Consider the following 72,089-nt stretch of genomic DNA (forward strand, 5'->3'; position numbering starts at 1 on the left):
AGTAATTATTTCTTTTATTTATTTATTTATATACATTTTTATTAATCTTTTGAAGGTGAGAGGAGTATATCATGAACTTAAAATTTTAAGCCCAGATGAATTTGGTTAATCTCACTTTAAATGTGGATGTACCTAAATTTATCTATGTAAAGATGTGATGACACAATCAAACAAAGCACGTCTTAGTTTAAGCCAAAATGTATTCAGATTCATTCTAGCTATTTTTATTAAATTCCTTTTCTTACTTTAAGGAATGATGCCTCCAGCTATTTTACGGATATTTTTTTTTCTAATCTTATTTTTAGCCAAGCTGTTTTTTAGATAATTATTTTATCTTAATTAATGTCAGAATGCATCCATATTCATCCTAACTATTTCGTTTTTTTCTTCTTCTTAGTTTAAGTCTGGATGCATCTTATTTGATCCTAGCTATTTTTCAAATATTTATTTGGTCATCTTAGTTTACGGCATGATGTAACCAGTTTTATTCTTTATATTTTTCGAATAATTTTTTCTATCATAGTTTAAGCTAGGATGCAAACAGTTTCATCCTAGCAAAAATAAAATTGGAAAAAAACTTTGGAATTTATTATTAACAATGGATCTTGTTTTGTAGATAATTGAAAATCCTTTCCAAAAATATAAATTTTATTAAAGTCCGACTTATATTTTACAAGTTATCATAAAATGAAATAATAATAATATAAAAATGAGGGAGGATCCGTGGACACTCTTAGATGGACAAGGTCAGACAAAATTTGCGCCATTTTCTCCGCAAAACCCAAACGACAATGAATTTAAGTCTAACATTTCGATAATAGGTTTCTCTTATAAAACATTACATTCCTACAAAAAAAAATGAACGCAATTCGAGATAGCAAACCTTACCATCTATCGATCTTAATTTCAACCGTTAACTTTGAACGAATGATATTCAAAGGGGTAAATGATGGTTTTATACATCTCGAACTGCGTTCATTTTTTTGTGGGAATGTAGAGTCTTATAAAAACATCATATCATCAAAAGAAAAAACAGTTTAGTCCAAAATCTCATCCAAACGGACTAGTAAGTCCACACTCTTTCAACTAGGTACAAATTAGTTTTCGACTCCTACTAAACACCTTACAAATTTTTGGATACCAGCAACCACTTATTGAATTTTGCGTCGGCAGTACTATTTACCGCTCGGTCAGTAATGTAACAGTCCAACTCATTTTTACCATTTTTGGTTAATTAGGTACAAATTAGTTTCGATTCCTACTTATCCAAACACCCTATATTGTTAATATTTTGGATACCAACGGCTACTTATTGAATTTTGGGTCAGCGGTATTATTTACTGCTCGTTCAGTAATGTAACATTGGTTTAACTCATTTTTACCATTTTTGGTTTTGACAAATTAATGAAATTGTTAATTATAATCAGCTCCAATCAATATATCTAATGATCAGCTTCGGTAATTAATATTGTGTTAGTCAACATTGATTAATGTAACATCGTTTTTTTACAGACCGAGAAAACAAGCCAGATAAAAACCGCTTTTCACAGTTTTATAGGCCCAGTGCACCCGCCCCCTCAAAAAACGTACAAAGGAAAATTTGTGAAGGACGGTGGTTTTTATCGTGTAGTTTCTCCCTCGGTCTGCGGAGACTTTTTGTTAAAAGGACCAGAAAATACAACTTGCTCCATATTTGTTTTTTGATTTTTTCTTATCAATCAAATAAGTCAACTGTCAACATGGACACATAGCAACGAAAAGTCTTTGCAGGTTTTGATTGGCATAAAGCAATAAACAATGAAAGAAAGTTTGTCGTGCGTGATCCACGAGATAAAGACAAAAACATTCTATAAAAGCTTGACTTTGAGTAACGCGGCTTAATCCCGAAGTCGTGCTACATATAGTACTACTAGCTAAGCATATATCCCAGCCGGCAGCGCTGAGAGTATTTAGATAATGTTGGAAAATATCGTCAGTTGATTGGTATTTTCAAGCTGATTGGGATGTAACGCGTTTTCGATCAATTATTTTCTTACTTGACCTATAAATTCAGATAATTTTCGCATCAGGTGCATTATGGTATCTAAATAGGGGCATACTACACCCTAATATAAAAGTATAAACATTCATGTACTTAAAACCTATTAGACCTCTAAACAAAACAAGTGAAAAATGCATCATGCCGTGCACGTCTTCCATCCGTTGACTGAGTTTCATTTGCTGGCTTCTTGTCATGTTAATAATTTCACCTTACCAATAAACTCGTAGAGTCGGAGTTGATCTTTCGCAAAGATGCGAAAGACATGTGGTTGTTTTTAATTTTCGTTTTTAACTCAATTATTGCACTCTCTTGAATGGTCATGGTGGTGGGACTAACGCGTTCTTTAATTTAATATTTTGGTATTGTGAGAAACCGATGCAGAGAAACCAGGGAGAAAGAGGAGACAGATAAGTCTCGAAACTTAAATGTCTTCTTATGATTTCAATTGGGTTTAAGTAGGTTCTTCTTTGAAATAGTTAATAAGGGGTAAGGTCCATGAATATGTGAATACATCTCATCATATATCAATAGGAGCTAGTGGTTTGAGAACGAGCGTGAGCTTAATGGCGCCGGGGCTTTATGAAGCTTCACTGAGAGGTGATGTTAAACTCCTCGACAAGTTGCTTAATGAAAATTCACGTCTTCCTCTTGATGAAAAATTTACAGCTCACAAGAGAACTGCTTTACACATAGCAGCTATGTGTGGCCATGTCAAGTTTGCGGGAGAACTTTTAAGGAGAGACAGAGAACTCATAATGGCGCAAGATTCGCATGGATTTACTCCTCTTCACCTGGCTTCTGCAAGACAATGCCCTTCTATGGTGAAGAAATTGTTAGATTCCAACAGTGATGCTTGTATGGTACAAGATAATGAACGGCGGACACCTCTACATTTAGCAGCAACGAAAGACAGAGTTAACATCATGAAGGCGTTGATTAACCTGAAACCGGAAGCAATACACTTCCAAAATGGTCGAAATGAGACCATACTACACCTTTGCGTTAAACATAACAGTTTAAATGCCCTAAAATTTTTGGTTGAGGATTTGCCATCAGCGGGTTCACCAACTTTGAACAACCTTATTCGTCCATTTATTAACTCGAGAAACATTGATGGCAACACAATTTTGCACCTTGCTGTACAAATGGAGCTTGATGCAGAAACGAAGCCCGCTCCAGAAATGAAGCGAATGAAGGTAACTATACCATTTATCATATAAAATGAGATTTATGAATGCATAAAATGGATGTTTAGACCTAATTTGTTTGGATTAACTTCGCTTAATTTGCAGTTTATAAAGTTTTTTTTTTTTTTTTTTTTTTTTTTTTTTTTTTTTTTTTTTTTTTTTTTTTTTTTTTTTTTTTTTTTTTTTTTTTTTTTTTTTTTTTTTTTTTTTTTTTTTTTTTTTTTTTTTTTTTTTTTTTTGATTTGCAGTTTATAAAGTACTTAGTGGAGAGTAAGGACATCGGAATCGATATAGATACTTTAAATAATGAGCACGTCAAAGCATTACATATGTTTCCAGAGGCAGAAAGAGATGGTCTTGAAATTGGTTGGTTTGATCATAAGAGGAAGAAAACAAATCCTTCCGATCAGCAGAGATGGATGCTAGAGAAAGTGAATGCCTTAATGGTTGTTGCAACATTGGTAGCAGGAATCGCCTTTACAGCTGCTATGAATCCACCAGGTGGTGTTTTTCAAGAAGACTCCAAAATCAAGGCTAGTGAAAATCCTGTTATTTTTACTTATTATTTAAGGTCTGTGGCTAAGTCCACTAAGTCTGGTCGCTTTGGTCGATACCTAGATCAACAAGAACTAACCCAGAGCCAAAATATGATGAATAGCACCGATTTTCTTCAAGATCTGTTAACCACACTAGATAATGATACTTATACTGCTTATTCACCTTATGTGATGGGAAAATCACCAGGTATTGTTCTGGGACATGAGAAGTGGAACAAAATCATTTCCAAGTATAAGCTTAGGTTTTCCCCTTATTTAATACGTTACGCTGGGACACCAGTATTGGCTTACAGAAATCCGAGAATATACAATCTCTACATGACTTATAATGCAATTGCATTCCTAGTCTCCCTGAGCATAATAGTGTTAGTTATAAGTGGGTTTATCGACACTGAAAAAACTACTAATCACCAGGTTAGAGTTCTCATAGGGATGATGGTTGTTTCAATCACCGCTTGGCTCTTAAGTTTTATTTCTGTTTTCATCAGTATGTCTCCCCCTTTTTACATCAATCATCCATTACTGAGTCAAGCATTCATTATAAGCATTGTCACCCTGGTGATTTGTACGTACGGATACAATTTCTTGATGAAAGCCAAACATTTGATTACAATTCTATGGTGGAAGATTATGCATAAAGATAGATTAATTGACCAGTTCCAGAAAGAGGATAGTGCATTACATAGTGATCACATGAGTCTGATGACAAAGGGAGTATTCCTAAAGTTTATGCCGGTTTTTTATTTGATACTTCTAGCCACTTTGTCACTTCCTTTTCTATATGGTTACACAAATCGAGCATAAGTCTCCATGTGTTGTTAGTAAAATGTCATTGTAATCCCCTATTAGGGTTATTTATTGGTGTTAATATAACAAGTTTCTGTTAAGCATTTTTTTGTGGTACAATATTATTATTTTATTTTTATTGCTATGCATTGAATTGTGTTGTGTTTTGACGCAACAGACTAGTTAAGTAAAGGATAAAACAACTACATATGGGTTTCTATTTCTCTGGTTACATGCTTTAGTGTTAGGAAATAGATCATTGCTATCATACGCATGAGTTCCCAATGACTCAATGAGCCCTCATTTATGAATCGTCAGATATGCTATTAGAAAGATGCATGATAATGGATGCGGAATACGGTGTCTTAGAGTTGCATGCTCATTCTGTTGTTATGCACTCCCCTTCCCTTGGCTTCATTCATTATAAGCATTGTCACCCTAGTGATTTGTACGTATGGGTACAATTTCTTGATGAAAGCCAAGCATTGGATTACAATCCATGGTGGAAGATTATGCATAATTATTGATTAGTCGACCAGTTCGAAAAGGAGGGCAGTGCATTACTTAGTGATCACATGAATGGGATGACAAAAGTACGTAGTATTCCTATAGTTTATGCCGGTTATTTATTTGATACTTCTTGCCACTTTATCGTTCCTTTTCTATATGGTTACACAAATCGAGCGTAATAATCCTTGTCTTATGTTAGTAAAATATTTTGATCCTGTTGCAGGTATATTCAATTGTAATCCCCCACTAGGATTATTTATTGGTGTTAATATAACTAGTTTTTTGTTTGGCTTTTCTTTTTGCTATAATTTTTTTTGCTTTGTTGTACATTGGTTTATGTTGTGTTTTGATGCGACGAACTAGTTGAACACTACTACAACTATATGGGTTTTGTATTTTCTGTTAACATGCTTCAATGTTAGGAAATAAACCGGCGATGAGTGAACAATGACTCAGGGAACATGCATTTCTGAATCGTCAGTTTTGCTACTACTAAGTTATATGCACATAATGGATGCGAAATCTGTCGAATGTGTTATACATTGGTATACGCGATAACATGTCTCACAAGAAATATATATACCAAAAAAAAATGTTTTCTTAAAACATAGATAATTGAAAAGGCTAGAATTTACAAAGTTATCAAATTAAGTGAAGAATTTCAATTCATTCCTGTTAGAGCAGTGCTCGGTCGAACTCGCATGCGTTGCTATCTCAAGCATGTTTGTCAATGTTAGTGATCAAAACTATAAGTCTTGATTTCTAGTCTACTATTAGCTAAGTCTCGTACTAGGATAGAAAGTATAGTTGAACTCTATACTCCATGGCGATCATCATACAAAGACGAAGAACTACTCAAGGAACTGGTGGAACTTCATCGACTAAAAGGTATGTGGAGACTTGAACTTATCTATCACTCAAAAGTCTATCTACTTTATCTCCTATCTTGAGACAAAAGTTGTATTGCTATATAGACTATGATTATACACATTTGCTATTTCGAGCCGAGTTTATCTCGCTTATCTATTTCTTGAAATATATGTTGGTAAGTTCATCTTTACTAGTCACGAAAGTCATATTAGTTTCAATTACTTGAAAATCTCTTTGACGAAAAATAGCTTGTGAACAACAACTATATAACGTTCTCTAATAATGTTTCAATGATTGAAATGAGAGTTTACAATATAACCTTGAAAGGATATAAACATTGTATGATAACTCATACGTGTGTAAGTCCTTATTCCTTGAACCAAAGTATGCGTACTTTGCTGCTCACGAAAACCGGAACTGAAGTCCGCGTACCAGTACACGCACTGTCGGAAGTTCACATCCCGTGAATTTCTGCTGGAGTTTGTGAACTGAAAACAAACTTATTCCGTGCACTTAATTCCGCGTACCAATATGCGTACTTAAGTGGGTTAGTTTCTAAAAACGATTATTCATGAACTTAAACTTATATAAACTAAGGAATGCATAATTACAAACCGTGGCTATAAAGTTCATGAATTGATTCAAGCGAATCAAATCGTTTTTGATTCGATTGTGTCTTATATAATTTTATGAGATCTAAGCAATTTAACAACTCTCTAACTAGTTCTCTTGAGTCATTTGAACTAGTTATGCTTAAGATGAATATGTTTGATATGAAAGTGTTCATATGACTAACCATTTGGTTAACGACTGTTGAACTAACTAAATGTACATGTTTGGGTACGATTACACAAACCTAAATAAACGTGCATTTCATTTATATGTAACAAGCTAAGTTCGATCTAACATTTGAAGGATATTAGCTTGAATCTAATCAGGTTTTCATCTAACGGTGAATATTGAATGCTTTGTTACTAATCTAACATTGATTGCAAACCCTGATTCAAAAGACTATATAAAGGACAACTCTAGCAACTGGGAAACCTAATCCCCACACCTCATGTGTGATACTAGTTGTATAAGCTAGAGTCGATTCTCCTTTAACCTTAGGTTTCTATCGAGACCCTGTAGGTTAACGACTTGAAGACTTCATTGGGATTGTGAAGCCAGACCCAACTATTTTCTCTGTAGTTGCGTGACCTGATCTTGCTGTTTCTATCGTATTTGAGTTCAATCGTAAGATTGGCTTGAGATTAATTTCTCCAATAGGCAAGATAAAAAAAAGTAGTCACAAACACCTTCGCCTCATCGTTTGTGATTCCACAATATCTTGTTTTCGCTAGTCGATTAAGATTATTGTGAGGTGATTGATAATACTAGGCTGTTCTTCGGGAATATAAGTCTAATTTATCAATTGATTCCTGTTCACCTTGATGTATCAAAAGATGGAACAAAAACTTGTAGGTATTTCTGTGAGAGACATATTTATCTATTACCATAGACTTTTCTGTGTGATACAGATTTATTTATTAAAGTCTTCGACTTTGGGTCGTAGCAACTCTTAGTTTTGGGTGAGATCAGCTAAGGGAATCAAGTACGTAGTATCCTACTGGGATCAGAGACGTAAAGAGAACAATTGTACCTTGCATGTGTGGGATTGATTGGGGTTCAACTACAGTCCAGACCGAAGTTAGTTTGTAGTAGGCTAGGTTCTGTAGCGGCTTAATAAACTATATGTTCAATCTGGACTACGTCCCGGGGTTTTTCTGCATTTGCGGTTTCCTCGTTAACAAAACTTCTGGTGCCTGTGTTATTTCTTTTCCGCATTATATTTTGTTATATAATTGAAATATCACAGGTTGTGCGTTGAATCGATCAATTGGGAAATCCAACCTTTGGTTGTTGATTGAAATTGATTGATCCTTGAATATTGGTCTTTGGTACCGTTCAAGTGATTTCTCTTGTATTCAATTAGACTCACAGATTTCTATTTGCTTGAGTAAGTATTGAATCGAGAAAGAGAGATATAACTCTTGGATATACTTTTATTAAGATTGAGTCTGACTGTCTAGTTGATTCTCTTAAAAGTATATTGGAGTTTGTCCATACAGATTGTTAAGCGAAATATTGGGTATGGTTGTTAGACCCCCGCTTTTTCAATTCTTAACTGCAAAAAAGAAAAAGAAAATAATCTCACACAACGTCAAAAAATGAATCACTGCCCATGTTCAAAATCCATAAATTGGTCTAACTCGTTGAACCGCCTTCTCAGCTGGTGGTGTTGAGTTCTGAATCAGCTGAAAAAGAGGATATTTGTCCTGCTGAGTTCAAATTACCATATCGAAGAGAGTTTTGGAATGGGATTCATAAGGAGAAATGGCTTCTACAAGCATAACTCTCATGTCAAATTATTTAACAGAAGGGTTATGAAGTTCTGGAAAGACAAATGGAGAAACTCAACTCCATTGTACTTAACTCATCCAAAGGCTTTCAAACTAGCAACATAAACTAATAAAAATGTAAAAGTTACGGGCCTCATATAACAAGGAAGATGGAATATTCATATAATATAAATGCAAAAGTTACGGGCCTCATTCCAGCTATCAATATTTTAATAATACTCGGCCCAACTACTAATATTTTATTAATATTTTAATTAATTAATGTTTTATTGATTCACCTGTCAATTGCTTTGCAAATAAATATTTATCATGTTGATTCAACCATCAACATTCGAGAAATTCACACTGATTCAGCAATCAGTATTTTATTTATTCATCAACCGATACTCAATTGGTCTATCAACGTCCAACATTCGATATTTTATTGGTTCGTCAATCGATCATTATTTTATTGTTATCTCTCTTCTTGTCATTCGATTTACTCATAACATGTGGATTGAACACGAATCGTCTATGATCATTAAGCAGTGATTATTTTCACACGACTTCAGACATATCATAATGGCTTATGATCGATCTAGAAATCCCATAAAACTTATTCTTATCGATCCAAGTCATTCGACTATCATTATATGCCACAATTATCAGTGACCTAATTTAATACCTATGGTCCACAAAGCATATTGATGTCTCAGCAGACACTTCATGATTCATCCATCATAATCATGAATTGCAAACTATGTTCAACTCATTAGTTAAGACTCATAGTCTAACTAGGTCAACAATTGACCACATACAATACGGATGCAAAGAAAACTTTCACATGCGACATCAATTCATGTCACATGTGGGGATATTCACTAGAGTTTTATTCTGTCGGCCTCAAGCACGTACGATATGCAGTACATCGACGATGAGAAATGTGTGTAATTCGTGCTGGCAGTTGAAGGAGTAAATACAATAGTGGATGGCCAATCAACCAAGTCTCCCACATAAAGTCAATATTCAATTTTACGCACGTCCTCCTACTTCCTTATTCTTCCACTCCTCTTCAAATGTCACCACTTACAGTATATCGATATGCGACCACTCTGCAAACAAACTGGCTCCTCAACCTATGACTTGATAAGATAAGACATTCATGGTTAAGTAAATACAACCGATCCGAGTAAGACTCAACCTACGATAGTCAATTATCAATTACTTACACATGATGTCTCTCGTCTACACAGAGAAATCATTTTCAAAGCAATTCAACACATAACATTATCAATCGGTCAATCTTCATTGATCTTCACACATTCTTAGATTCCCTCCCTACAGACCGACCCTTCTCCTTCCTTGTGATCGAATTGAATCTGAAACAACTGTTATATTTGTTAGAGCATTGCTCGGTCGAACTCGCATGCGATGCTATCTCAAGCATGTTTGTCAAGTTTAGTTGTCAAAAATATATGTCTTGATTTCTAGACTACTTATAGCTAAGTCTCTTTTTAGGACAGTTTAGTGTAGTTGAGCTCCACACTCCATGGCGATCATCTTACGAAGACGAAGAACTACTCATGGAACCAGTGGAAATTTATCCGACTAAAAGGTATGTGGAGACTTGAATTTATCTATCACTCAAAAGTCTATCTACTTTATCTCCTACTCTTGAGACAAAGTCGTATAAGTATGATAGTTTTCATACATCCACATTTGCTATTTCGAACCGAGTTTACTCGCCTATTTTTTTCTCGAAATATGTGTTGGTAAGCTTTCGCTTTAACCACTTTTCATCTTAACCCGTGACGAAAGTCATGATGACGTTTCAATCTTGAAAATAGCTTCGATGACGATAGTTGTGAATAACGACTGTTATAACATTATAAAAGAATGTTTTTGATGATTGAAATGTAGAGTTGAGATTACGTAATCAACTATGGATATAAGCATATATAGTGTGTTCACACATTAGTGTATAAATCCATGTGCCGGAAACCAAGTGTGTGCATATTTACTTCGCGATCTATCTTTTCAACCAAGTTTCCGTACTTCGTTCTTTCGGTTTCTTCGTTGGTATATTGTTGGGTACTCTAGCTTGGTCCTTCGTAACTTATATTCTTCGTGTAAGTCTCCTCGCTTCTGTACGATACTTCGCGGGATAGGTCGGTGACGAGGTAATTCTGACATTCGAATTGACAAGTCCCTGACTGAGATCTTTAAGTGAGATTTCCTAGTCATGCTTCTTCCTTTTGTGTTAGACACGTGGCGAATCTATTTCGTGTACCCACATTTTTCCTTTTCTTATTCCATTTGAGCCATACGAGAATGGAATAAAAACCGCTTTGGATTCCTTAACCGCCACGTTCTCCACTTTCCTGCTTCCACATGACCACGTTCTCTAAGTAACCGTCTGTTACCGGTTAGTATACCTCAAACATGTCGTCGATTCACTAAGCCGGTCATCTTTTCCGTGCTATTTATATCCCACTTGACTTAGGTCTGGGGTTTCTTTTCCTCTTCCCTTAATCTGCGTTTATCTGATTTTTGCGCTTTCCCCTTCTTATGCCATTGTTACTATCCTTCTCAATCTTTTACTCTTCTTTCGTTATCATGGCACCCAAGAAGGTTTCCGCGACTATCTTACTCAAATCTCTTGAGGAATTCCAAGCAGATTTTCAGAAGATGGGTTTAACCCTAACTCCCGCTCCACCCTTTACTGCTACTCATGACATGGAACTGAACTACAAGTGGATTCAGTCGGATATTTGGACGTCCGACAAGATGATCGTCACTCTGGGACAATTGAGGGCTAGATTATCTTTCCCTCTTTCTCGAGATTCTGGGTAAGTTGCAGTGTGGAGCTTTCCAAATTTCTGGTAATGCAATTCGCATCTCCAGCGAGTTTAGGATTCGCTCAGGTAATGGTACTTCGCAAGTCCCATCAGCAGCTGAAGAATTCTATTCTCGTGACTTCAATGTGGACTCTTTCGTGGCCAACTACTCAGCTAGATTCACCAGCATGAGAGAGTACCAGGAGTGGAGCATTGATCTTGTTTGAAATGCCGTTGTGGCTCCGACCAAAGCTCTTCTGTTAAACGTGGATTCCCAACTCTGCCTCTATTGTGATGATGATTGGGTGATGTTTCCTTTGGTGGTTGGTGGCCCTTTTGTTTGGGATTTTGACAAAAAGGGGACTCCTCACCCAGGCCCTCTTCCTAAACATCGATATCACGCTGGTTGCAATCCTTGGAAGTTTCGATGGTCTGTGCCAGCCGAGGTATGATTTTCTTCCCCATGACTTATTTCTTTTTGTGGCCCCATTTGTTCTTATGTTCCCATTTTCTTTCAGTTCGTGATGCCTGTTGCTGGTCTTCTCAAGACGTCCAAGGGAAAGGTTGTTACTTCCAAATCTTTAACTCCCAAATAGGTACCTACCTCACCTATTATTTTTCTTCGCCTGATATTTTTAAATTCTAACCTTCTATTCTTTACAAGATGATACTCTCCTTGCGAAGAAGCCTGTTCATGAATCAATTAAGGGGCGAAAAAGGTGTGATCCTCTTGTTCCACCTCCTCCTTCTTCTCAGGTATCTTTATTTCTCCATTATTGTCATTTCGCGTATTCCATCCTTTTATCCATTTTTCATGGAGAACTTGTTATCTCGCTGACTGGTGTCCCTTCTGCTGGAGGGTCCAAAAGGAAACAAAAGGTCTTGGATCTGGATGCTTTGACCGCAGTCCCAAGTTCTGTCGTACTCACAAATCTCTCTACCCCTCCCAAGCTTCAACCTTCTCAGCCTCGCATAACTCCTCCTCCCAAAGTAGCTGATCCTCCTATTCATCCTAAGGTTGAGCGTCTGAAGAAGTCCACAGAGGATCCTTCTGCAGGCGAGAAGAAGAAGCAGGCGGCTCCATCGGTGTTTTGTAATCCTCTTTATGATCCGGACATGAAGTTCCTTCACGAGGTCTACGATAAAGATCGCGAAGATCCAGCCATGAGATCTCGTGCCTTAGAATCTCTGGTGACCTTTAGTGCTGATGACTTCCTTTCTCAAGAATCGTCTGTAATGCTAAATGCTTCTATGAACTTGTCTCTCCAACAACATTCAGATTTAATGAACCAAGTGAACTTTTTATGCTTTTCCCATTATGTCTTCTTTCTGTCCCGATGTACATTTCTTGAATTTCGATTCTTCAATTTGTAGGAGGTTCGCCGTCACATGACCAACCTCGTGGAAATTAGACTTGTTCGCGAGAAGGCTAAAAGGGACGAGGCTCAAATCAAAGTTTTGACAAAGGAGCTTCAAGAGGAAAAAGAGCATTCCAGCAAGCAGAGCCAGAAGATAGAGAAGCTTCTAAGTAAGTTCCCTCCCCTCGCAGAATCGTTCTTTGCCTTTACTTTTACTTCTGTTACTTTATTATTTTGTATTTCGTCAAGCTCGTTGTATGCAACGCCAAATGGATTCCTCCGAAGCATCTGCCTCGCTAGAAGATATTCGTGTGCTGAGAATCTGAACCTCGTGACCCAAAATGAATGCTATGTGTCCGAGAATTTGATTTTGAATGAGAAGGTTGAGACTCTTTTTTCACAAGTGGACCGCTTGTCTATTGATTGTTCTTGTAACGAGGAATTAAATTATCATCTTCACGACGAGAATGAGCGCCTTAGGTTTGAACTTCAGGGGGTCAGCAACTCTCTGACTACTTCGAGGAACCTTCATTCCTCGTCACTAGCTAACTATAGGAACCTGGAAGAAGATAACGAGCGTGTGATCAACAGTAAAGCTGAAGTCGTGGTTGATCTTCGCAAATCTCGTAACAAGGTAGCTAGTTTAAACGAAGAGATCGACTGTCTGAAGAACAAAGTGGAACTTCTTCAAACTCAGTTAGATAACTCATGTCGTCCGAGGTCTATCAAACCTTCTTCTCAAACCAAGTCCGCAGATTCTCGCAAGAACAAGAGTGCACTCTTCATTCAATCTGGCAAAGATACCTCAAAGTCGGGTCACGATACAGGTTGGGACAATGCCTACCACGAGTTATGTATTCAACTTCACGAGTCGGATCTAACGATCTCCAGGCTGGATCATCTGCATGCCGATGTCTAAGAAACCTTGAACACCACTATTTCGATGATGTATCATGCTAAGTTTGAATTCAGAACCCTCGCAGAGCTTCGTGGTTCATAGATTATATGCCATTATACTAAGTTTGAAGTTCGAATCGACATTGAGCTTCATATTTATCGATTTTGATGATGTATCATGCTAAGTTTGAAGTCAGAACTCTCTCAAAGCTTCTTGGTTCATAGTTAGCATGTCGTTATACGACATTTGAAATTACTTCATGACCTATGTAACTAGTCGAAATTCAAACCAGAAGCACAAAGATAAAGCACAAAAGCACAAAGAAACACACCAATTATCGAATTCATTTTTCATTTTCCCGATTCATTCTTATGTATTTTTTTTGATTTTCTTATATCAGAATGTCGATAACAATGTCCTAAATTTATTAATATTTTTTTTGGATTTTTTTTCGTATCAAAAGTCCATAATTAAACCTAATATATGAGTTCGCATTAGCACAAAGAGAAACACACATGCTTCTCAATCCGTATGAGAATCCAATATACAATATCAACCGTCAAGATCTTTTCTCAATCCGTATGAGTGGATCAAACGAAACGTGATCCGTCGGATTCACTTTTTTTTTTCCTCTCTCGAAGCATTTGTTATCTGTTTCTTTATTTCTCTCCTCTCCTCTCCTCTCCTCTCCTCCACAGATACCGCCGCTGTAATATTTTTGCTGAGAGAAAAAAAGAAGAAGATCGAGATAGAAAACAAGAGATCGAGGGAGAAAAAGATAGAGAGAGTTTGATTCGAACCACTGATGGTGGTTGATTAGGGTTTTGGTTTAAATCTGGATCTATGTTGCAACCAAGAAGAAAAAGGGGATTTTGCTGTTTTAGATGGCAGAATACAACTGAATCGAAGATAGGGTGTTTACGAATTGGAAGAATAAGCAATTAATTGAAGACGGTAATGAACCTGCTGCTGTTGAATAGAAGATGGGTATTTGTTAATCAAGGTTGGAGGATGAATTGACGCTGATGAATAGAGGGCCAGGGAAGAAGAAGATGCAGAAATTGATCTCTATTGAGGTCGAAATAATGTGTTGGTGTTCTTGAGGATAAAAGGGTCTGATTCGAAATGGGTTTTTGGGTTGAATCTGGAAGAGGCAGCAACGAGAGTTTGATGATGAGGATTTATGAGATTTCAGTAAACACCGATTCAGGGTTTAATGGGTTTGAGAGATTCATGAAGGTTTTGGAGAAGCTGATGGTTGAAGATTGCTGGTGATGAATTGGTGTTGCTGTGGAGCAGTATTACTGAACCCATAATATCGAAACAACATCTGGAGAACTAAAACCATCAACAGGAATTAGTGAATTGGAGAGTTTGGAGCAAGTGTTTGTGGAATTAGATCTTGCGGAGAAGGAAATAGAGATTGTGAAGATGAAATTGGAGCTTGAGAAGAAGACTGCTGTTAGAGATGAGGATGCAACTGAATTTTGGAGGAACAAGTGTTCTGATTTGGAGACTCTAGTACTGGCATTGGAAATTGAATACTTAACAATGAGTTATGAAGATAGCTTAATATTGAGATGTAACAGGAGGTATTCAACCAGCTACCAGTGATGATACCTGTGAGCAATTCTTATTATATCTTCATTTTTATGATTTTTTATGTTGTTTGTTTCGATTGCTTACATGTTTAAAATTATGGTAACTAATTGAACAGATTTCATAGTTTCATCTGTTCTTGTCGAGTTGTCGTTGCTGTTTTTGTTGTTGTTGATGTTCATTTTGGTTGCTCACATGTCTGACTTATGATGATTGAACATAGTCCCCCAGAAGAATCATTGCATTGCATAGTCTAACTAAATAATTGATTAATGAATTAGCTAGCTTGGGTTTGTGCTGTTTTGTGTTGTAAAACTGTCATTGATACTCTTTTCCTCCATTTACTGGTGGAATTGAGGGTAAGTTTTGCTAGGAAACAGTGGCGCCTCCAGCTAAAGGTGCTACTTTCTCCTAAAAGTATTCATTGTTTAGTTAGATTTGATGCCAATGTTGTTCTTCTTTGCTAGAAATTATTTGATGGTTGGAAAGTCTTAACATATGATTGCGATTCGCGAATCTAGTTTACTGTGACTTTGTTTTTGATGATATAATCATTTTAAAAATGACTCTAGGTTTCTCCCTTTGCGAATCTAGTTTACTTTACGAAGTCACATCCTAAGTGAGGTTTATGTGGGATCAAGTGCATCGTATCTCAGGCACCCGCAGCTCAACCGAATACGTCAGCGTCTTGGTCATATTTCTGCACTCCTTACCGAAGGCCATCATGAAAGGAACCCTCGGCGGATAGGTCTTATCATTGCCCCAAACTTTCTCTCCGAGAGTTGTTCACAACATGCGTTAGGTCTTGCCTCTTGCATTTTCATGCGAACTAGGGTACATGCCGTGGATTCTCAGCCTTCTTAGGCAAAGGTTTTAAGTTTCCCTAAAACTTTTTATTTCGTGATCTTATTTGCCTCCTAATGCGAGGTCTTATCTTTCTTAAAGGAAAATTTGATACATTATCAATTGAGGGATTAAAATAAGTACATTCATCTTATTCCTACGACTCTTCCTCCATTATCATTGTTCTTCCATGCTCTTCCTCCATTATCAGTGTTCTTCCATGCGAATGTGTTCAGATTGGTATCTTTTCAACTACCTCATTTTCACTTCGTTTCTGATCTTGAACAAAGTCGGAAATAATGGATGTCTAGTTGACAGCGCATAGATGAACGTGCGCACTAAATCTTCCTCGGAAATCCTTCCTTTTAATTCTTTACAAATTGCATCCCATCTCGCCACCAGACTTTGTAAACTTTCATTTCCCTTTGCTTTAACGAGAACAGTGCCGCAATTTCCGATTTGCATGGTTTGTTTTTCGCGCATTTGTTCATCATTTCTGGCTGCAGTCCAGTTGTCTTTTTCGTCACTGGGATATTGTTTCTTTTCCCATCGGTCATCATTGATTGCTGCATTAGATACTCTCTTTCTCGGAATTCCCTTCTGTTATTCTCTATGGCTCTTTTTAGGTCTTCCCGTTCATTTTGTTCTCCTCGTCCCTTGTTTTCTCGCCGATTTTCGTGTCGTCCTTCAATTGCTGATGCCCTTTATGGAGCATGTGTTCCTCTTTGTGCATTACTTTCCACTTTCTTCCTTTTTAGATGATTGTTCTTAATTACAAGCTTCTCATTTTTCCTTTCCAATCTTATACGCTCCCTCACCAAATCCTCCTTCTTTCTTCATTCTTCGTAGAGTTCTTTCTTTAATCGCTTCATTTCTTCTTCTTCGCAAGCTTTTCCTCCCTTATCTAGAGAATCACGTAATTCGATGCTTCCCTCAGCCTCCTGTATCATTACTTTTTTGCGTTCGGAGCTGTTTGTCTTTGCTCCTCGCGGGGTTCGTTTTTCCTTTATGGCAGGGACTTCTTTCTCGTTTCTCGTTACCTCACATTCTTCGGCCGTCTTTCCCTTCTTTGCATTTCCGCTTTGCTTTATTTCAACTTGGCTTCCCTTTTCTGATGTCATCTCGCGGTTCTTCTCGCCGTCCATCGTTGTTTTCTCCGCCTCTTCTTCGTCTTTCTGCGTTGCAACTAGCTCTTCACTTATCCTAATTGTGAATATCATCAACCGCTCTGCTCTTCTTTCTTCGCATGCCTTCTTTATTTATTCTATTTTCTTCCTTATCTTCTCCTCACAACTATGGACATCCTTTTTAATACAATCTTGTGCGTCCTTAAGATCTCCCCTTATTTCACCAATTGCACTTGGCATAGGAAACCGTATGATCTGATGATATGTAAATACGATTCCTTTTATCCCATGTATCCATGGTCTTCCTATAAGAACATTGTACGGTGAGTCTATGTCTATCACGCAGACTGTGACTTTTCTTCCAGCTCGCCAGCAAAAATCTTTATAACTAGTTCTCCCTTTGGTTTAGACTCGACTCCGTTAAACCCATATATGTTGTACGTCGACGGTACGAGATCCGAGTCATGTATCCCATGGTCTTAAAGGCATGATAAAAGAGTATATCGACCGAGCTCCCTGTATCCACCAAGATTCTGTCAATTTCCCAGATTTTCCCTTTCTCAGCTTTGTCGTCTTCCCACTTTGAGTATTTCCCAAAATTTAGGGTTATAACCAAAGGGTTTCTATGCGAGTTTCCTCCTTCGGGTGCATCTTTCGCTGAAAACGTTATTTCTCTTTTCTGTCATTCCTCTAACGGTTCCTTCGTGTTGATGCTGAATATTTCGTTTCCTTCGAAGTCCCTCTTATATAATCTCCTGAGTATGTTGTCATGGAAATTTTGGATGCTCCTCGCTGCATGTATTATCGTATTACAATTCGGTCTTTGTGATCCTCGATCTATTTCAATTCGGTATACCGGTTGATTGTCACGAGGTGGTGGTGGTGGTACATAATTTTCTAGGAAATGTGCGAGTTTTCCCTGCTCTATCAGACGAAGTATAATTCGCCGAATGTTTTGACAATCATTTGTATGATGCCCATGAAAGCGGTAATATCTGCAGAATTCAATACTCCTAGTTCCCGGAGGTGGCTCTCTTCCCAAATTAGGTGGTGGTGGGATCTCCTCTATTAATACTATTGCCTCCCATACCTTTTCTACAGTTGTGTTAAGCAAGCCTAGGGAGCTTTATGTCTTCAAAAGCTGGTGCATTTGATCTCCGCTCTCCAAATCTGGGTCCCTGGTTGTTTCTTTGTTGATATCATGTGTTGTAGCTTCGTGGCTCATAATTCTTCCGTCTTGACTCTTCATATCTTTGTTGATAGATCCATTCTTGATCTCCACTTGACACAGCCACTAACTTTGCTGGGATTGGAGTTGACGACTCTCCCTTTTCATATTTCGGATCATTGTCCACGACATGCACTGCCCTCGGGAATAGTCTTGAATTCCCTTCCTTTGCTGGAATCGGTACTACTTCACTGACTTGCCTCTGCTGTTCTTCCAACGCTATGTATTCCTCTTGGTACTCTCTTAATTTATTCATTGTCAAAGAGTTGCGAATGATGAATATTTGAGTGTACAACAGATCAGTTAGGATCAACGCGTTCACGAAAGCTAGGATGAAATTTTTCTCGTCAACTCTTCCTGCAAGCTCGTTGCATACCGTCCTCCACCTCGTTACCAATCCTCGCAGGCTTTCCATAGGTATCCTCCTTAAATTGTATAGGGTCTCAATCCCCGACCTCAGCATGTTGTTAGTGATGTAAGTGGTCAGGAATATTCTCTGTAAGTCTTTGAACGACGAAATTGATCTTTCTGGTATCCCGTCAAACCAAGCCAATGCTTCCCCGGCCAAGCTCGCGGGGAAGTATCGACAAAGTACCGCATCATTTCATCCCATTGCATCAACGAAAGAGTGTATTGTTCCAAGTGCTGCACAACACTTTCAGATCCGCTGAATATGCTCGGAAGAGTTGGCAGTAAACATTTCTCTGGGATGTCAGCATACATTATATCATAGGTAAACGGAGATTTGTCGGCCTCTTCTATTGCCTCTTCCAGCTGCACTCTTCCGCCTCTTCGCGAATTGTTTATCAACGTCCTCATATCTCGCAGCTCATCCAAGATTTTCTGGTTCAGGTTCCCTCCGTTCTCTTCTCGACGACCACCTCTCATCACACCGAGTCTTCCTTCACCACGTCTCCCTTCTCTCTTGTTCCTCCGGTCGAATTCGCTGTCTTTCATCTCCTTGCCTCCTCTCATTCTCTTCGTATCTCCGCTCTTCTTCATACCTCCGCCTTTGATCTTCCCAACTTGATATTTCCAATGCTCTTCTCAGTTCTCTTTCTTCACTGTTTTCTCTTCGTTGTCTCCTTCTTCGCTCTCCTCCGTCGTCCTCGCGGGTATGTCTCCTTCTTCGTAACTCTTCTTCTCCTGATGATATCATGTCCACCTATGAATCCGTGACGTCAGCTGCAGCTTCCTCGTTTAGTTGGCGATTCTGCAGCATCAGTTTGGCGTTTTGTCTCGTCAATCGGGCATGCTGCTCCGCTAGATCCCTATCTCGTTCCCTTTCAAGGCGAAGTGTCTCCCTTAGTTGTTCCAACGTCATGTCTTCTTCACCGATATTCTCCTCCATTTCCTCGTGAGTCATCTCTTCTCCTGCAATGGTGTCCGTGTCGGAAGTGTGTACAAAACCCTCTCTGAAGTTATCCTCGTTGGCCTCCTCAGTCCGTTGCTGGTTCACGCCTTGCCTTTCTCCTGTATTCGATGTTCCTCCTCTTTCCATTCTTCCTCCTCTTTTGTCCTCCAATCGCTTGCTTCTCCTCGTCGCTATCATGTGTGCCGCTCGATCTGGTGTTCTAGTCATCGACTTATCCTAGTGTCAATCTCAATTACTCTTAAAACCCTAATCTTAAAAGGAACTTCTCGCTAAGATCTCTCACTCCTACAACTTCAGCTTCTCCCCACTCCTTAGATGAGGATGAATCCCCAATCTAAGTTCCCTGTTTCTGGACGCCAAAATGTAACTACTGGAAATTCAATAGTACACCCGAAAGGAAAATGACCAAGATCTAAGACATGTTAAGTAATATAAACTAGAAAATCTTTATTGATGAATTCTAAGGAAACAAAATACAAGTTCTTGAACACAAGGAAACCCCAATCTCACTCTCCACACTATATTCTTTCTCTCTCCCAAAATCCGATCCCCCATGCCTTGCCCAAGTACCCCTATTTATAGGCCAATCAACCTTAATGGGGTACAACTCATTTTACTTCGCCAAGTCTTCTCGGGAGCGCTTTATACTTCGCCCAGGCCATTTTCCATAAAGTTTTTCCTCTTCTTTCGCTATCTTCACATGGGTTTGTCGGGACACCTGTCTCTTTTCTTGTTCTCCAATATATTTACTTCGCGATCTATCTTTTCAACCAAGTTACTGTACTTCGTCCTTTCGGTTTTTTCGTTGGTATCTTGTTGGGTACTCTAGCTTGGTCCTTCGTAACTTAGATTCTTCGTGTAAGTCTCCTCGCTTCTGTACAATACTTCGCGGGATAGGTCGGTGACGAGGTAATTCTGACATTCGAATTGACAAGTCCCTGACTGAGATCTTTAAGTAGATTTCCTAGTCATGCTTCTTCCTTTTGTGTTCGACACGTGGCGAGTCTATTTCGTGTACCCACCGGAGCATATACGCCGATGTAAAAGTGCATTTCTATTTGATCTGTTACTGTTAGTTCAAAATAAAACAAGTGTGCATCATGCCTCAGCACGTCTTCAATCCATTAACCGAGTTTGATTTCTGGATCCTGAATTAAATATGAACTTTAAATATTTCCACTTTCTAATAAGAATGCGATGTCTTCTTGTCATGTTACCTATAAACTCATCGAGTCAGAGTTGATCATCAACAAAGATGCTGAAAGACAAGTGGTTGTCTTTTATCTTTGTTTTAACTCGATTATTGCATTTTCGTAGACAGTCTTGGTGGTGGCCTGGTGGTGGTGGGACTAACGCGTTTTTTACTATTTTGGTATGTGTGTGTGAAAGCGATACAGCGAAACCGCGGAGAAAAATAAAATGTTTTCTTATCATCCCAATTGGTGTTTTAAGGAGGTTGTTTGAATCTCTTTGAAATACTAGTGAGATCCATGAATGACAAAACATCTCATCATATATCAATAGCAGCTAGAGATTTGAGAGCGAGCGTGAGATTAATGGCGCCGGGGCTTTATGAAGCTTCACTGAGAGGTGATGTTAAACTGCTCAAGAATTTGCTGAATGAAAATCCTCATCTTTCTCTTCTTGAGACATTTACAGCTCACAATAGAACTGCTTTACACATAGCAGCTATGTGTGGCCATGTCAAGTTTGCGGGAGAACTTTTGAAGATAAAGGGAGAACTCGCAAAGGAGAAAGACTTGTACGGGTTTACTCCTCTTCACCTGGCTTCTGCAAGGCAAGGCCTTTATATGGTGAAGCAGTTGTTAGAATATTCCAAGTTGTTGGATCCCGACATAGATGTTTGTATGGTACAAGATAATGAAGGGCGAACACCTCTACATTTAGCAGCAACTAAAGATAGAGTTAACATCATGAAGGCGTTGATTAATCAGACACCAGAAGCTATTCACATCCAAAATAGTCTATATGGGACCATACTACACCTTTGCGTTAAACATGACAGTTTAAACGCACTAAAGTTGTTGGTCGAGAAATTGCCATCACCGGGTGCACCAATTTTGAACATGGATGCTCATACTCTATCTATCGACTCCACAAACTCGGATGGCAACACGAACATGAATGCTCAATCTATCAACTCCACAAACTCGGATGGCAACACGAACATGAATGCTCAATCTATTAACTCTGCAAACTCGTATGGCAACACGAACACGAATGCTTTATCTATCAACTCCACAAACTCGGATGGCAACACAATTTTGCACCTTGCCGCAGAAATGGTTGCCGCAGAAAAGGAGCGAATGAAGGTAAAATCTTTACTGTATTATAACTATCAATAATTTAATTTGAGACTTATGAATCATGATGAGCATAAGAGAGATGTTTAAATTCAATGTTTTGTATTCAAATTTTAATTAACTTTGCTTGATTTGCAGTTTATAAGATATTTGATGGAGAGTAAGAACATCGGAATTAACATAAATATTGAAAACAAAAAGGGCGTCAAAGCATTACATATGTTTTCGGAGGACGATAGAGAAAAACTTGAAATTGGTTGCCATGACATGAAGAAGATAACAAAAACAGATCCATCTGATCAACAGAAATGGATGCTAGAGAAAGTGAATGCGTTAATGGTGGTTGCAACATTGGTGGCAGGAATCGCCTTTACAGCTGCTATGAATCCACCGGGTGGTGTATTTCAAGAAGACTCCAAAATCAAGGCTAGTGAAAATCCTGTTATATTTACTTACTACCTAAGCTCTGTGGCTAAGTCCACTAAGTCCAGTCGCTTTGGTCAATATCTAGATCAACATCCACTAACCCAGAGCCCAAATATGATTAATAGCACCAATTTTCTTCAGGAACTGTTAGACACACTGGATAATAATACTTACACTGCTTATTCACCTTATGTGATGGGAAAATCACCCGGTATTGTTCTGGAACACGAGAAGTGGAACAAAATCATTTCCAAGTATAAGCCTAGGTTTTCGCCTTATCTAATACGTTATGCTGGGACACCAATATTAGCTTACAAAAATCCCAGAATATACAATCTCTACATGACTTATAATGCAATTGCATTCCTAGTCTCCCTAAGCATAATAGTATTAGTTATAAGTGGGTTTATCAAGACCAAGAAAACTACAAATCACCAGGTTAGAGTTCTTATAGGGATGATGATTGTTGCAATCACAGCATGGCTCTTAAGTTTCATTTCTGTTTTCATAAGTATGTCTCCCCCATTTTACATTAACCATCCATTATTGAATCAAGCATTCATTATCAGCATTGTGACCCTGGCGATTTGTATGTGTGGATACAATTTCTTGGTTATGAAGTTGCTACATTGGGTTAAAATTCTATGGTGGAAGATCAGGCATAAAGATGTATTAATCGACCAGTTCCAGAAAGAGTACAGTGCAATACATAGTGATCACACGAGTCTGATGACAAAAGCAATACTATTCCTGAAGTTTATGCCGGTTTTTTACTTCATACTTCTCGCCATTTTATCGCTTCCGTTTCTCTACAGTTACACAAACCGAGCGTAATTAGCAAGGCAATGAGTGTAGCTAGCATGTTGTGTGTTCCATGATTCATATCTTTATTTTTTTTGAAGCAATTATCCATGTCTTGTGTAATCCCCAAGTATGGTTAATTGTTGCTATTAATATAACTTCGTTTTCTGTCAAGCACTTTTGTTCCTATATCTTTTTGTTTTGGATTGACGTGTTCTTAAGAAGAACACGGACAAACAGGAAAACTAAAAATCAGAAAAACTAGAATATACAAAAGTTATCAAACTTCAGAAATTCCATTTCCAAGTGCGCAAAATTAATTTCCCACACGATGTTCAAAAGTGTAGAAGTTCCCACTTCTCATGTACAAAAGCAATAGATTCAGATGAGGAAACAACCAAACGAGGAGGAAGTAGAGGAATTTTACAAGTCTACTTAACCTGCTGGGTGATCCACCAGACATGGAGGAGCAGGAAGACACTCTTGCATGAAATTCCATTTACACAGAAAAAGATGATGCAACACCACTCTGCAGAAAACTTTAAATATGCGCAGAGGAAAAAACGAATATATCTGTTATAATGAACTTTAGCATCCCAAATTAATATATATGTGTGTTAATTAATTTCGAATAAAATTAACAAATACGTTTGCATAAACTTGTACTGCATAAGTTTTTTTTTCCTTGAGCGGACGAAAACAAACAGGTGAGCACGGACAACAAGTAAAAAGAAAGAGTGATTTTAGACATACCAGGCTCATTAGAGGCAAATGAATGATTTTAGCCCACACAAATACGGGCTCATTGGAAAAAATTAGTTTTGTAGAGAGGCAGCAGGCATTATACGGGCTCCCGGCACAGGGAATGCTTCAGGGATTAGAAACACTACACCATTTCGTTAACAGAGGTAGAATTCGGGTACCAAATTCTGTGAATTCGTAGTGTAGCATATGACTAAGTCATACAACACAGAACAAAGACAAAGAGGATATAAGGCCAGCTGATTCTAATTATACTATATGAAAGAGGGCTTTGGAAAGGGATTCGAGAAAAGGCTTCTAAAACTAACTTTCATGTCAAACTAGCAATTTAATAAAAGGGTTGTCAAGTTTTGGAAAGACAAATGGAGAGATTCAGCTCCATAACTCCATTATGCCCAACTCATCACAAGGCTTTCAAACTAGCAGCTAACAAAAATGCAAAAGTTGCAGACTTCATACAGCAAGGAAGCTGGAATATTCAGTTGAGCAAACAACCAAATGGGGAGGAAGTAGAGGCAGAGAAATACGGCTAGTCTCATCATTAGTCAGATCATTAGCAAATCAGATATACTACTGCTTCGACGTCTTTGTGGACAACCTAGTTTGCTATAAAAGCTCGACTTTGAGTATTATAGACAGACATATTTATTTGATCACATATCTCGAGGTGTAATAATCTATCAGGAAATTAGAAGGAAATAATGCTAGTAAAAGTAGATAATAGTTGCTCAAAGAGGCTAATTGATCAAGAAAATGTCATTTGAATTTAGTTATGTTTCTTTCCACCCACCCATTCATTTTTTTATTTTTATTTTTATTTTCAGTAATTTGCGGATATCTAATTCGCTAAGCAGTTTTTTTCTACTTAGTAACAACAGGTTTCAACTCTGATTACTTCTAAAGCCAAAGACATATGCTGATCTACAAGGTGAGACGACTCGATGCAATCTCAAGACGGACCAATGAAGTCTTCTACGCGTTTCACTTTTTTTTCTTTCACACAAAACTTAGCCAAATAGATTTTAGATCAGTCTTTTGAAATGTATCCTCCACATGACTCCTTCCCGGAAATTTCAGAGAATTTGAGCAAACTTGTTAAGAATGCCTCTAGGGACAAGAAGTGGCCATATAGTACGAAGAAATGTGAAAATTGAAGTAAGCTAGAGAAACTCGCTGCATATTTATGATTGATTGGCAAAAACTTTAATAAAAAGGAAGCTCGACTTTGACAAGCATTCCAGCCACAAGTGCCGCTGATTTCTAAGCGAGAGACGCTCATATTAAATATCTTGTCTTCACTTGTTCGTATCCTTCACGTGACTCCTCCCGGAATTTTCCGAGAATGTGAGCAGAACTTGTTAAGAACGCCTTTAGGACAAGAGAAGTGGTATTGACCCAGAAGACAAGGACACAATTATGTATTTTTTCCTTTGTCGTCTCTGACAAAAGCATAGAGCTTCTCACTAACAAGCTTGACTTCTGTATAGAAGACCACTCTAGTCAACAGTGCCGCTAATTTCTTGACTTGACCCTTGAAAAAAGACAATCGAGAGATGCCCATATCAAATATCTTGACTTGACCCTGGACAAGTGCTATGATCATTCTAAGAGATTTTTTAATCTGAAGAGCAAGCACAGTGGTGAGTCTAGGTCGTTAGATCAGATGTAAAATTTCAGGCTTAGTCTAGAGTGCTAACAAATTAATACCAACAACAATGTTGGTTAATTTTTTTGTTTCATCGAAAAACTCGTTGGTATCAAATCTTTTAATTGATTCTTAAATAGAACAAGTAAATGCATGCATGTGATTTGCTGACAGAAAAACATCACTGATCACTTGGCCACTTATTTTTGGACAAAATATCGCATCTAGTTGATCATATTGCATTTGGAAGAAAGAAAGAGAAATGAAATAAAGAGATAAAATAACATCATAGGAAGAGCTAATATTAGTCAACGAATTTAAGCACGAGTTTGTAAACTAATATTCGTTGACAGTGGAATAAGAGAATCACGACTCACACAACGAGAGAAGAGTCAGAATTCAGAAACATACAGGAAAGGGGGAAGAAGGAGGGGGGAGACAGTCGGACAGATATTGACTCGCTAAAATATCTTGTATATCATTTTGGTGTGATGAGTCCCTTTATAAATAGCAGCTAAGGTACTATCCATGGATGTAAAAACATCTCATCAAATTCTTATAGGGATCAGCCAGTGATTTAAGATTCCGGCGAGAATGAGTACCGTCAATACGGATGAGCTTTATGGAATTTCATTGAGAGGTAATGTTTGCGAGCTTACGAAGTGGCGAGAGAAAAATCCAAGCCTTCTTCTTAATCCAAAATTTACAGCTCATCTTAGAACTCCTTTACATATAGCAGCTATGTGCGGCCATGTCAAGTTTGCAGAAAAACTATGTCGTCTTGACAGGAAACTCGCGAAGGAGAAAGACACGCATGATTGCACTCCTCTTCACTTGGCTTCTGCAAGACCAAGCGTATCTATGGTGAAAAAGTTGTTAGAATTCGATGCAGGAGTTTGTATGGATAAAGATAAAGATGGACGAACACCTCTATATTTAGCAGCGGTGGAAGACCGATATAAGATCATAGAGGTGTTAATTAAGAAGAAGCCTCAAGCAATTCACATTAGATATGCTCAAAATGAGAGCATACTGCACCTCTGCGTCCAACATGATAGTTTGAAGTCCCTAAAATTATTACCGGCACAGGACTTGCAGCCTGTGGATGCACAGTCTACCAACATAGATGTCAACTCCAAAGATGATGATGGGAACACGATTTTGCACCTTGCTGCAGATATGAAGAAAGTGGAGGTATGTACAAATGTATACTGAGATTTATATCAAATTCTCTCTTCTTCTTCTTCTTCATCATCTTTTTTTTTTTCCTTTTTCAAGAACTATTTATATCAATTTTCATGACCAAATTCAATGTTTTAGGACTTTAGAATCACTTACAATCTTTCTTTAATTTGCAGTGTATAAAGTTTTTAGTCGAGAGCAAGAACTCCCGAATAGACATGAATGCCTTAAACAACAAGAACATCAAAGCACTCCATATGTTAACACCGAAACAAAGAGATACTTTTCATATTGATTCCTCTCATTTTAAGAAGCCAGAGAAAATACATAAAGAATGGTTGAAAGAGAGAGTGAGTGCATTAACGGTGGTTGCAACGTTAATTGCAGGAATCGCGTTTCAAGCTGCTATAAATCCACCAGGTGGTGTATTTCAAGACGACTCTTATCTTAATTCTAGTGAATATCCTGTTACTTTTACTTATTATCTAGGATCTGTGGATGGCTCCCCCATGTCTAAGTTTGGTAAATATCTAAGTAGCCTTATTAACACGCAGCCAAATGATACACATACTATGGTTAATGCACAAAAATACACCACCCAGAGCCAGAATTCCACAATGATTATGAAAACCGCCACTTTTGTTAGGCATCTGTTAGAAACACTGAAAAATGGTTCTTATGCTTCTGGTAATTCTTATGTGGAGAGCAAATCACCTGGTATTGTTTTGGAACATGAAAAGTGGAAACCAATCCTTTCCGAGCATGACGGTAATGCGAATTTTACCCCGTATCTCATACGTTATGCTGGGACACCAATACTGGCTTATGCACACCCCAGAATTTACTTTGTCTACATAATATGTAATGCAATTGCATTCTTAATTTCTGTAAGCATAATCATGATAGTCATAAGTGGGCCTGTCTACGAGCATTCTATCCATCAACAGGTTAAAGTTCTTGCGTGGATGTTGTTCTTTTCAATCACCGTATGGATCGGGAGTTACATATCCGTATTCATAAGCATGTCTCCTCCTTTTTACAAAAATTCGAGTATTTTATCAAAGTCATCCTACTGGTGCCTTGTAATCCTGTCAGCTTTCATAGTTGGGTATCTGATCTGCCAGAAGTTGAAGTATTGGAAGCAAATGGTGATGTTGCACATTCTGAAGAAAGAAGTGTTAATAGATCAGTTACATAAAGAGAAGAATGAATTATTTGAACGCATCTTGAGACCATTTGTGTTTAGGTATCTGGCGGTCTTTTATTTGTTTGGGCTCTCCCCATTTCTCTTGTATACTATATTTGAATAGTAGTTACACAAGTTAAGTGTAGTGTTTAATTTTGAATGATTTTTTTAGGGACATGATTTTTTTGGGACCATAGTTTTATTAGGCCATCTTCCTTATAGTGATAAGGGGTGTCCTAAAAAGTTGAAATGACTAACTTATCCTTAACCTAATTTAATTAAAAACCAACCTAATAACCACCTATATATATAACCACCACCTCCTCCCACCACCACCGCCTCCGATTACCACCACCACCAACCACCGATTACCACCACCACCGCCCACCACCGCCGATTACCACCACCACCACCTCCGATTATCACCACCACCAACCACCGATTACCACCACCACCTCCTCCCACCACCACCACCACCACCGCCTATTTAAGAAATGTAACAACATCAATGCAATCACAATTAAGTTCTGTTACATGATAATTTTATCGAGTATAAAAGACGCCAGCCGCAGCCTGATTCTGCCATGGGACCACTCCGGAGGTATTTTCCAACAAACCCTTCACTTTAATTTGATTTTGATTGCTTCAATCGAATAGAAATCATCAAAATAGAGTTTTAGTAGGAGTTACAGAGCCATGTTCGGTTAGGCCGATTTTCCAAAAAACCCTAGTTTACTAACCGAACTTCTTGAAAATGAAGAACACGAAAAACAGTTCGGTTCTATTGGATTTAAAACTAAGTCACCGAACTCTCTGTTCGGTTGATTCGCAAAAAAATTTAAAACTACAAAGTAACCGAACTCCACCCTTAGAACCGAAAAAAAACAAATCCATTCTAACCGAACTGTGTTGTTGTGGTCACTATCTTGAGTTCCAAAATAACCGAAGGTAGCCAATAGAGTTCGGTTTTTTCGTAAAAAATTTTAAAACTACAAAGTAACCGAACTTAACCAATAGAGTTCGGTTGATTCGCAAAAAATACTTTTAACCGAACTCCTTGTATTAGAACAACATAAGTCCATAAGTTCGGTTCCTTCGCAAAATAAGGATATCACCGAACTTTAGTTTACGAAAATAATGAGAAGTCCACAAGTTCGGTTCATTCGCAAAAATGTTAAGTTTTCTTTGTAACCGAACTGTACCTTTGAAACTTCGTAACCGAACTCTACCTAATTCGCCAAGAAATAAATTTCGTAGTAACCGAACGTTTGCCTAATTGCATATATGCATATATAAGCCCAGTTCGGTTGATTCGCAAAATATGTTGAAGTTTGTGAACCAACCGAACTTCTAACACTAGGTTACTTTTAACATGCAGTTCGGTTGGGAACTTGGTTGCGTTGAAGTTTGCGAACTAACCGAACACACAAGAGGTACCCAAATAAATTGTTAAGTTCAAAGTTCGTTCACCTACCATTTTATCCTAGGTAACCGAACATTACACTGTACGACCAAAACCTCCATTAACGAGTGAGTTCGGTAACCTGCGTGTTTGGAAAACATAACCGAACTACACTTTCAGGTGTGTTCGATTACATGTTCTTGACATATGGTAACCGAACTGACCCAAATCTACATAAAAATTTTCATTTTTTTTGAAAGTTTGGAGCAATTCAACCAACATTATCTAAGTTTGAAGCACACCTGGGTACCCAAATACCCTTCCTCCGGTTGTGGTTGGTAAAATCCATCGTTTTTCATGTTTTCCTTCTTCATCTTCTCTAACTTTACTCTCTCAATAATTCTACTTCTTTAAAAAAAAAACCATCTGATTTTGTAATCTCACTAATTATCTTTAACTTAATCATCTCACTAATCATTACACTAACTATTATTAACACTAACTAATCATCACCCAAAATTAATTAGGAGGGTAATTTAGGTATTAATATAAATATCTAGATAAGGGGTGATCTAGATTTACTTCTAATGTCTTTATCCAAAATAAAATCATGATCCCCGAAAAAACCATGGTCCCCAAAAAATCGTTCTTAATTTATTTATGTGATGGTTTCAGCAAAATTGAAGGCTGTCGTATATATGCTATGGGTTCCAATCGTCTTATTACATTTTTGACGCAACGACTCTTCTTTGGTATCTACTTGTAAAACACTTTAACTTTTGTAACCTGTTATAGGGGCGGATGATTCTATTGGAGGGGCTGAACAAATTGGTTAGGGGGTGTCATAATGTCATGTTAAAGGTCTAGATTACTCTTCCATTTTAAAAGGACTAAATTACCCTCCCATCTATTCAAGCCTAATCATAAAAAAAAAAATCAAAATCAGTGTTTCTTTGATAGTCATCATCAAATATATTTAAACCTAAAAAAAGAAACTATGATTTCTGGAGTTACGGTTGGTTGTTCTTCAATTGCCAGCCGTAAACTCGATTTCTGAAGGTGTTACGGTTGGTTACTGAAGAACTACCAACCATAAATCCTAAAAACTATTTGGACTATCCAGTTACGGTTCATTTTTGTAACCGTAAAATTATTTACGGTTGGTTTCGATTTTAACAGTATCAACCGTAAAAATTCCTGAGAGAAAATAAGTTAAGTTTTTGAGAACAATCCAACCATAACTGGTTTATGATTAGGGTTTCCCAATTTTAATCAGTTACGGTTGGATGTTCATCAGATACTAACCGTAAGTGGCACCTAAGGTTGGATTCTATGGTTAATTCCAACCGTAAATGGCTCATACGGTTGGTTTTTTTGGTTAATTTCAACCGTAAATTGCCCTGAAATTGACATTGGAGCTAATAGATCAGCCACATACCATGATCTCCATCGTCGGTTATTTGTAAAATATGGTTTCTCTATCATATAGAAATTCACCCACCTCCAATTTGCCACTGAAATCATTCATTTTGTTTGAATAAATCAAAATCTAGGTTTGTCAAATAAATTTCTAAAAAAAAAATCTCTCTATTCTATCTCTCCACCAAACCTAACTCTTAATATTTCATTAAATATTTCATTTTAATATTTCATTAAATATAAAAAAAAGTTCATTAACCTAATGAATAGCTAATTAAATTAAAAACATTAATTAAATAAGGGCTTTTTGGACGTTATGAAAATTATATAGATAAGATGTTTTTGAAATTACTACATGGTGACCTTTTTTGTCCTATTATATCTGCCTCTCTAATGATTTCTTCCGCCCCTATAACAGGTTACTAACTTTTAGTAATACTTTTTGGTGCTTATATTTTACCTAGCATTTTTTGGGGCCACTCAGAGGGAATTAGGGGCCACTTTTTTATTCCCATCCATTGAAGGGGGTTAAGGGGTGTCTTAAAAATAGAAATTGTCTATATTGTCCTTCACTTTTATACTAAATTCAAACCTATATCCTTTATTTTCATATCATTCCTCTTCTTCTCTTTTCTACCCATCAAAATTTTTTTTCATCGTTTTAATTTTGATTGTAACCAAAGATGATCGATCAAACCAATTTTATGATTGATTGTTTAAAATTAAAACCCAAAATTCATTGACCTTAAAGTTGAAACTTAGAACATCAAAAAAGAAAATTCAAGTTAAATAAACAAAACGGATAGATGATAGCAGTTGTGATCCAAAATTAGGATTTGATTGCTTGAAATCAAAAATTTGATCGGAAATTTTTCTAAGATTTGCAGTAACATGAACATAATCTGTAGATAACAATCTATTTTACCTGCCGATTATAGTTGATGTTCTTTAGAAATGAAGAACATCAACCATAATCGGTAGGTAAATTAATTGTTATCTACCGATTATGTTTCTGCTATTGTAGAAATGAAGAACATCAACCATAATCGGTAGGTAAATTGATTGTTATCCACCGATTATGTTCCTGCACTGCTTTTAATTTTCTGTACTAAAAATTAAACGCAATCGGTAGATAATGAACATAATTTACTATCGATTATAGTAGTATCAAAATTCGAAAATTGAAGGATTTTGGCAAAAACTCATTTTGGAGCCATTATATATTCCGAAGTTAAAATGAACACAAGTTACTATCGATTATGGTAGTACCAATGTTCGAAAATTATAAGATTTTGGCAAAAATTCATTTTGGGGCCAATATAAATTTGGAAGTTTAATTTATTCGCAAGATATTATAGTAATGAAAATTTGGCTTAATATTAATTGGAATATATTCGCAAGATATATAATTATAGTAATTGTAGTATATTGAAACCTTAGTTATAAATGGAGTTAATTCTTTTTTACAATACAATAAGAAAATGGTAAAGAAAGTATTTGAGAAAATATTTTGATTCCTCTTATTGTAATTAATTGGCTGGGTAAAACATTCCGTGATTTTTTGATGGTAATAAATTCAAAATCTCATCAACAAAATAAAGAAAGTTGCTTCAAAAATAAATAAATAAAGAAAGTAAGAAATCCTAAGTATATTTTAATTATGAATAAATTAATATCATTTTATATGAAAATTAAATTCATGGTAATTAATTTTAATTAGGTTTTTGATACATCGATAATTAATTTGATTCACACGAGATAAAATCATGGTAATTTTTATCTTATTTTAGTTTGATTTTTTTTTTGTCCAACAATTTACTAACCCAAAAGAAAAAAGACATAAGAATTCAATGGGGGCTCTAGGCCCCAACCACATAGACCAAAGGGGTAAAAAGTAACTTCCCTAACTAACTTAAATATCATTATCACAAGAAACGAAAGAAAAACAAAAAATTACAAGGGATAGCTTCCTGATCTCTTTTCCAATGTCTCCATGTACCCCCTTCTAAAAGCATTAATAAACCTTCTTCGTGTTATCTTTGGGCGAATTAAACGAAGTAAACAAATTCTGATAATTTCGTTTAGCACTAACATTTGATTTTATGAAATTGGCATAACTTAAGTGATTAATTTTTGACAAAGCATTATAACGGTGGATTTAGAGAACTTTCATTTTTCAAGTCCGATCCTAGTGAGGACTTTACGTGTGCATCATCCTTAGAAGAGCTTCCAGTAAGGATGGACCAAACCAAATCGATTAAAATGTCTGGATCTACAAATATATGGAACTGGAAACCGTAAACACCTCTAAACCTTGGGCATCCAAAATTTGTGACTTGATCATAATACGCTAAAGTAAACATTCGGAAAGCGTAATCGACACTAAGAAAATTTGAGACTTGATCAAAGTTTAGGCTATGATCTATATACCTATGTGCGGTATCTAAATATCTGCATGTTTAAAGCTTTCGATGGAATCGATACTAAGAAACTTCAGTACATTGCTAAAGCCGACTGTCAGATCATAGATAATCAAATATTGAAAACATAAGGAAATATTGAAGGTGAAAAATATAAAAATAAAGATTAGATTTAATTATGTATTATTAACAACGATTTTTTTTGGGACCATGGTTTTATTAGACCACCTTCTCTATAGTGATAAGGGGTGTCCTAAAACGTTGAAATGACTAACCTATCCTTAACCAAATTTAATTTAAAACCAACCTAATAACCACTTATATATATAACCACCACCTCCACCCACCACCACCGCCCACCTCCGCCGATTAACACCACCACCACCTCCGATTATCATCACCACCAACCACCGATTACCACCACCACCGCCCACCACCGCCGATTACCACCACCACCACCTCCGATTATCACCACCACCAACCACCGATTACCACCACCACCTCCTCCCACCACCACCACCACCGCCTATTTAAGAAATGTAACAACATCAATGCAATCACAATTAAGTTGTGTTACATGATAATTTTATCGAGTATAAAAGACGCCAGCCGCAGCCTGATTCTTCCATGGGACCACTCCGAAGGTATTTTCCAACAAACCCTTCACTTTAATTTGTTTTTGATTGCTTCAATCGAATAGAAATCATCAAAATAGGGTTTTAGTGGGAGTTACAGAGCCATGTTCGGTTAGGCCGATTTTCCAAAAAACCCTAGTTTACTAACCGAACTTCTTGAAAATGAAGAACACGAAGAACAGTTCGGTTCTATTGGATTTAAAACTAAGTCACCGAACTCTCTGTTCGGTTGTTTCACAAAAATTTTTAAAACTACAAAGTAACCGAACTCCACCCTTAGAACCGAAAAAAAAATCCAGTCTAACTGAACTGCGTTGTTGTGGCCACTATCTTGAGTTCCAAAATAACCGAACTTAGCCAATAGAGTTCGGTTTTTTCGCAAAAAATTTTAAAACTACAAAGTAACCGAACTTAACCAATAGAGTTCGGTTGATTCGCAAAAAATACTTTTAACCGAACTCCTTGTATTAGAACAACATAAGTCCATAAGTTCGGTTCCTTCGCAAAATAAGGATATCACCGAACTTTAGTTTACGAAAATAATGAGAAGTCCACAAGTTCGGTTCATTCGCAAAAATGTTAAGTTTTCTTTGTAACCGAACTGTACCTTTGAAACTTCGTAACCGAACTCTACCTAATTCGCCAAGAAATAAATTTCGTAGTAACCGAACGTTTGCCTAATTGCATATATGCATATATAAGCCCAGTTCGGTTGATTCGCAAAATATGTTGAAGTTTGTGAACCAACCGAACTTCTAACACTAGGTTACTTTTAACATGCAGTTCGGTTGGGAACTTGGTTGCGTTGAAGTTTGCGAACTAACCGAACACACAAGAGGTACCCAAATAAATTGTTAAGTTCAAAGTTCGTTCACCTACCATTTTATCCTAGGTAACCGAACATTACACTGTACGACCAAAACCTCTATTAACGAGTGAGTTCGGTAACCTGCGTGTTTGGAAAACATAACCGAACTACACTTTCAGGTGTGTTCGATTACATGTTCTTGACATATGGTAACCGAACTGACCCAAATCTACATAAAAATTTTCATTTTTTTTGAAAGTTTGGAGCAATTCAACCAACATTATCTAAGTTTGAAGCACACCTGGGTACCCAAATACCCTTCCTCCGGTTGTGGTTGGTAAAATCCATCGTTTTTCATGTTTTCCTTCTTCATCTTCTCTAACTTTACTCTCTCAATAATTCTACTTCTTTAAAAAAAAAACCATCTGATTTTGTAATCTCACTAATTATCTTTAACTTAATCATCTCACTAATCATTACACTAACTATTATTAACACTAACTAATCATCACCCAAAATTAATTAGGAGGGTAATTTAGGTATTAATATAAATATCTAGATAAGGGGTGATCTAGATTTACTTCTAATGTCTTTATCCAAAATAAAATCATGATCCCCGAAAAAACCATGGTCCCCAAAAAATCGTTCTTAATTTATTTATGTGATGGTTTCAGCAAAATTGAAGGCTGTCGTATATATGCTATGGGTTCCAATCGTCTTATTACATTTTTGACGCAACGACTCTTCTTTGGTATCTACTTGTAAAACACTTTAACTTTTGTAACCTGTTATAGGGGCGGATGATTCTATTGGAGGGGCTGAACAAATTGGTTAGGGGGTGTCATAATGTCATGTTAAAGGTCTAGATTACTCTTCCATTTTAAAAGGACTAAATTACCCTCCCATCTATTCAAGCCTAATCATAAAAAAAAAAATCAAAATCAGTGTTTCTTTGATAGTCATCATCAAATATATTTAAACCTAAAAAAAGAAACTATGATTTCTGGAGTTACGGTTGGTTGTTCTTCAATTGCCAGCCGTAAACTCGATTTCTGAAGGTGTTACGGTTGGTTACTGAAGAACTACCAACCATAAATCCTAAAAACTATTTGGACTATCCAGTTACGGTTCATTTTTGTAACCGTAAAATTATTTACGGTTGGTTTCGATTTTAACAGTATCAACCGTAAAAATTCCTGAGAGAAAATAAGTTAAGTTTTTGAGAACAATCCAACCATAACTGGTTTATGATTAGGGTTTCCCAATTTTAATCAGTTACGGTTGGATGTTCATCAGATACTAACCGTAAGTGGCACCTAAGGTTGGATTCTATGGTTAATTCCAACCGTAAATGGCTCATACGGTTGGTTTTTTTGGTTAATTTCAACCGTAAATTGCCCTGAAATTGACATTGGAGCTAATAGATCAGCCACATACCATGATCTCCATCGTCGGTTATTTGTAAAATATGGTTTCTCTATCATATAGAAATTCACCCACCTCCAATTTGCCACTGAAATCATTCATTTTGTTTGAATAAATCAAAATCTAGGTTTGTCAAATAAATTTCTAAAAAAAAAATCTCTCTATTCTATCTCTCCACCAAACCTAACTCTTAATATTTCATTAAATATTTCATTTTAATATTTCATTAAATATAAAAAAAAGTTCATTAACCTAATGAATAGCTAATTAAATTAAAAACATTAATTAAATAAGGGCTTTTTGGACGTTATGAAAATTATATAGATAAGATGTTTTTGAAATTACTACATGGTGACCTTTTTTGTCCTATTATATCTGCCTCTCTAATGATTTCTTCCGCCCCTATAACAGGTTACTAACTTTTAGTAATACTTTTTGGTGCTTATATTTTACCTAGCATTTTTTGGGGCCACTCAGAGGGAATTAGGGGCCACTTTTTTATTCCCATCCATTGAAGGGGGTTAAGGGGTGTCTTAAAAATAGAAATTGTCTATATTGTCCTTCACTTTTATACTAAATTCAAACCTATATCCTTTATTTTCATATCATTCCTCTTCTTCTCTTTTCTACCCATCAAAATTTTTTTTCATCGTTTTAATTTTGATTGTAACCAAAGATGATCGATCAAACCAATTTTATGATTGATTGTTTAAAATTAAAACCCAAAATTCATTGACCTTAAAGTTGAAACTTAGAACATCAAAAAAGAAAATTCAAGTTAAATAAACAAAACGGATAGATGATAGCAGTTGTGATCCAAAATTAGGATTTGATTGCTTGAAATCAAAAATTTGATCGGAAATTTTTCTAAGATTTGCAGTAACATGAACATAATCTGTAGATAACAATCTATTTTACCTGCCGATTATAGTTGATGTTCTTTAGAAATGAAGAACATCAACCATAATCGGTAGGTAAATTAATTGTTATCTACCGATTATGTTTCTGCTATTGTAGAAATGAAGAACATCAACCATAATCGGTAGGTAAATTGATTGTTATCCACCGATTATGTTCCTGCACTGCTTTTAATTTTCTGTACTAAAAATTAAACGCAATCGGTAGATAATGAACATAATTTACTATCGATTATAGTAGTATCAAAATTCGAAAATTGAAGGATTTTGGCAAAAACTCATTTTGGAGCCATTATATATTCCGAAGTTAAAATGAACACAAGTTACTATCGATTATGGTAGTACCAATGTTCGAAAATTATAAGATTTTGGCAAAAATTCATTTTGGGGCCAATATAAATTTGGAAGTTTAATTTATTCGCAAGATATTATAGTAATGAAAATTTGGCTTAATATTAATTGGAATATATTCGCAAGATATATAATTATAGTAATTGTAGTATATTGAAACCTTAGTTATAAATGGAGTTAATTCTTTTTTACAATACAATAAGAAAATGGTAAAGAAAGTATTTGAGAAAATATTTTGATTCCTCTTATTGTAATTAATTGGCTGGGTAAAACATTCCGTGATTTTTTGATGGTAATAAATTCAAAATCTCATCAACAAAATAAAGAAAGTTGCTTCAAAAATAAATAAATAAAGAAAGTAAGAAATCCTAAGTATATTTTAATTATGAATAAATTAATATCATTTTATATGAAAATTAAATTCATGGTAATTAATTTTAATTAGGTTTTTGATACATCGATAATTAATTTGATTCACACGAGATAAAATCATGGTAATTTTTATCTTATTTTAGTTTGATTTTTTTTTTGTCCAACAATTTACTAACCCAAAAGAAAAAAGACATAAGAATTCAATGGGGGCTCTAGGCCCCAACCACATAGACCAAAGGGGTAAAAAGTAACTTCCCTAACTAACTTAAATATCATTATCACAAGAAACGAAAGAAAAACAAAAAATTACAAGGGATAGCTTCCTGATCTCTTTTCCAATGTCTCCATGTACCCCCTTCTAAAAGCATTAATAAACCTTCTTCGTGTTATCTTTGGGCGAATTAAACGAAGTAAACAAATTCTGATAATTTCGTTTAGCACTAACATTTGATTTTATGAAATTGGCATAACTTAAGTGATTAATTTTTGACAAAGCATTATAACGGTGGATTTAGAGAACTTTCATTTTTCAAGTCCGATCCTAGTGAGGACTTTACGTGTGCATCATCCTTAGAAGAGCTTCCAGTAAGGATGGACCAAACCAAATCGATTAAAATGTCTGGATCTACAAATATATGGAACTGGAAACCGTAAACACCTCTAAACCTTGGGCATCCAAAATTTGTGACTTGATCATAATACGCTAAAGTAAACATTCGGAAAGCGTAATCGACACTAAGAAAATTTGAGACTTGATCAAAGTTTAGGCTATGATCTATATACCTATGTGCGGTATCTAAATATCTGCATGTTTAAAGCTTTCGATGGAATCGATACTAAGAAACTTCAGTACATTGCTAAAGCCGACTGTCAGATCATAGATAATCAAATATTGAAAACATAAGGAAATATTGAAGGTGAAAAATATAAAAATAAAGATTAGATTTAATTATGTATTATTAACAACGATTTTTTTTGGGACCATGGTTTTATTAGACCACCTTCTCTATAGTGATAAGGGGTGTCCTAAAACGTTGAAATGACTAACCTATCCTTAACCAAATTTAATTTAAAACCAACCTAATAACCACTTATATATATAACCACCACCTCCACCCACCACCACCGCCCACCTCCGCCGATTAACACCACCACCACCTCCGATTATCATCACCACCAACCACCGATTACCACCACCACCGCCCACCACCGCCGATTACCACCACCACCACCTCCGATTATCACCACCACCAACCACCGATTACCACCACCACCTCCTCCCACCACCACCACCACCGCCTATTTAAGAAATGTAACAACATCAATGCAATCACAATTAAGTTGTGTTACATGATAATTTTATCGAGTATAAAAGACGCCAGCCGCAGCCTGATTCTTCCATGGGACCACTCCGAAGGTATTTTCCAACAAACCCTTCACTTTAATTTGTTTTTGATTGCTTCAATCGAATAGAAATCATCAAAATAGGGTTTTAGTGGGAGTTACAGAGCCATGTTCGGTTAGGCCGATTTTCCAAAAAATCCTAGTTTACTAACCGAACTTCTTGAAAATGAAGAACACGAAGAACAGTTCGGTTCTATTGGATTTAATACTAAGTCACCGAACTCTCTGTTCGGTTGTTTCACAAAAATTTTTAAAACTACAAAGTAACCGAACTCCACCCTTAGAACCGAAAAAAAAATCCAGTCTAACTGAACTGCGTTGTTGTGGCCACTATCTTGAGTTCCAAAATAACCGAACTTAGCCAATAGAGTTCGGTTTTTTCGCAAAAATTTTTAAAACTACAAAGTAACCGAACTTAGCCAATAGAGTTCGGTTGATTCGCAAAAAATACTTTTAACCGAACTTCTTTTATTAGAACAACAAAAGTCCATAAGTTCGGTTCCTTCGCAAAATAAGGATATCACCGAACTTTAGTTTACGAAAATAATGAGAAGTCCACAAGTTCGGTCCGTTCGCAAAAATGTTAAGTTTTCTATGTAACCGAACTCTAGCTAATTCGCCAAGAAATAAATTTCATAGTAACCGAACGTTTTCCTAATTGCATATATGCATATATAAGCCCAGTTCGGTTGATTCGCAAAATATGTTGAAGTTTGCGAACCAACCGAACTTCTAACACTAAATTACTTTTAACCTGCAGTTCGGTTGGGAACTTGGTTGCGTTGAAGTTTGCGAACTAACCGAACACACAAGATGTACCCAAATAAATTGTTAATTTCAAAGTTCGGTTACCTACCATTTTATCCTAGGTAACCGAACATTACACTGTACGACCAAAACCTCCATTAACGAGCGAGTTCGGTAACCTGCGTGTTTGGAAAATATAACCGAACTACACTTTCAGGTGTGTTCGGTTACATGTTCTTGACATATGGTAACCGAACTGACCCAAATCTACATAAATTTTTTCATTTTTTTGAAAGTTTGGAGCAATTCAACCAACATTATTTAAGTTTGAAGCACACCTGGGTACCCAAATACCCTTCCTCCGGTTGTGGTTGGTAAAATCCATCGTTTTTCATGTTTTCCTTCTTCATTTTCTCTAACTTTACTCTCTCAATAATTCTACTTCTTTAAAAAAAAAACATCTGATTTTTTAATCTCACTAATTATCTTTAACTTAATCATCTCACTAATCATTACACTAACTATTATCAACACTAACTAATCATCACCCAAAATTAATCAGGAGGGTAATTTAGGTATTAATATAAATATCCAGATAAGGGGTGACCTAGATTTACTTCTAATGTCTTTACCCAAAATAAAACCATGCCCCCCCCCCCCCAAAAAAAACCATTCCCCAAAAAATCGTTCATTATTAAGATGAAAAAATAACAATCTGTTGTAGGGCTTGTAGCCCATGGATGTGCGGCCCAATATAGTGTCTAGGGTCTTCTTCCTATTTGTATATAAAGGAATATATGGATGTAACACAGTTGATTCTAATTAATAAAAACTTTCCTCTGCCTCTTTATCTTCCCCATATTTCCACTGCAATACGTTATCACGCACGAGCTCACCAATTGAATTTTTTTTTCCTGCAAACATCTCCGTCGTCATTGGATTTGTACTTCTCTTCTTGGATTGAATAGCTAAGTTGGTCGCAATAATCCGATTCAACCGAGAACGATTCCATGGGATTTGTTTTGGATTCTCGATCCAAATGACTAGGTATGCCTGAACATTTTTCTTTTCATTAGTACACATCAGACGTCAATACAAGAAAAAGTTACTTATGATCCTATTTGTCTGCCATAAAGAATTGTTACATCAATTTATCGTTGACTATCATCTATGTTCATATGTAAAAAAAAAATAAAAAATTATGCTCTTGTATGTTTTTGATGCGCTCTTGATGTTCATATGTGTGATCTGTTTTGATTATAATGTTTTGTTTTGCTATTGATTAATACTCCCTCCGTCCCTAATAACATGACCTACTTGGTTTTAAACTTTGTCCCATAAATAGATGACCTATTTCACTAATCAAGGGATATTTCTAAAACTACCCTTTTAATTAATTATTTTTCTATAAGAAATATGTATAATCTGATAGTCATGTTTATATTCGTTGCGTAGGTGTTTTAAAATGCTTTTCAACGGTATAAAGTTTATAAAAAACCGTGGTATAGTTTAAGAGATAAATCGTTTCTAAATTTTATTAATTATTGCTCATAAGGGTATAATTGTAAAAAATAGTTAAATATACTTCATTTTCCTTCTTGCCTTAAAATTTGTGCAAACTACAACTAGGTCATCTTATTAGGGACGGAGGGAGTATTATAATATTTATATATCCACCATCTGATTTGTCCTATCAGGCTATGCTCATGTAGTATTTTTTTTCTATTCTTACATGACTGTTTTATATAAATATATAATGATAATTTTCTTTATAAAAATAAATATTAATCGATATGCTTGTGATTGCGCGAATCATAGCATTTTGTCTTTCAAAAAAAATAAATATATATATATATATATATATATATGTAATTAATTTAAATAAATAAATGTTTGCTTTAATGTTTATTTGTGTGTGCCATCACATGCATGTTTGTCCGTTTTATTTTAGGGATTTATTTTATAGTTTTATGACCATTGATTACTATTGATGCGTATATTATGCAATAATTTTTGTTACATACCATAATTGTTTGTTTGTATGAAGTTCTATGAACCAGAAAGTGCATCTGCTTTCTTTTTATATCTCGATTGACGTGATATGTTATTACTCACCTTCCTATTTTTACACCCATGATACTATATTATTTTTAATATTTAATTTAATTTATTGGATTTTTTTTATGCTGTTATGTGTGAATATTTTGTGTCATTATTTTGATTGTATATATGCTAGCTATTAAATTTGTGAAGGCTGATTAATTTGATTTACATTGTGTTTGTACTAATTTTCCCCATGTGTATGCATATATTATCCCATATCCGATTGAGTGAAAATTTTATATATTTTATAATATATTCGTATAATATATATTTTTGTTCATATTCATATGTTTGGGCGTAAAACTTGATTTGAACCTGATCATGATTTTCTCTGTAGTCGGTTGATGATTGTCGTCGCTGTAATTCTCTGGGAGACGAGGAGAAGAAGGAAAGCCAACCCGACCCGGTCCAACCCGGCCCATTCAACTCGGTTCGGTTTAATCCGGTCCATCCAACTCGGTTCGGCTCAACCCGGTCCATCCAACTCATTTAAGCCCTGTTCCAGAGCGTGTCTTGTTCTATTATGTTTTTGGGTTGTGCGCGACCAAGGGCGTTCTGGATTTGTGTATATACGGTGGGAACCAAATTTTGAGGTATGTAACTATAACGCGAGTTTTTATATGCTAGGCTTATTTACTCGCTAGGCTCATTTATTTTATTTTATTTTATTTGAGAATATGCCTAGTTTTGTTAATTTTTGTCTTAAAATAAGTCAACAGCATATAAACGGTCAATTTAAATTATTTTTATTGATCTCAATCATTAAGAATTTTGGCCATAATGCTATTTGTTCTCTTGAATATGATATTGGCTATAGTTGAATGGTGTCTTTTGTTTAATTGGTTGTACCAACATAATTCCAATGTATTTATTTGGGGTTTAGAAATACTTGAACATCATTATTGTGTACTTGATATTTTCTTCCCAAATTTGAAATGTTCCGTGGGATGCAATCCACTGGCTCGACTATTAAGAGTCGGTATTTTCAAAAGATACATTGCAAATAAAATCACATGTATTCCAAATTTTTTGTGGAAGAACTCACAATTTTTTTTATTTGAGTCAGAAAATTTCCATTTCTCTGCTTCATGCATGAGACTAACGAAATAGTATATGTTGAAGTGTGACAACAAGAGAATTACCTTTAGTAATCTACTCAACCTAAAGTAAGTGGTTGACATGTGTAGTGAGATTCTCTTGGCCTATTGAGATAACAAAATTTCTCAAATTAAGCTAAATGTAGCAAAATTGAAAATAGAAAGAACCCCGAAGTAATAAGGGTTAGACGTAATGACTCATATAAAGAACGTGTAAAGGGACATATATATCATGAGACAAATATGTATTTTTCCCAGTAGTAATGACACCAAAGTACAAGTATCAGCTGAATACGGGATGAAGCTAAGATGTAATTCTAGCTGCCATCATAAATGAAAGAGTTGGAGATGCACCTGGTCATAGGTGTTGATATATACAATGTAATGTGTATCATTGCAGCAACAAATTTTCACATCAACTTTAATGGCAACAAGAACTTTCCGGGCCAATTGACTACCTTATTCAGTTGAACTAGATCCAATATTTGCACATATGGAATGAAAACACGAGACATAAATTCTCTAAAGCACTTGACATATATTGGGTGAAACGTAATATATATATATATATTCAGTCTAAAGTACTTGAGTTGAATCCCACTTTTATTACGTAATAAGGCCACACCACTTATTAAAACTCTCAAGACCCAAATGTCTAACTCATAGTTGTTTTTCTTTTACTAGCTTAAGGAATTTAAACTAGTTGTTGAACTATTTCCTTATAATGTGACTAAGAGGATTGGATCATCGAAGGCAACACTACTCAAAGTTTTTTTTCGAGATAGAACAAAGACATCACAAAATCTCTACATGTACCGAGAGATAATCACAACTTGTTAAATTCCAAAGAAATCCATGCAAATGGATATTATGTGGAACCTCACAGTCATGAGAATGTAATTGATCGCATCTTTTATAGTCTCTAATATATTTGGAAGGAAATATATTTTAGAGAAACTAATGAGTCAATTTAATGAAATGTAAATCATTATAGTATTAATTTTTATTATTTAATCCATATCGACTCCGACGATGAAATTTTGGAAATTAACTGATACAGACTTTGATATAACCATAAAGGAACTTTGGTTGTGACATGATGTTTCGTTTTCAAAGGACTCATATGTACATCACTGTCTTTGAGTGGACGAGACAATGGGAAAAAGATTGACAGAATGCAAAGTAACAACATATCTCTCAATAAGTGTTTTCTAAAGTACTAGATGCACAACCCCGTCCTCCCTCCCATTATGCTTTTAAGCAAGAGAGCATATCACTCATTTTACAAAGTATTCAGTAAAATAGGATCGAGACCATCCTAAGATGCAAATGGTAAAAAATTAATTTTTACAAATAAAACAATGTGATATTTAGAAAAATATCCATGCAAAATGCGGACCATTAAAGTGACTTATGGCCCTCGTGGGATTTTTGACATTTTGGACTAGTTATAGTTCCCAAGTAATGTTGCGTTTGGAAAACTACTAGAACACATTATACATGTAAGGACTCACCACCCCTTGTAAATGCTAGAGAGCATACATCAAAAGGACTTAATGGTTATTGCATGTTTAATAGGATCAATGTAGAGCATCATATACCCTATGGTCTCGCAAAGGCTATCATCAAAGGTTACATATGGTGCCTAAGGCATGGTTATGCGTACAAACCTACCTTTAACTGCTTGGGGAATATGCAATATTACACGCATCTTCAATTATTCGTTTTCGACCCAAAATTGGTCAACCATTCTTTGCGTACCAGTTGGTAACTGGATATAAGCCTGACATTTTGTGTTCTTACGCATTTTTGGTTGCACCATATATGTGCCCTTACGAATCCACATCATTATATGATGGGTCATCGAAATGATTAAGTGATTATGTTGGACAAGAATTTCCAACAATTATCCGCACTTTAAAACCTTTGGCAGGAGATCTCTTACCGCTAAATTTGCGGGTTATCACTATAGTGAGACAATCTTCCCGTAGTTAGGAGGAGATAAGAAAAAGTATTTTCTAAGGGAACGACAGGAATTGTCGTGGTGTGTTCCCATTGAGTCTCATATTGATTCTTGTACTCCACAAATGTAAATGTGAAGTGAAAGAATAATCGATTTTTAGAATGTACGTACATTGATGTCGCTAAAGTGATGAGATCACACATACCATCTGCAAACCTACCTGCAAGGTTACAAATCCTCAATAATGGATATACACCATAGACTAAGGTGTTGCAACTACACTTAGTGGAAGTGTGGTTGAGGCCGTGGCTCCATAAAGGAAGTTGGAGAGACCACTTGGTTCGATCAATCCTCATCTAGAAAGGAAGTAGGTGAGGAAGGCACAACTTACTTATATCATCAAAAATCATCTCATAAGATTGTCTCTGAATATGTCCATGAATCAAACTGGAGAATGCTCCAAATTTTAATGATTCCAGAGAAGAATGACATCCCAAGTGGATTATAGGAATGCGCACGAGTCAATGGAAAGATCATGCGAGCATATTGATGATTAATTTCATATACACTTGCTTAAGGAAATAGAGCAAGATGAGATCGAACCAATCTCCTTGTTGCTTAATTTCAACGAATGGAATATTTGGCCTATACAATCCAGGTAGAACTTGGTTCTTTGACAAATATACAGGTATTTGGTGTGGTAGTGCTAACCAACCAAGTGTAAAGCCTATTGTACATACATAATTAATTTGTCACAAACAATAATGAGAAGAAAGCAGTCTTCAAGTATAATGACTCGCCTTGTGGCGCGAGGTTTCTCACAAAGCCTTGGAATTGTTCTCTTGTAACGAACGTTATAGCGTTCCGCTACTTAGTTAGCTTGGTAATTTCGAAATGACTTGAAATGCAGCATATGTATGTGGTTGTTACGTATCTATGAAAGAATCAAGAGATATAAGATATTTATAAAAGTACTTGATAGACTTTTGTTTCCCAAATCAAATGACTCTAAACCACATAGTACGTTTATAGTTAGATAGAACGCTCACTTATAGATTCAAGCAATCAGAATAATGTGGTATATCCGTCTAAGTGGCTATTTGATTTGGAGGGGATAAAAAAGTAAGTTATTTTTCCTTGCATATTCATAAGAAAGTTCCTGATTTGGAATTGTAGCTATTTATGTTGATGGTACAAACATGATGTGTACTCTTGATGTAGTAAGAGACTTAAAAGCTATTTAAAATCCGAATTTGAGATGAAAAATCTAGGGAAAGCTCGATCGAATACTGAGATTGCGGTATATTATTTCACCAGTTTGCATATGTCTAAAGTTTTCAGGCAATTTAACAAAGACATGCATCCTGATAGCACTCCCATGATTAGTCGAGGTTCAAATGTAAGTAAGTAACCATTTCGTCCAAAGAAATATGACGAAGATGTGTTGGGAGATGAAATTCACATATTTAAGTACAACATACGCATTGTTGTACTTAGTATAATAATGTACTCGATTAAATTTTACATCCTCAGGGAACTTGTTAGCTAGATATAGCTCTGCACCAACGCAACGTCATTGAAATGGTATAGTGAATGTAATCATGTACTTAAAAGTAACCATTGACATAAATTTGTTTTATCCCTGCAAATACATAAAAAGTAATGCTAATGAAAGTGCAATTCAAAAGTTGTTGATTATGAAGGAACAATAATCTCTTCTCCAACGAAAGTAATCAGGGGGAGATATGGTAGACTATTTTCTAAGTCATTACCAATATTCAGTTTCGAAAAATACATGACTAAAGGAACTGTCTGGAACAACTCTGAAAGTAATCATGGGGAGATGCCGACATCAGGAGGAGTATCCAAGGATATGATATCGACATATTTTACTTCGAAATTGAAGTTGTGTTGTACTCTTTTTCCCTTCGATCGAGAATAGTTTTTCCCAAAGGGTTCTGTCACTCGACAAGGTTTTTAGCGAGACAATACTAAAAAAACATCAAGTATGTTGAACGTTGCAGACATAAAGATCACGTTGATATTGCTGAAAATATCTGAATCAAAGAAATGAAATGCGATAGTCCGCTAAGCAACTTAACTTCCAAAATCTACAACAGGGTCTTATAAACATTCAAGTCACCAAAGTAATGTGTGATAATCTCCTTTTGATTTCATTAGAAAAATGAAAATTGTTTGACATCATGGGGAGCATCTAATGGTGTGTTGAACTATTTTCCTTTACCGAGGTTGCTTTTTCCCACATGGTTTTGTTACTCGGCAAGGTTTTTAATGAGACAACAACAAACACCGGAAATGTAATTTCCCAGCTAAGGCTATTTCCTTTCGCATGAGGATTTTCTTCCTTAAGAGTTGTAAAGAAACTAGTCAACTTCAACGGAGCAAAGTGATCATCTGCAACATATCACCTTTAATTGCATCTTTCACGTTGTACTCTTTTCCCTTCATCAAGGTTTTATCCCACTGGGTTTTCCTTGTCAAGGTTTTTAATGAGGCAACATATACGAATCCAACTATGTTCTAAGTTTTCTTAGTATTCTATTATTTTTCTTTAATTAGTTCAGGTTTTATCCCTCTGGGTTTTCCTGATGAAGTTTTAACGAGCTAATTAACTTAGACTCGTCAATCTTTGAAGATGGTATTGCATGTGATGAACTACATGTAAAGTACGAGATAGCATGTGAAGTACTACATGTGAAGAGTTGTACCAAGGTTTTATCCCACTGAGTTTTTCCTTGTCAAAGCTTTAATGAGGAAATTGATTTCGGCACAAGTCATCAAGGAGAGGATAACATTTGAAGAACTATACTCGAAGAACTATATGTGAATTTCTACTGGACCGCACAAGGGGGAGTGTTGTAGGGCTTGTAGCCCATGGACGTGCGGCCCAATATAATGTCTAGGGTCTTCTTCCTATTTGTATATAAAGGAATATATGGATGTAACACAGTTGATTCTAATTAATAGAAACTTTTCTCTGCCTCTTTATCTTCCCATATTTCCACTGCAATACAATCGAAAATCTTCAGCATAAAGGATTTGACAGTAGGTTTCGGTGAAGCGGCATTAATTAGGTGGTAACCACAATCCCATCTCATCCACGAGAGTGTCTTATTCTGTCCATTGAACGAGAACTTGTTATAAGTTTGTTGCTTGGCTCTCAAAATGTTTAACGTAGGATTTGTACCATTAGTACGCATAATCCCAAGACATATATGAGGATTTTCCTTCTCTTCAATATGGAAAAGACTTAATGGATTGATTATAAGCTGAGCTCCTACTTGATTTCCGCAATCAGCTGGTTCACCTGGATACTCGTTATCTTGTAAATATAATGTCATGGATGGGAGGCGAGGTGGTACACCATTTGGCATACTCCAACACAAATCCAAGTGGTGTGATGATGCATCCATCTCTGGTAACCCAACAGTTTTCATATAATCAACAAGTTCTTGTCTCACACGATCATAGACATCATTGGAAAAGTAACTAATCGACGTTCCAGAATCGATAATAAAGCCACCATGCCCATTAATTGCACGGTCGAATTTACCCCGTTCAAAACCTAAACATTTGGTAGCTATTTGAATATCCGCCAACTTCAAGAAATAGCTTCTGGCATCTGTCTCCACAATCGGACTTATTTGAACATGTCCACTGATAGGGAGTAGTGCGTCATCCCCGAACATCAATTTACCTGGATAGTCAGGGGGTCCAAAATGCCAATCTGCTAAACAATAACCGAAAAGTCCCTGAGGAGCAAACTGAGAAGCGAAAGAACGAGGACCTGGGCCCAAACCGAATACGCCATTGATATTATTATCGGGATTATCTTGGAAACCAAACCCGACGGTTCCATATGCACAACCGGACACAACTCCGTCAAGAACCGTAGAATTGCTATCACTCGACATAAATCCTTCAACATGCACATCCGGACTATCCCATTCTTTGAATTTGCAATGATTATGATTAGATTTACACAATGGGTGATCACAAGGAAACAATTTGTACGTAGAAGAGTCATGAGGATTATACAGAGGCTGTTTTTGTTTAAAACAGTCGATGCAACCATCGCACTGGAGCCAAGTAAGTTCGGCAGCGGTATCTAAATCAGGTATGGACCATCTACGGTTGGAGGTGTACCTACAGAGAAATGCACTACGTAACTCGACGATTCATATGAAAATGGAGCGCGGAGATCTGTGGGGTTTTCTTCAGAAGCTGATGTTGAACTCATCAAACTATTAGCTCGAAGTTTTGAACGATCAATGATTTTTCGGAACTTTTCAATGCGGGTAAGGTCGTTTGATTCAATGGAGTCTCTGTCAATGAGTTTAAGAGTGAGACAGGATGGTTTCTTTTCATCAGCCTTCGATAAAACGGAGTGACTCAATGAGATAATGAACAGAATGCAAAAGAGAATTTTTATGCCCATTTTTGTTGATTTTGGGAGGAAGAAATCAAGAATAATATTGGAATGGAGTGGCAAGGGTTTATGGCCTCATTTTTATACTGGTTTCAAAAGATAAATTCATGGTAAATTTGGCCTAATATTAATGTGAATATCTTCACAGGATAATTGTATTATTATTGAAATCTTAATTATAAATGGGAGTTAATTACTTTTTACCATACATCATATAAGAAAATCGTAAATGAAGGATTTGAGAAAATATTTTGTTTCCTTCTGTTGTTAAATAACTAGTTTATGACCCTTGCATTGAGATCTATAAATTTAGCCTCACGTCAAAAAGAGAAAATTTCTCTATAAACCAACATTAAGTGGACACCAAACATATACAAATTTTGAATCAAAAAGATTAACATATGCAATTTTTCCCTATACATCTTTCACCGAGTCCATTAATATTAAATTTCATTTTATCCGTTTTGCATTCTGTAAGTAAAGGTTATGTTTTCATTTTTTTCGCATTAAACTCGCATAGCTTTTTTATTTTATTTTTTTGATCAGATTTTTTTTTATTAGTTCGCATTAAAAAGAAAAACTCGTATAGCTAGTGACATTCGGATACAAACCAAAGTACACTTTTAGCAGGGCCGGCTCTGACATTTTGCTGACCTTGTGCGGAAAATTTCGAATGCCCTATATAATGCAAAAATAATTTTAACTCATTAGGTGTTTTTTCAATGAAATTTACCTTATAACATTGATATGAAGGAATTTATAAACCACAACTTCATTACATAGTTAAACTGTACCATAAAACATTTGAAATGAAATGCCTTTAGATATACGGTAAGGAACATTGAGAAGTGCGCAGAACCTTTTTATTAGAAAAGAAAGCAAACACATTTTAACAAATGCTGAAGGAAGAAAATTTAAGGACCAAGTTATGTCCAGAAAAAAACTCAACAAAAAAAATGCTCCAACCAGTTTTACGAAGATATTATAGTTTATTGTGACGATGAAATGGTATTAACTACGAACTACAGGAGGAGCATCCATTTCATGCAATAGTTTATGATAACAGCCACAGAAAAATTGTATGACTATTAAAATTGTATCAACTGAGCAAAAAAACACACAGACAACAAAAAATTGTATCAACTAAGCAAAAAGTGTGTCAAAGTAAAAGAAAAAAGAATTAAAGAAAATGTAGGATTAGATACTGACCTCTTAATAATATTACCACATGGACTATCGATGAACTGAATGGAAACAAATGCTATGCTTGGACTTGACATGATTCGGTGATCCTCAAGGTATAAACCATGCATCCATCGCCTATTCAACATTTAAGAGGGCTGGCATCCCTTCGTAAACCCAGCATTTTGTTGTTATCTGAAACCTTAGCTTACGATCATCATATGAGAAGCCTAGCACAATTCCTTCAGTTCCATAATTACTTCTCCGTCCCAAAAGTTGGAAGGCGAGGTAGTGTTTGTCTAATGTGGAGCGATAACCTCAACATCCAAATATTACTTCATTCACAAAATTACATCCATACAATGGTTACTCCACCACCCCCTGAGCAACCTTGGTTTTGCACATGCATTTATGGCCCACCGCATCCGGATATATGGAAAATCCTATGGCAAGACTTCCCAACAATCTTCAGCAACACCAATTCGTCTATACCTTGGCTTTTACTAGAAGACTTCAATGACGTCTTGGATAAATCAGAGAAAAAAGGAGGAAGGAAAGTAACTTATGCTCAATCTCAACCTCTCCTCACAATGATGGACCAGATGGGGTTTATAGATTTGGGATTTCGAGGCGACCCGTACACTTGGAAAAATAACCAAATGGGGCAAGATAACATTCTAGAAAGATTAGACAGAGCAATGGCAACCCAACATTGGCGTACTGCGAACCCACATGCAGCAGTTACACATCTTACGAGAATAGCATCTGATCACGCCCCAATACTTCTACAAAAGAAAGCAATAGATTGGCAAGGAACAAAAAATTACAAATTTGAGCACCTATGGCTCTCTCATCCGCAACTCAGGGAAGTGGTTGAATCAGCTTGGGTACAACAACAAGATATGGAGCCTACCCTTGACCTTTAATTAAAACTCATAACAACCGGTCAAACTCTTCTGGAATGGAACAAAGAAACATTTGGTCACCTGCCAACTATGATCAAGAAATCGACAGCCAAGATAAAACTTGCTCAACATTAGTGTGCTACCCAATCTGGAAGAGATCTGGAATTCTGGTTGACTCGGGAAAAACAACTAAGAATCGATCCTGCAGAGCTACTACAATGTCATGCGACATACTGGCAGCAAAGATCCTGAATTCAGTGGTTACAATCGGGTGATCTGAACACAACTTTTTTCCATACTAAAGCAACCATTCATAGGGCCACTAACAATATACAACAACTCCAAGATACACAAAACAACTGGGTTAACAAGAAGGAGGACGTAGTTCAACTGATTCTTGATCATTACACTCAACAATACACGGCCCCACCTACAATCATCGATGAAAATCTCTTTACAAATATTAACTCAAGATTAACTCCCCGACAGTCAGAGCTACTCATCAAGGAAGTAACTGCGGCGGAAATCAAATAAGCCCTTTTCTCCATAAATTCTGAGAGTGCTCCTGGTCCAGATGGTTACACAAGTAAGTTCTTCAAAGTTTTCTGGGAAACAACTCACTCCCAATTGATAGCTATGGTTCAAATTTTTTTCAATAATCTTAATATGCATCCTCTCATGAATCACACAAACATAACACTAATACCTAAAGTGGATCACCCATCAAAACCATCACAATTCATACCCATTGGGTTATGTGACGTCACTTATAAAATCATAGCAAAGATACTAGTTAACCGAATCAGACCACTACTCCCCTTCTTAATAAGCCCTTATCAAAGTGCATTTGTACCACAAAGATCAATCCATGATAATATTGCGATTTTTGGAGAACCATTCCACCATATTAGAACCTCAAGCCTCACCTAGGATCATAAAATAACTCTGAAACTGGATATACAGAAAGCCTATGACAACTTAGATTGGGGGTTCATCAAAACTGCATTTACCAAATTAGGATTTCCTTCAACCTTCATAGATTATATTATGTTATGTGTCACAACTGTTACATATTCGATCAACATAAATGGTACACCTCATGGATATATCACCCCAACAAGAGGTATCATACAAGGAGACCCGCTTTCATCCTATATTTTCATAGTATGTGCAGAAATCCTATCCACAAATCTAGGAAATCTTCAAAACCAAAAGATAGTTCGAGGAATCAACATATCCAAAAAAGCACCACCCATTATTCATTTAATGTATGTTGATGACCTTTTAATAACATACAAAGCCTCCGATCAGAGTAACTTTGAACTCAAGAATCTACTTCATTCATATGGTACGTCGGCGGGCCAGGTAATTAATAACTCCAAATATGTAATTATCCACCATCCGAGATTAGATCCAAGCAAGGTGAGCAGTCTACAACAATTCTTCAATATGCCGGCCACATCAAATCCCCCTATTTACCTAGGAGTTCAATTCAAGCAAGGAAGAGCATCTAATCGCACATTCTCACCCCTCCTTCAAAGACTAGCAATAAAAGAAAAAGGTCGGATGACAAAATGTCTAACACAGGAAGGAATAACAATGCTCATTAAAACCTCCCGAACCCCCACTTCAAACCACATTACGCAAACCCAATACCTACCCACCAATGTTCACAAACAAATAGATCGTATCACCGGGAATTTCTTCTGGGGACATGATTCGTCAGTTAGAAAGCTTCACCCTATTGGTTGGGATAAAGTGACAAAACCAGTATCCGAAGGCGGGCTAGGCATAAGAAAAAGCAGTGATCATAACAAGGCTCTTCTAATGAAACGAATTTGGAGCCTGCATGAGCAACCTAATTCCATATGTGGAAGTCTTTTTAATGAAAAATACCTTAATCACCAACCAATTCTACAAGGCATTGATAGCATACCAACTTCCTCCAGTGCACAATGGAGACAACTGGCGGCAATCGTTCCTACCATGCAACAACTTATTTTTCATCATATTGGAAATGGATTATCAACACCAATAGAAGCCAACTGGATCCCAAACTCCCCAAACCTAGACTCAGCACAATATTATCCTATCCGCAAGGTAGTTGATATCATTGATCCGATTTCTCATAATTGGAATCAGGAAAAATTAAACACTCTACCCAATCTTATAACCCAAAAAATCATAAACATCCACCTTCCTCAAGATATCCCAGAAGACAAAATTATCTGGCCACATTCAAAATATGGAAAATACACTACTTCATCTGGATACAAATGTCTAACCCATGATCAACCTACTCAAACCCCCCTCCCACCTACCAAATTCCTGTGGACCTTACCATGTCCACCAAAAATTCAGCTTTTCTTGTGGAAAGCAATCAATGAAGGTCTAGCAACCTTCTCTGTCTTACATCACATCCATCTTACCAACTCCGACATTTGTCCCGGATGCAACAATGATTTGGAAACAGCGACCCACCTACTAATTCACTGCCCAATTGCAACTTCCTCATGGAACACCTTGCTCACTCAGCTCACAACCACACCAAACTCCAATTATACCCCAACATTTTTTTTAACATCTCAAACAACCATTTCCCAACTCCTACAACATTCAGCACCAATATCTATCATATCCTCCTTCTGTTTTCTATTTTGGACTCTATGGTTGGCTAGGAATGAACTAATATACCGCCAAAAGCAAACAACATCAGAAGAAATATTAGCATGGGCTCAGAAACAACAACAAGAATATTCTATGGCACAAAACTTCTTACCTCCGGTGCTACCAGGAGATTCCCCGACATATAACCAGTCAAGAGGCACCAAAAGGATATTGACAATCTGGGTAGGATGGTCCACCCCAAATATGAATTGGATTAAAATTAACACAGGTGGGGCAGCAAGGGGTCACCCGGATTTCGCAGGTGCAGGTTTCATTTGCAGGGACTCGGACGCACGAACTATAATGGCTTTGGCTCAACCTTTAGGAATTACGAATGCCTTAATTGTAGAAACATAGGCTCTTCTTTTGGCAACAAAATCAGCAACAGAAAGGAAATGGCCAAAAGTTATCTTTGAAACAGATTCAGAGAACCTTCTTCGATTCATCACATCCTCAGCTTCCCCCCTTGGTACATCTTAGGGATGATTGAGGAAATAAAGAATAGAATGCGACAGATCCCGCATGCTGCAATCAACCACAACTACAGAGAAGGGAATCAGGCAGCAGATGGCTTGGACAATCATGCGGCGGAAGGAAGTCAACTAAGGAATTTCTCTACCAAAATTTGGGACCACACAATCCCTGACTTTATTAGTCAAATTGTCTACCATGACTCTGCGGGTACCACATACCCCGTCAAATTGTAACTTAATCTTTTCTTTAATAAATGCATGCTTCAAAAAAAAAAAAAAAAAAAAAACTTAATCTATCTTATGCTTGTTTAGGAGAAGTACTAATAGGAGTAGCTAATTAGCTTTGTAGTATCTGTAAGTGCTCTGTGCTCCTGTCCACGTTTTTAAAACTTTTGAACTGCCCAAAAATAATGGGCCATAAGTAAACAAGCCCATATTAGCTTTAAAAAAATTCCGCCCTGTGCTGGTGCACAACTTGACGGGCTCCAGAACCGGCCCTGACTTTTAGTTCTACCACGGATTCAAAATTATTAAGGTGCATACTAAAAAGTTTACAGATTGTTTTAACACTTTAAGAACAAAACAAAAAAAAAGTTTATAGATAGTTCGTCATTAACATTAATCCAACTGCATAAGTGCAGGGTTTACCATGACAACAATTTTAAGTCACTTGATAAGGTATATATATATATCACATCTCTCCAAACAGATAAGGATGCATCCTCTAAAGGATTCCAGGTTCATTTAGTACATTTCAATGGACAAACCTTACGACTTTAACTCAAATTTGTATGAACATAAGGATCGGTATAGATATTAAAAGCCACATAGAAATAGAAATATCAAAGATGTCATCTTCCTTGAAAATGATCTTCCTTTTCTAAACTGTTATTAATTCCACGATCTTGTGCTTTAGGTCTAGGATTTGTGGTTTTTCGATAAGTCTTGCGTAGATAGGAATTGGTTTGGGATAGAAACAAAAATGCCAGATCCCCACCAGCTTCCAAGATCCCAACATCACAAAAAGGACTAAATTCAGCTTTAACCAAACCAAAGTTCTGTTTAACAGTACCCATTTGATTTCAGATTCTCATTAAACAAAGTCCTCCAAATTCTGAAAAATAACAACGGTAGAAAACAACTGTTAATGTTGGTGTGCCTTCTCTATAGGATCCTCCTACAACATAAAATTATGAGTTAAAAATAAGAGTCGGTGAAGATATAATGCATCAGTATTATAGGTTCTTCGAAATAAAATTAGATGAGAAGAAATTACAGAATAACAAAGTCAGGGACTCAAGAGTGGGATGCGATCTGCATGCCTGAAGGATTGCTGGAGAATTGTTTTTGTGTTCAAAGGTGGTTGCTGCATCGAATGCTGGTAACAAATTAAATGTGTAGTGAGCTTGATGTTTATTCAATGCACTAAACTAAATGAAATTACCAATACAGACTATCACTGATGCTAAATCTATGCATATTACTCTTACTAACCAAGCTCACTTTAAGTCCAAACTGAGAGTAAAACTTAAATAATCAATAAAATGAACTGGAATAGTGTAGCACAGATAAGGACATAGCAAACTAGTTGCTAGGGTTGTGAAGATAATTTAAGTTTCGTCAGAAACTTAACTAAAATCTGATTCAAGGATAAAGATTCTAAAGTAATAAGATTGATAATCAAATTTGATAATAATATTAATAAAAAAGATGTATCTTCTAAACAAAGAGACTTAGCCTTTATACAGGCTTAGTAGAACCTACTAAAAGAAAATAAAAAGGAATTCTACCTAAACTGGGAAAGTAAAAGGACTTGCAAAGCAAGTAAACTAAAACAGACGTTGGATCAACTGTAACAGTTGATACGAAAGCAACAGATCAACAGTCATAGTTGATATTGCCGTAAGGGATCAACAATCATTGTTGACTTAGACAATGGATCAACATAAAGAGTTGATACAGAGAAAAATGTACTACATCAGTCCCCCCATCTTGAAAGAAAGAACTTCATTCTCTCCATGAAATATAAAAATTTCTTGCACATTGAAGATATTAGAGATATTCCAATTCGATGGAAGATCAATAACATATGCTTTATCACTGATTTTCTTCAAAATCTTGAATGGTCCATATTTCTTCATCTTGGTCTTGTTGTAAGTACCCGTAGGAAACCTTTCCTTTCGAAGATGAATCAAAACCAATTCTCCCTCTTCAAAAGTATTAAGTCTTCGATGTTGATTTGCATCTTCCTTGTATTTGTTATTGGATTTTTCAAGCTTGGACTTAACTTCTTGATGTATGAGTGAAGCTTTTTCAACAAAGTTATCTGCCTTAGGATTTGATTTACGCAGCTTGGGAAGCACCACCAAATCCAAAATATGATTAGGAACTTTAGAATAAACAATCTCAAAATGTGTCTTACCTGTAGATCGATTGACTGAAGTGTTATGGAAAATTCCATATTTGGAAGGAAATTGTCCCATTTCCTCTCGTTTCCTCAAATAACCTTGGCTCTAATTAGATTTCCCAAAGAACGATTGACTACTTCAGTTTGTCCATCTATTTGAGGATGAGAAGTTGTACTATACTGAAGTTTAGTTCCCAAATGCATCCATAAATACTTCCAAAAGTATCTCAAAAACTTAGTGTCTCGATTAAAAGTAATTATCTTGGGAATTCCATGCAAACGTACCACTTCTTTGAAAAATAAATAAGTAACATTGGAGGCATCTGCTGTTTTCTTGCATGCTATAAAGTGAGCCATTTTTGATTAACGATCAACAACCACCATAATAGAATCATTCTTCCTGGCAGTACGTGGTAAACCAAGCACAAAGTCCATGCTAATATCCACCCAAGGTGCATCAGGAATTGGAAGTGGAGTATACAATCCTGTGTTTTGAATATTTCCTTTAGACTGCTAGAAAACCATGCATTTTTTTATGTACTTATGAGTGTCACGTTTAATTGAAGGCCAAAAATAACGTTCCTCAACTGAAGCAATGGTTTTATCATGTCCAAAATGCCCACCAAGGCCACTGCCATGTAATTCTTGTATTAGATGAAGACGTAAAGAACATTGTGCTATACATAAACGATTCCCTTTAAAAAGAAAACCATCTTGAATGAGATAATCAACAACACTTCCTGTTGAAGAACCATACTTTTCCCAGAGTTTCTGAATTTCTTTGTATTCACTATATATATCTTTAAGAAATCAAAAGTTAAACTCTCATGTTTGAGAGTAACAAGAAGATGAGCTCTTCTACTTAAAGCATCAGCAACTTGATTAAGTTTTCCACTCTGATGTTTAATTGAGAATTTGTACTGATTGATAGTAGATAACCACCTATCATGCATTCTATTGACCTTTGCCGAAGTTTTCAAAAACTTAAGAGCCTGATTATCAGTATTGACAACAAACTCACTGTGAATAAGATAAGGATGTTCTTAAGAGCTTGAATAAGAGAAATTAATTCTAAGTCACAAGTAGACCACTTCTTCCTTGTATCTGAATTTTTTTCACTATAGTATGCAATTGGATGTCCTTCTTGAGATAATACAACACCTATACCAACAATAGAAGCATCACAGTGAATCTCAAAAGGTTTATAAAGATTTGGCATAGCAAGAACAAGAGCACCATACAATTTTTCTTTGAGTAGATTAAAACTTTTATCTGCTTCTTCAGTCCATTCAAAAGTATCACGCTTCAAACAATCTGTCAAACCAGCTGCAATAGTGCTAAAATTCCTCACTAATTTTCTATAGAAAGATGGTAACCCATGAAAACTTCGTACTTCACGTATAGATGTTGGAGTAGGCCATTCTAAAATTGCTTTCACCTTAGAATCATCCACATAAATACCAGTATCTGACACAACATAGCCTAAAAAAGTAACTCTGTTTGTAAAGAAAGTGCACTTTTTCAACTTCACATATAAAACATTGTTTTTTAAAGCCTGAAACACTTGAAATAAATGTGAAATATGCTCTTCTTCCTTGTTGCCGAAAATCAGTATGTCATCAAAATATACTATGACAAACTTTCCAAGAAAAGGTTGTGGAACTTGCTTCATGAGGCCCATAAAAGTGCTAGGAGCATTAGATAAGACAAAAGGCATTACTAACCATTCATATAAGCCTTCCTTTGTCTTGAATGTTGTTTTCCACTCATCACCTTCACGGGTACGTATTTGATGGTATCCACTACGCAAATCAAGCTTGGTAAAAAATTTAGCACCAGAAAGCATATAAATCATGTCATCAATTCTTGGTATGGGAAACCTATATGGTATAGTAATTATTTTTAAAGCTCTACAGTCTATACACATACGATGTCCGCCATCTTTCTTGTCTACCAAAAAGGTTGGGCCAGGACATGGACTTTTTCTTAGTCTAATTAAGCTTTTTTGTAATAAATCATCAACCTGACCTTGTAATATTTCATGCTCCTTAGGACTTAACCTATAACGAGGCTGATTAGGAATAGATGCTCCAGGGATAAAATCTATTTGATGTTGTAAATCTCTCAGTTGAGGTAAAGTAGTGGGTAACTCATCAGGAAATAAGTCATCAGACGAAAATAATAAAGGTTGTACTTTATCTGGAATTTCCACCATTGTTTTAGTAACTTCATGAGAACTCGGAGAATGATTTTGCTGTAATGGATGAACAATGGTAGCAACTAACGCACTGGTCTTCTTGTCTGCCGTCTCTATAAGTGAAATAGAAGATTGTAAATGACACAAAACTTTAGTAAACCCCTCATGAACAAAAGTTTAAGTATTCTCATAGCAATTACGAACAACACGAATGAAATATTTCCATGGTCTTCCCAATAATAAGCTTGTTGCATTCATGTTAATAACATCACATAAAGCAGAATATGAATATCAAGGGAAAGAAAACTTTACCAAACATTGATGAGTGATTTGCTGAGTGGAAGATCTGTTTATCCAACTAACTGAATACGGTTTTGGATGAAGAGTAACATGTAAACCAAGTTTCTCAACCAATTTTGCAGAAACATAATTTTCTGTACTTCCACTGTCAATGATCATGTTGCAAAGCTTCTCTTCAATGAAACAATGAGATTTGAAAATACTATGTCTTTGAGTAGGACATGGTTCAATGATTACAACTGGTCGAATTACTCCAAGAAAATATGCATCATAAGTCTCATGTTCTTGTAGATAAGTAAATTCATCATCTCCTAGTGCATCTTCTTCTTGTGTATCTTCTGGAATTTCATTAATATAAGCATGAAACTTGTGACAATCACTAGAAGTATGGCCAGTTTGATTGCACTTGCTACATCTATCCCCTCGAAATTTTGAATAAGGATTAGACGGTTTAGTTAAAGGAGGAAATTACTGTTGATACTTATTACCTCTAGTATTATGAGAAACATCTCGTTGTTGAGTAGCCTGAGGTGACTTAGCATATGGAATATGCATCAGCGGAGCAGTTTCTGCAGGGAGAGATGGTTGACTGGAAAGATTTGGTGTTTGTTGTTGCTGATAAGGTGAACCATAACTTCGTTCTTGTGGATCAACAACGACTGTTGATCCCTATAAATATCGATCAACAACGACCATTGATCCCTTGTCACCCTGGTAACCATAAGAAGAATTATATGGTCTGGCAGCTTTTTAAAAATGTTGATAACGAGCTTGTCGTGGATTTTCTTGTCTAGAAGTACTGAGTATTCGCCTTTCAATTTTAATAGCTTGTTGGATGGCTTCAACAATTGTAAACACGTATTTTGTCATCCCTTGTTGAATTAAGTTGTTCAAACCATCTATAAGACGCGCAACTAATTTCTCTTCAGTTTCATTCAATTGTTTACGAGCTACTAAACAATAGAACTCAGCTACGTATTCTTCAACAAGTCTAGCTCCTTGTCGAAAGTTTTGGAGTTTGATAAAAAATTGTCGTTTATAATCTTGTGGTAAAAAATTAGATCTTAGTAAACCTCTCATTCGAGTCCAGGTAAGTATAGGAGGTTTATGATACTTACCTCGATCCTCACATAGTGTTTCCCACCAAGCTGAAGCTCCACCTTTCAGTTTATAAGTGATGTAGTACATCTTTATCTGTATCAACAATGATTGTTGATCCTTTTCTTCTGTATCAACTTTAACAGTTGACTCCATACTTATGGATCAACTATGACTGTTGATCCCTTACGTCAGTTTAAGTTTGTTTGCTTCGCAAGTATTTTATTTTCTAGTTTACGTCAAACTATTTCCTTTTATCAGCTCATGTAGGCCTATTTAAAGGCTAGGTCTCTTGTTTACAAGACAGATCTTATTATTATTATTATCAAAATTGATTATCAATCTTTACTTTAGAATCTTGATCCTAGAATCAGTTTTCTATTAAGTTTCTGACGAAACTTAAACCTATCCTTGTTACCCTAATCTGTGTTACACTAGTTGGTATCAGATACAGAGTTTTTAGATTTTTATCTATAAACATATCCTTAAACCCACTTCCGCAAACTCAAAACCCTATTATTATTCAGTGGAAAAAGCTGAAATCGAAGCTATGATGAAAGCACTCTTGAAACCTCTTCAAACTTCCATTACAAGTATTGAAACTAAACTGGAAACTAATGCAACAAACGCCAAAATATAACAGAATCTTTCGAAAAGAAACTTGGGAAGATTGATGATTTAGAGAAGAAGTTAGAATCACATGCAAGTTACATGATCATGATTGCTAAACATGTAGGCATGGATGATAAAGAGATGCCTGGTTTAACCGATGATAAGGATGAAGAAGAAAAGTACACTGATGGACCAAAAGATAATGAAACCAAGAAGGTTAAGGGTTCTTTCTTTCAGAATACTTCTATGCCAGAGGGGATTTCACAACTTCTTACGTTCAAGAAACAATTTGAGAGCTATATTAACAATCCTCCTAAGAAACCTGCAACTGTAATTATCAACAGTGATGAAGATGAGGACAAGGTTGAATCCGAACAAGAAAAACGGTGGGAAGATGAGAAAAGATTGAAATCTACTTCAAATCTTTATGGGTCCTTACCTGAATATAAATTGAAGGCGGATATACCTAACTTTCATGGGGGATTGCAAATCGAAGAATTGCTGGATTGGATTTATGAAGTCGAATCGTTTTTCAACTTCATGGATGTACCTGATTCTTCTAAGGTGAAACTGGTTGCTTATAAATTGAAAGGTGCTGCTGCAGCTTGGTGGGACAAACTTTGTGATGATCGTAGAAATTGTTTTAAACCTCCCATCCGTACTTGGAAAAGAATGAGATATTTGTTACGAGATAAGTTTTTACCTAGAGATTATATGCAACAATTATTTATCAAGCTTCAGAATTGTAGACAGTGTGCTAGACTTGTTGAAGATTATGTAGCTGAATTTTATAGCCTAATTACTCGTAACCAATTGAATGAAACTGAAGAGCAATTACTTGCGCGTTTTATAGCTGGTTTGAACAACTTAATTCAACAAGGAATGACACAATCAGTTTTTACAATGGTTGAAGCCATCCAACAAGCTATTAAAGTTAAAAGGCGCGTACTCAGTACCTCTAGACAAGAAAATACACGACAATCTCGTTATCAACACTTTTATAAAACTTCCAGACCATATAATTATTCTTATGGTTACCAGGGTGAAAAGGTCTCAACAGTCTTTGTTTATCCATCTTCACAGGGATCAACTGTTTTTGTTGATCCACAAGACAGAAGTGCACACCAACCATATCAGCAACAACAAACTACTTTTGTTCCTTCAGAACCTGCTCCTACAATGCATATATCATCTGCTAAGCCACCTTAGGCTCCTCCACAACGAAATTTTGTTCGCAATACTAGTGGTAATCAGTTTCACCAAGATTTTCCACCATTATCTAAACCTTCTAACCCTTATTCAAAGTTTCGAGGAGATAGATGTAACAAGTGCAACCAAGCTGGCCATACTTCTAGTGATTGTCGCAAATTCCATTCTTACATTAATGAAACTCCAGAAGAAACACAAGAAGAAGAAGCATTAGGTGATGATGAGTTATATTATCTTCAAGAATATGAGACTTATGATGCAAATTTCCTTGGAATGATTCGACCAGTTTTAATCGCTGAACCATGTCCTACTCAGAGACATAATGTTTTCGGATCTCATTGTTTCATTGACGAGAAGCTTTGCACCATGATCATTGACAGTGGAAGTAGAGAAAACTATGTTTCTGCAAAGTTGGTTGAGAAACTTGGTTTACCTGTTACTTTTCATCCAAAGCCATATTCAGTTGGATGGATAAATAGCTCTTCCACTCAGCAAATTAATCATCAATGTTTGGTGAAGTTTTCTTTCCCTGGGTATTCAGATTATGTTTTGTGTGATGTTATTAACATGACTGCAGCAAATTTATTATTGGGAAGACCTTGGCAGTATGATATTTGTGTTGTTCATAAATGCTATGAGAATACTTATACCTTTGTTCATGAAGGGTTTACTAAAGTTTTATGGCCTTTACAATCTTCTACTTCAGTCAAGGAACCAACAGATAAGAATAAAAATGCACTAGTTGCTACCATTGTTCATTCTTTACAACCAAATCATTCTTTGAGTTCTCATGAAGCTGATAAACCAATGGTGGAGATTCCAGACAAGGTACAACCTTTTTTGTATTCTTTTAGTGACTTGTTTCCTACTTAATTACCTAATGTTTTTCCTCCATTAAGAGATCTACAACATCAGATAGACTTTATACATGGAACTTTTATTCCTAATCAACCTCATTATAGGATAAGTCCTAAAGAACATGAGATTTTACAAGGTCAGGTTGATGATTTATTACAAAAAGGTTTGATAAGACTTAGCAAAAGTCCTTGTGATAGTCCATCCTTTTTAGTAGACAAAAAGGATGGTGGACATCGTATGTGTATAGACTGTAGAGCATTAAACAGAGTTACTATACCATATAGGTTTCCCATACCAAGAATTGATGACATGATAGATATGCTTTCGGGTGTTAAAGTGTTTACAAATCTTGATTTACGTAGTGGATATCATCAAGTACGTATTCGATAAGGTGATGAATGGAAAACAACTTTCAAGAAAAAAGAAGGTTTATATGAGTGGTTAGTCATGCCTTTTGGATTAGATAATGCTCGTAGTACTTTTATGCGCCTCATGAATCAAGTTCTACGACCTTTTCTTGGAAAGTTTTTCATAGTATATTTTGATGACATACTGATTTTTAGCAACAATGAAGAAAAGCATATTTCACATTTATCTCAAGTCTTTAAGGCACTGCAGAACAATGTTTTGTATGTGAATCTAAAGAAGTGCACTTTCTTTACAAACAAAGTCACTTTCTTGGGATATGTTGTGTCGGATACTGGTATTTCTGTGGATGATTCTAAAATTAAGGCAATTGTGGATTGGCCTACTCCAACATCTATACGTGAAGTAAGAAGTTTTCATGGGTTAGCTTCATTCTATAGAAGATTTGTGAGAAAGTTTAGTACTATTGGAGCTGGCTTGACAGATTGTTTGAAGTGTGATACTTTTGAATGGACTGAAGAAGCAGATAAGAGCTTTAATCTTCTTAAAGAAAAATTGTGCAGTGCACCTGTTCTTGCCATACCAAATTTTGATAAACCTTTTGAGATTCATTGTGATGCTTCTGTTGTTGGCATTGGTGCTGTGTTATCTCAGGAAGGACATCCAGTTGCATATTATAGTGAAAAAAATTCAGATACAAGGAAGAAGTGGTCTACTGATGAGTTGTAATTAATTGTTCTAGTTCAAGCTCTTAAGAATTGGCATCCTTATCTTATTCACAGTGAGTTTGTTGTCAACACTGATAATCAAGCTCTCAAGTTTCTGAAAACTTCAGCTAAGGTCAATAGGATGCATGATAGGTGGTTATCTACTATCAATCAATATACCTTTTCCATTAAACATCAGAGTGTAAAACTTAATCAAGTTGTCGATGCTTTGAGTAGGAGAGCTCATCTTCTACCTTTTCCATTAAACATCAGAGTGGAAAACTTAATCAAGTTGCTGATGCTTTGAGTAGGAGAGCTCATCTTCTAGTTACTCTTAAGCATCAGAGTTTATCCTTTGATTTCTTAAAAGATTTCTATCATGAAGACAACGAATTTCAGACACTATGGGAAAAGTGTGGTTCTTCAACAAGCAGTGTGGATGATTTTCTCATTCAATATGGTTTTCTTTTTACAGGGAGTCGTTTATGTATACCACAATGTTCTTTACGTATTCATTTAATCCAAGAATTACATGGAAGTAGCCTGGGAGGACATTTTGGACGTGATAAAAATATAGCTTTGGTTGAAGAACGTTATTTCTGGACATCTCTTAAAAGGGACGTTCAAAGGTACGTACAAAAATGTATGGTTTGCCAACAGTACAAAGGGAATATTCAAAACACAGGTTTATATACTCCACTTCCAATTCCAAATGCTCCTTGGGTGGATATTAGCATGGATTTTGTGCTTGGATTACCACGTACTGCCAGGGGGAATGATTCTATTTTCGTAGTTGTTGATCGTTATTCAAAAATGGCTTACTTCATAGCCTGCAAGAAAACTACAGATGCATCCAACGTTGCTTACTTATTTTTCAAAGAAGTTGTACGTCTGCATGGAATTCCCAAGACAATTACTTCTGATAGGGACACTAAATTTTTGAGTTATTTCTGGAAATCTTTATGGATGCGTTTGAGAACTAAACTTCAGTATGGTTCAACTTCTCATCCTCAAACAGATGGACAAACTGAAGTAGTCAATCGATCTTAGGGAGATTTGTTTAGGGCCAAATTTATAGGAGGAACAGAGAAGCAATGGGATAATTTTCTCCCAAACATGGAATTTGCTTATAATACTTCAATCAATCAATCCACAGGTAAGACACCTTTTGAAATTGTTTATTCTAAGGTTCCTAATCATATTTTGGATTTGGTAGTGCTTCCCAAGGTGCGTAAATCAAATCCTAAGGCAGATAACTTTGTTGAAAAATCTTCACTCATACATCAAGAAGTTAAGTCCAATCTTGAAGAATCCAATAACAAATACAAGGAAGATGCAAATCAACATCGAAGACTTAAGACTTTTGAAGAAGGAGAATTGGTTTTGATTCATCTTGGAAAGGAAAGGTTTCCTACGAGTATTTACAACAAGACCAAGATGAAGAAATATGGACCATTCAAGATTTTGAAGAAAATTAGTGATAATGCATATGTTATTGATATTCCATCCAATTAGAACATCTCTAATATATTCAATGTGCAGGAAATTTTTACTTTTCATGGAGAGAGTGACATTCTTTCTATTCCTTAACTCGAGGACGAGTTTCTTTCAAGAATGGGGGACTGATGTAGTACATGTTTCTCTGTATCAACAATGATTGTTGATCATTTTCTTCTGTATCAACTTTAACAGTTGACTTCATACTTATGGATCAACTATGACTGTTGATCCCTTACGTCGGTTTAAGTTTATTTTCTTCACAAGTATTTCCTTTTCTAGTTTACGTTAAACTCTTTCCTTTTATCAGCTCATGTAAGCCTATTTAAAGGCTAGGTCTCTTGTTTACAAGACATATCTTATTATTATTATTATTATTATTATCAAAATTGATTATCAATATTTACTTTAGAATGTTGATCCTAGAATCTGTTTTCTATTAAGTTTCTGATGAAACTTAAACCTATCCCTCTTACCCTAATTTGTGCTACACTAATAAGCTATACCAGTTTCACTTTAGAAGATTCAGGGACGTCCATGAAGCTGAAAAAGGATTCTACTTCATAAAACCAGTCCAGTAAGTCCTTAATTTGTAAACCACCATGGAAATTAGGTATATCAGCTTTTAACTTGTATTATGGTAGATTTCCATAAGGATTCATAGTTGACTTTAATATCTTTTCTTCCATCCACTTTTGTCATTCGAGTTCCTCGGCTTTGTCATCTTTATCACAATTGACATGCACAACAACAGGTTTTTTGGGATTGTTAAGGAAACCTTCCACCGTCTCTTTTTGTTGAAGGATAAGCGAAACATTGCCAGGAATAGAAGTATTCTAAACAAAAGAACCAGTTTTGGTTTCATCTTATTCCTTTTCTCTTGTATTCTTTTCTCCTTCTTCTTCATTATCATCGACTAACCTAGGCATAGTAACGTCATCTAAACTAGCATGTTTCCATAACTTGTCTATGCATTCGCCTTGGATTATCAACCTCTTTCTGATAGTGTCCAATCTTCCAAGTTCCTTTCAAAACTATCTGAGAGCGTTTTGATGTTTGTTTCATTGGTTTCAAGTTTGATTTTGATATTAATAATAGAAGTTTGAAGTGGTTTAAGGAGAACTTTTAGTTCTTCAAGAGCTTTTGGAAAAGCTGCATCTGCCATTGTATTTTTGATGATACAATAGGGTATTGAGTAGTTGCGGAAGCTGTGTTAGGATCTGTTCCTAGATAAAAATCTAAAAATGTTGTATCTGATACCAACTAGTGTAGCACAGATAAGGAGATATCAAACTAGCTGCTAGGGTTGTGAAGATAATTTAATTTTCGTCAGAAACTTAACTAAAATCTGATTCAAGGATCAAGATTCTAAGTAATAAGATTGATAATCAAATTTGATAATAATATTAATAATAAAGATATATCTTCTAAACAAAAAGACCTAGCCTTTATGTAGGATTAGTAGAACCGACTAAAAGAAAATAAAAAGGAATTCTACCTAAACTAGGAAAGTAAAAGGACTTGCAAATCAAGTAAACTAAAACAGACGTTGGATCAACTATAACAGTTGATACGAAAGCAACAGATCAACAATCATAGTTCATACTGTCGTAAGGGATCAACAATCATTGTTGATACTTAAACAATGGATCAACATAAAGAGTTGATACAAAGAAAGATGTACTACATCAGTCCCCCCTTATTGAAAGAAACTCGCCCTCGAGTTGTTGAATAGAAAGAACTTCATTCTCTCCATGAAATGTAAACATTTCTTGCACATTGAAGATATCAGAGATGTTCCAATTCGATGGAAGATCAATAACATATGCATTATCACTGATTTTCTTCAAAATCTTGAATGGTCCATATTTCTTCATCTTGGTCTTGTTGTAAGTACCAGTAGAAAATCTTTCTTTTCTGAGAAGAATCATAACCAATTCTCCTTCATCAAAAGTCTTAAGTCTTCTATGTTGATTTGCATCCTTTTTGTACTTGTTATTAAAATCTGCAAGCTTTGACTTTACTTCTTGATGTACGAGTGAAACTTTCTCAATAAAGTTATCTGCCTTAGCATTTGATTTACAAAGTTTGGGAAGTACTACCAAATCCAAAATATGATTAGGAACTTTAGAATAAACAATCTCAAAAGGTGTCTTACCCGTGGATTGATTGACTGAAGTGTTATAAGCAAATTCCATATTCAGAAGGAAATTGTACCATTTCCTCTCTTTTCCTCAAATAACCTTGGCTCTAATCAGATTTCCCAAAGAACGATTGACTACCTCAGTTTGTCCATCTGTTTGAGCGTAAGCAGTTCTACTATACTGAAGTTTAGTTCCCAAACACATCCATAAAGACTTTCAAAAATAGCTCAAAAACTTAGTGTGTCGATCAGAAGTAATTATCTTGAGAATTCCTTGCAAATGTACCACTTCTTTGAAAAATAAATAAGCAACGTTGGAGGCATCTGTTGTTTTCTTGCATGCTATAAAGTGATAAAATAAACATAATTTACTTATGGGCTTAATGGTGTTGGCTAACGTCAAATTTTCTACTGGGCTAACAATGGAAATCAACTAAAATTTCCTACTGGGCTAAATACTATTTTTCCACCCTCAGTTAGCCCCTCATCCTTGATCTGTTGCCATTTGCCACCCTTAAGTTCAACAATTAAAAACGTTGAAGAACGTGTATCGTATGCAAATGAATGTCCTGAATATAAGACCCACAATTCGAGGATTGTCGGTTGACTGGAGTCGTGGTTCAGTCAGTAGTCTTCAACTTTCGATTTTACACCCTTAAAGTAGCCACTAATGTTTTTAGCCAGTCCATGTCGTACACTTCTTTGGCTAAGCATATTTTGCTTTAATCAGTCCATACCGGATAGACATATTCTGTATGCTAGTGCCCATGCCTTTCTTTTCTTTTTCTTCTTTTCTTACTTTTGTTTTTTTCTTTTCTTACTTTTCCAAGGGAATTCGTTTTCTCTTCCCAGAGGTGAATAATGCCATCCAGCCCACAAATGGATCGAAGTGTTAGAGTATTGTTTTTTTTTTTTTTTTACCGGTCATTATGGGCGACCTTGAAAGAATTAGGGGCGACTAATAAGACAAAATAGGATCACCCAATCCTAAAATGAAGCCATCCCTTATCTCCGTTTTTTTGAAATGGTAAATATACCCTCCACAATCGGTAGTTTAATTTTTTAACCGGTAGATAAAACTGCAATCGGTAGTTTAATTTTTGAAAGTTTTGTTATTTTGAAAAAACCTACAATCGGAAGGTATTTATTTACCATGTCTCCCGATTATGTAGTTGCCCCAAAATTGATATTTGAAAAAATGTCAAGTTTTTCTAATTTGGGAACTACCATAATCGATTATGAATTTGCCCCAAAATTGATATTTGAAAAAATCTCAAGTTTTTCGAATTTGGGAACTACCATAATCAGTAGCTTATGGAGTTAATATGTCTCCCGCTTATGAAGTTGCTCCAAAAATGAAATTCGAAAAAATCTTAATTTTTCGAATTTGGGAACTACCACAATCGGTAGCTTATGAAGTTCACCTAAATTACCGATTTTAAACCCAATGTTAATCGGTAAATAACAATGCTCCTCCATCTCTAGGCAGCCCCGAGATTTCTTATTCAAAATCCGTCTTCTTCAACTCAATGGGGACAAGGTGTCATGCTTTCTTCGCGATCGGATTCCTTGTAACTCCTCCTTCTCCTTGTGTACCACTTGGTTGTCCTTCTTCTTGAGTGGTTTCTGGAACACTTTGTCCAACTTCATCTTGAGTGATTTCTGGAGCGCTTGGTTGTAGTTCTTCTTGAGTTCCTTGTTGAGCGCTTGGTTCTACTTCTTTTTGATTCCTTTCTCTCCGCCCACTAGCTCTTAGTTTCTTACCCCCTTTTTTACGAGGCCCTGTAACAGTTGTACCTTGGTCTTTCTTACCTTGCCTGTCCCTAAACAATAAAATTGGTTCGTAAAAATTATACTACATACTTAAGAATCGGAAGTCATAATTAAAATATAAACTTCCGATTATGCACAATCAGAAGCACGGGTAAAAGCTTTTCTTCCGATTACACACAATCGAAAGTCATATTCTAGTTTTATCTCCCGATTATGCATCAATTTGGGTTCAGAAATTGATAAAGTCATGAGACATATATAATCGGAGCAAAACAATATAACATATCCACCGATTGCATATACTCGAAAGTAAAGAAATATCCTTTGGATTCTGATTAAAACGTAGCCCTGAAATTGGATTTTGCTAAAATCACAAAATTTTCAAATTTTACAACTTACATAATCGGTAGTGGGTTGAATTCGTCTAACGTACGATTACACACAATCATAAGACAAATACTATATAGTATCTTCTGATTCTGGGTACCAATTGTGTGTCCCTACATGTTCTAATTCTCTGTTAAAATCGTAAGGAAAAATATAACCTAGCTACCGATTATACAATTTTACGGTTCAGTGGCAAACAACTATGTATAATCGGATGTAAGCTATAAAAATTAACTCCCGATTCGGGTCGATAACTGAAAACCCTAGAAAATGGACACAATCGGGAGATAAAATGAAGATCTAACTACCGATTCTGGGAAATAACCAAAAACCCTAGAACTTATTTTCATGGATCCATCAAATTGAAGCAACATAAACACATAAAACGATAGATACTTACCTAATTGGGTCCATTTGCTGGAGAGTTTGATTATCAGAATCACCACTACCACCTACACGAGCGGCGTCATCCTCTTCATGTTCTTCGTGTTCGTCAGCTTCGTCGTTTGCAACAGCTACAATCACTTTGGTCTTTATTTTTTCTCGAGCTCTCGTGGGTTCATTAGTATCATTTATCGTTTTATAGAAAAATCGACGATGTTTTTGATTTGGCGATGAACGACGACGATGAATTGAAGTTTGACAAGGGAGGGATATTGTTTTTACTCTCCACAATCGGAAGGGAAGAAGAAGAGGAGAAGAACAGTTGAAAAGAAAAGAAATAAAATGAAATGAAATTCCTAGGTTTTGGGTGGTTTTAATCGTCCACTAGCTCATGTCGGCAATTATACAATCGGTAGTCATATGATGTTCATTTGCTACCGATTATAAACAGTTGCCCCATTTTTTTTTTGTTGCAAAACCAATAAAATTGAGTTTTCTACTTTAACAATCGGTAGATATGATATGTTATTATTCTACCGATTATAGCAATAACCCATTCTTAAACAAACTAGTAATCGGTAGACATAACTCTACACTAAACAACCGATTATAGAAGGGTATTCTCCGGAAATTTGGACATCTCATAACCGTGTCTATGGGTTGGGGATAAAAAAGTCGTCCCTAATTCTTTCAGGATCGCCCCTAATGACGCCAAGTTTTTTTCTCCCTTTTTCATACAGGAGGTGTTGTAAGTATTAACATTTTATGTTGGGGTGTTCTAACTATTAACCACGTTTACTGAAACATATGTGCGATTTTTTTGCTTCAATATCTTTCGGGTTTCACGTAGAGGTGTTGTAAGTGCTCACATTTCACGTAAGGGGTGTTGCAAATGACATTCACGGTAGGGGTGTTGTAATTGTTAACAATATTTATTGAGATATATGTGGGACTTTTTTGTTTGGATATTTTTTTACGTATAAGTTACTTTAATGAAATGCATCTCCTTTTGTATTATAGAAGATCTGACAGTAGATCGATATTAGATGGCTCTACTCCTTTTGTATCGTAGGCTTCTTTCGAGTCTTACTCTTTTTTAATGAAACGCATTGTTTACAAAAAATAAAAGAAGAAAAGAAGTTATTTTAAATGTTTACATTTCACATGGGGTGTATGTGTTAACAACATTTATTGAGACATATATATGAGGTGCTTGTACTTGAATATCTTCATGGGTAGTTTATTGTAAATGTCAACATTTCACGTAGGTAGTGTTGTTAACACTTCACGTAGGAGATGTTACAATTGTTTATCTTCTCCATTTTCTTGGTGATCATCATTTTTTTTCAACTGAATTTATTTGTTTTTCTGGAAATTCAATTTAAACATCAAAAAGTATCAAAAACATATCGATTGAATCATTAGATGGTGTTCAAACTTGTTCTTAGCATAGAATCAGAACAAAAAAACACCTAAAATTGTAACTAT

General features: G+C 36.0%; 4 protein-coding genes across 5 annotated transcripts; 3 read left to right on the top strand and 1 right to left on the bottom strand.

Moving 5' to 3' along the window:
* The first annotated feature begins 2,405 nt into the window (after nucleotides 1–2,405).
* LOC113350400 lies at nucleotides 2,406–4,675 on the top strand. Of its 2 annotated transcripts, XM_026594533.1 has the most exons (3): nucleotides 2,406–2,638; nucleotides 2,738–3,237; nucleotides 3,477–4,675. In XM_026594533.1, the coding sequence occupies exons 1-3, from the start codon at nucleotides 2,605–2,607 to the stop codon at nucleotides 4,587–4,589; spliced, it is 1,647 nt and encodes a 548-aa protein (XP_026450318.1). In that variant the 5' UTR covers nucleotides 2,406–2,604; the 3' UTR covers nucleotides 4,590–4,675. The 2 variants fall into 2 exon arrangements, with proteins under 2 accessions (XP_026450318.1, XP_026450317.1); XM_026594532.1 differs by having other exon boundaries at nucleotides 2,406–3,237.
* Nucleotides 4,676–21,067: 16,392 nt separating this feature from the next.
* On the top strand, nucleotides 21,068–23,314 carry LOC113350401 (E3 ubiquitin-protein ligase mib1-like). Its single transcript, XM_026594535.1, has 2 exons — nucleotides 21,068–21,930; nucleotides 22,060–23,314. Exons 1-2 carry the CDS (start codon nucleotides 21,088–21,090, stop codon nucleotides 23,179–23,181), a joined length of 1,965 nt encoding a protein of 654 aa, XP_026450320.1. The 5' UTR covers nucleotides 21,068–21,087; the 3' UTR covers nucleotides 23,182–23,314.
* A 2,796-nt stretch (nucleotides 23,315–26,110) lies between these two features.
* Nucleotides 26,111–28,083, top strand: LOC113350402. Its single transcript, XM_026594536.1, has 2 exons — nucleotides 26,111–26,749; nucleotides 26,914–28,083. The coding sequence occupies exons 1-2, from the start codon at nucleotides 26,150–26,152 to the stop codon at nucleotides 28,045–28,047; spliced, it is 1,734 nt and encodes a 577-aa protein (XP_026450321.1). The 5' UTR covers nucleotides 26,111–26,149; the 3' UTR covers nucleotides 28,048–28,083.
* A 19,884-nt stretch (nucleotides 28,084–47,967) lies between these two features.
* LOC113352707 (aspartic proteinase nepenthesin-2-like) lies at nucleotides 47,968–49,445 on the bottom strand. The gene is made up of 2 exons (XM_026596497.1): nucleotides 49,158–49,445; nucleotides 47,968–49,050 (listed from the first exon to the last, which is right to left on the bottom strand). The coding sequence occupies exons 1-2, from the start codon at nucleotides 49,443–49,445 to the stop codon at nucleotides 47,968–47,970; spliced, it is 1,371 nt and encodes a 456-aa protein (XP_026452282.1).
* Nucleotides 49,446–72,089: the final 22,644 nt, after the last annotated feature.

Source organism: Papaver somniferum, chromosome 2, assembly GCF_003573695.1.
Source record: "Papaver somniferum cultivar HN1 chromosome 2, ASM357369v1, whole genome shotgun sequence".
NCBI lineage: Eukaryota > Viridiplantae > Streptophyta > Magnoliopsida > Ranunculales > Papaveraceae > Papaver > Papaver somniferum.

Bases quoted from the DNA above. Each gene is read 5' to 3' on its own strand.
- LOC113350401 (XM_026594535.1), top strand. From the start codon at position 21,088: ATGAATGACAAAACATCTCATCATATATCAATAGCAGCTAGAGATTTG. The intron at 21,931-22,059 runs GTAAAATCTTTA...CTTGATTTGCAG, and splicing joins CAGAAAAGGAGCGAATGAAG to TTTATAAGATATTTGATGGA.
- LOC113352707 (XM_026596497.1), bottom strand. From the start codon at position 49,445: ATGGGCATAAAAATTCTCTTTTGCATTCTGTTCATTATCTCATTGAGT. The intron at 49,051-49,157 runs GTAGGTACACCT...AAACAAAAACAG, and splicing joins GTTACGTAGTGCATTTCTCT to CCTCTGTATAATCCTCATGA.
- LOC113350400 (XM_026594532.1), top strand. From the start codon at position 2,605: ATGGCGCCGGGGCTTTATGAAGCTTCACTGAGAGGTGATGTTAAACTC. The intron at 3,238-3,476 runs GTAACTATACCA...TTTGATTTGCAG, and splicing joins CAGAAATGAAGCGAATGAAG to TTTATAAAGTACTTAGTGGA.
- LOC113350402 (XM_026594536.1), top strand. From the start codon at position 26,150: ATGAGTACCGTCAATACGGATGAGCTTTATGGAATTTCATTGAGAGGT. The intron at 26,750-26,913 runs GTATGTACAAAT...TTTAATTTGCAG, and splicing joins CAGATATGAAGAAAGTGGAG to TGTATAAAGTTTTTAGTCGA.